Below are 60,948 nucleotides of genomic sequence, written 5' to 3'. Positions count from 1 at the left end.
TATTGTCTTGTGCTCGTTCATTGTACCTGTATGCTGTTCATGTATCCTGCCCTGTTCCCAGTCATGTTCTTGGTCTAGTGTATGTATGGTTTCAAAGTTCCTTGTGTTAGTCCTAGTTGTTTATGTTTGCCCCCTTGTGGGATGAGTTTGTTTTCAGTTTTTTGTATCCAGTTTAGTTAGTGTTTTCCCATCGTGGATGTTTGGTTTGTTGTTATTTATAATTAAAGTATATCTGTTAACCCCTTCATCCGTGTCTGCCTGCACTTGGGTTCTCCCCTCACAATTCATGACAGAACGAACGAGCCACGACAGAACCCAGCAGCAGCATGGACACTGACCGGTCCAGCTTGGCCCGTCGCCTCTGCAGGCTTCGTCAAGGAGGTGAGACTGTGGATGAGTATGTGGAGAGGTTCCTGGACATCGCGGAACAAGGTGTGTTCGGGGAGAGGGAGCTGGCGGTGCTTTTCAACACCGGTCTCAGAGAGCCACTCTCTCGCTCCAAGATGAGGGCAATGAGGCCGTTGGACTTCGACGCCGTGTGGTTAACTGCCGCAGCTCGTTCGGAGTCCGCGACCTCAGCGAACGCCCTTTACTCATCTCCGTTGGTAGCGATACCCGAGAGTGGTCCTCTGCAGATCAGTGTTGTGGGCATGGCCACGCAACGCTCTCCAGCCTCTGCAGCCTCTCCACAACCGCCCAGTCTCACTGTCCGGTCGAGTCCCGTTCCTCAGCCGGTCCCTCCCAGAGCCTCTGGAACTCCGCGCTCTCGAGCGCCTCCCCCAAGGGTACACCCTGCTAAGTCTCCCAGGACTCCGCTTCCGAGCGCCAGGGACAAAAACTGTTCCCCCTTATCCCAAACCCTTTGGACTTCCCCCCCCCCCCCCCATGGACTCATGTGTTCCCCCCATGAACTTTGTGCCCCCTCTCCCCTCCCTTTTGTTATTTTTATTTTGTCACCACCAACCCTGTTGTAATGTATTTGTGCTCGTTCGTTGTACCTGTATGCTGTTCATGTATCCTGCCCTGTTCCCAGTCATGTTCTTGGTCTAGTGTATGTATGGTTTCAAAGTTCCTTGTGTTAGTCCTAGTTGTTTATGTTTGCCCCCTTTGTGGGATGAGTTTGTTTTCATTTTTTTGTGTCCAGTTTAGTTAGTGTTTTCCCATCGTGGATGTTTGGTTTGTTCTTGTGAACTGAAGAAATTCAAAATCTTTAGAAGTCTGAAGCTTGCAAGAGCAACTGGATATTTCAACAATCTCACAGCGATTCAGATTTTTTTTATGAGGTTGCTCATCCGTGCGTTTGGTTTTTCACATTTACGCATTTGACAGATGCTTTTATTCAAAGTGCATTAAAAATTCCTTTCCGAATAAATATATATGGGACTATACTGAAAAATATCATACATACAATATATTAAATAATCCATTTACATGTATTGCAATTAAGTGCTTATATTAAAAGTGATAATTCTTTAAGTATTATTCAATAAATTGTATTACATAATATGCTATATATTTTTCTATAAAATTTGATATTGTATGTAATTTTATATTTCCCTGGTAATCAAACCCACAACCTTTGCACTGTTAACAGTTGTAGGAATACCTGTCTACAATCTTTTGGCAGTATGTCTACACTGGTAATACATAGTAGTTGACAAATGAGACCAAAAGCCAGTTACTTGGAAAAAAACGACAAGCTAACATCTACAGCTCATTCTAGCTATAAAGTATGGTGGAGGGGTTGTATGGTTTAGGGCTGCTGTTCTGTCTCAGGATTTATGCGGCTTGCATTTGTTGATGAAAAAACTAATTCTCAATTTTATCAGGACATTTTTCTGGACAATGTAAGACCATCTGTCTGCCAGCTGAATCTCAGCAGAAGCAGGGTGATGCGTCAGGACAATGATGCAAAGCACAGGAAATAATCAACAACACAATGATTACAACAGAAGACAATGGACCTTCTGTAGTGGTCCTAACCTCAGACGTGTTGAGGTGTTTTGGCACGATGTCATGAGCGAATACTGCTGGATTGAAACCATATTGTTGAGTTAAATTGCCGTTTTAAAGCGGGTCAAACAGGTGTTATGTTAAATGAATATCAAACTGCATCATTTGACTGTTTGTTTAAGTAGACTGTGTTTGTTTGTTGAAGTGACGTTGGATCACATCCAATTTATTGAACAATTTAGGTAAATATATTTGAATGCTCTGTAAGTGGCTTTGAACAAAAGCATATGCATGCCATCTGTATGCTTGTGCATGCAGAAAAAAAGCAAAAATTCCCTTTTAGCAACCCAAAGTACTACTTAGACCGGTAGATTATAACATTTGTAAGACCCTCTATTACCTCTTTTTCAGTGAATGAAAAAATATTTTTTGAAAAACACATTTGGTACAGTATATGTCAAAACCTTAATACAGAATGATAAATGGCCAGGTGGACTCAGATAAATTGGAATGCTAAGGAATAACTTACCCCGCATTTTACAGATATTTCATGTATTTTAAAAAATACGGTTAAATAGAAAAGACTGCAAATTTACAAGAAAAACAGGGAAAACATGTTATTTTAAAACAAAACGGTTATTTCGCGGTTTATTTCTGGTGCCCCAGCTGCTGGAAAATGTAAGTATTTTACAGGATTTTTTGTTACAGTTAATTGTGAAAATACGGTCAAAAACCGTAGAATTACAGAAAACTGAAAAAGAAAACCGTAATTTTACAGGAAAAAATGCACGAACAGAGATGCAACATTGCAAGGACTGTCCAGTGTTTATTGAATATATATAGTTATTTACAAATTTCTCAAAGCACTTTCTTACCATATTGAGGCAAATTGTTTTCAAAAATAAAAGTCACACTTCATGAGCCAACCAGTTGCAGTCTAGTGGGCGGAGCTAAGGCTACTTGGCTACAGACATATGCCAAGACACACACACATACGTTCACACACACAAACTGAAACTCGAATGATTTTCACTCCAGGCCAAAACATTAACCGAGACGTGGACTCAGATATGACATCACGATGACATCATTTCACTTCCCAATTTAAAGCCGACGCTGCAAGCTGACTGCAGCTTGTCTGTGCTCTTGATTCTTACAGTTTTGCATCTTTTCTGTGGTTGGTTGATCGATCATGTGAGGTCATAAACAGAAGTTGTACCAGATATTGACTAACTTGGTGCTAAATCTCTTGAAGTATAAAATCTAAATGCAGTACTTATATTTGCTGTCATTTCCTCCATCAGACACTGAATATAAGACAACTGGAAGTCTGAAGTGAACGTCACAGTCCATCTTTGGCTGCGTGTGAAGTTCAAGGGTCACATGTACATCAGCGCATCCCACTGCCTGTTGTGTCTATTCAAATTGTGACTGACAGTCTGCAGCAAATATTCCATGTTGCCATAGACACATCCAACCGCGTTGTTCCAATGATGGGTGAGTTGATTTTTTTTATCTTTGCGCTGCAAGCTTGCCGGTAGGTGGCATTCAGTGCAGTTCAAGTGTTCAGTTTCCTTTCAGTTGTGAACAGGAGCAGCGATGGTTTGGTTAGGGCTACCTGACCTTCTGTAGTTCCTCTCTGAGCCAGGCTGGTAGAGGTTGGCCCAATCTGTGTAGCAGCTTAGATAATTCAATGTTCTGATCCCTGTAGAACCTGGAGAGGAAGGCTCGGGACTAGAAACAAAGAAAGAAAGAATTGGTGTTCAGGTATACATTAATGTAGTATATGTACAATGTTCTTCAAATGTTTGTAAAGCATTTTATTTGTGAAACTTGCCAACTTAACATAACAGATGTAGAAGCATAACATATTGTATGTTCTGTATGTATCAGTTATTCAGTACATGAGCTATAGGCTTGTTAGCTCTTGCAATATTCAACAGTCGGAAGGTCACGTGAGCATAAGACCTAAAGGCTTCCAGTTATCTCTCTTTCCATCTTGACCCATATTAATTAATAATGACATCTCTGTGTAATGCCGCTGTAATCATTCATAAAATATTAAAGGCCCCATTTTGAGTTTACTGTTGGGAGGCATTACCTCAGAGTCCATGGGGGGGTATTTTCGCCCCTTGCTCTTCCCCAAACACTTAGTCCGGCCCCCTTCCAACAGCTGACACCAGAAGCCCTTCTGAGGATCGAACCTGCAACAGACAGAGAACTCAATCAGATCTTTTCATTTCATCTTGACACTGAAGAAATGGGAGGAAATCTGGCCTAGAATGTTGTAAACACACACACATGCATGCACACTCGCACGCGCACACACAGGTCTAACTGACAGATGTCTGCTGTAACCTTGTCTGGCTGTCAGATGAGACATGGCTTGGTTTGATAAGCAGTCACAAACACATCAGCGATCTCCAAAAGCTCTCAGCATTGTGTGTGTGTGTGTGTTTGTGTGATACCAGTCTTTTTGACCTTGTGGGACCTTTTTCTGGTCCCCATGAGGAAAACGGCTTTTAAATCAATCAAACAAAATGATGTTTATTTGATGATATAAAATGCAGAAAGAGATGTGTAGAATATATAGTTAGTAAAGTATAAAAATCGCCATAAAACATGCAAACACAACATTTGTGGCAGAAATCTCTCTCTCTCTCTCTTCCAGGAAGAATATACTGTACAGGTGTTTTGTAAACACCACTGCAAACAACCGCTTTACCACAAAGAACGTCTAAATTTAGTGCACTTAGTTACCAAGGTGACAAAAATGTCAGTGAAAGCTTGAGATAAAGTATGAGACGTGAAGTGAAGAAAAGGTAAATATCACTTGTTAACAGACTTCTGGCCTGTGTTCGGTTATAATATAACGTTTTATGTTCATTTTATAATTTGCTGTTAGTCGTCTACATCCGAACCCGAGGGGTCGCAAGATGATTTCCAGAAATCGTTATTGTTATTATAAGGCATATTTGATCAATAAGTGTAACAAAATATAAAATAATTAGTAACGTTAAAAACAAAACCATGAAAAAGAAGCCATTAGCCTTTGGAAATCCCCCCTCGATCGTGACTCCTGAGGTGATTATGTCACATTAACAACAATAGTAACTGCATTAGGTTAGGTGCAGCGAGCCAATTTACAGCAACAACCTTAAACATTCCCATATGTGCACGCAGATTATTGTTCAGGCATTAAGCTTACCATATTTGTATTTGTCGAAATAAAACGTATCATCTAAAGACAACTCAGGCAGGCCAGAGGAGGAGGGCAGAGAAGTGCCCTGGTCCATACAGCCACGGAAAAATGAAGAGGCCATTTCAGAGACTGTTCTGATTTTAAAATGTACCACTTACAGTCATGTGTTTGGCTAAATTCATCATTTTTGTTTCATTTTGTGAATAACTAACAACATTTCTCCCAAATTTCAAATAGAAATATTGTTTCCATTTGCATTTATCTGCAGAAAATGAAAACTGGAGAAACAGGTGAAAATAATCGAAAAGATGCACTGTATTTTTTAAGACCTCAAAAAAGAATATATTCACTTTTAAGTAATACAACAATAATATTTTTACATGCATTTAGGAAAAGCTCAAAAGTTATTTTTTTATGTAATAACCTCGATATTTATCACAGTTTTTAAGTGTCTTGTCATTCTGTCAGTCTTTAACATGCCGTTGGATGACTTTCTGTCACTCCTGAGGTTTGATTTTGTACACAATGCATCTAGAAATGCTGATGGCCAGCTGCAGAACAGGGCTGAAAAACAGGGCATGTGTATGCACGCACACTGTAAGCAAACGCTAGTGACGTGCAATTCTTTGGGATTTGGTTAAAAAGGAAACTCATAAGGGAAACGAAAGCAAAACTGTGAGAGATGTGATGTCTGTGGCAAAAAAGAAACAAGCTAAATATAACAGGAAGAAAACAAAGCAAATAGAGGTGATAACGAATGAAACTGACAGAAAACAACAAGAGAGAGAGAGAGATGTGTGGAGCGATAGATGAAGTGAGAGAGACTCAGATGGAGGGAGGTTATTAATAAAAGCCAAAGATTGATGGAGCTGTCTGCGCTGCGGTAGAGAACACATGCAGAGCCTCACAGTGGCAAACACACACACAAACACACAAACACGCACAGACAAGACTGAAATAGACAACACCTGACACAGGTAATACTGAGTTCAATCTTTCGGCCTATATCAGAGCCTGTAGTGTAGCAATCTGACACAGCCAATGCTTCATTTCATAACACCATGTCCCTTTTTTCTGAAGAGCGTATTTGGGGAATTTTACATTCGATATTGAGGGAGCAGCACTGCACTAAATGTGATGCTGTGTAACACTGTTTGTACATGTTATGTATTGTCTGCTTAGACTATCTCTGCGTGCATTTCTATACAATAGCAGAGCTTTGAGAAATAAGGAAAGGTGGCTTGGGTCTCTGCTGAACAACACCCGCATCACCTGTGTTGTTTGGTGGCTTTATGAAAGAATCCTGAAGCTTTATGCCTTTTGCATACCGTTCGAGGCTGTCGCTAAAATTAACAGTGCCTGAAACAACATTTAAGGTGAGACCCCTTCTCCTCTGGGTCCTATGAGTGGGCTATACTACAAATGACCTGAGACAAAGGACCCCAAAATTACGGCCTTCGCACCATTGAGGAACAAGAGCTATAAAGCATGATAGACAGAACTACTCTTTAAGCGAGTTTATGAGGCAACGCGTGACCAAACTTTATTCCCGTCACTCTGTGGGGCAGCACAGGAATGACAATTGCCTCAATTTTGCACTTAGAAACCCTCCTCTCTTTGTCTAGGAAAAAAAGGAAAACAAATTTAATTGCCCAGATGCCTTTATATTATTTGAACCGAAGTTACTTAATTATGTCATAACCGGACCCCCCACCACCACCCCTCACTTTCTCATTTCTTCCTCTCTGCGTCTACTTGTATTTGATCAAACGATTAGCATAGATACATGGCGGTTTAAGAGCAATCTAACACACACAGAGGAACAGATGAGAGCGTGCTGGGTTTAATTGGAGAGGCCTGATGAAGGTAATCCTCTTGCTTTCGTGGCGTGTCAATGGCTACAGTCAGATTATCAGAATTAATCGCGTTCAGGCTGTGTTCAGATTATACAGGCGTGGAATTGGGAGAACGTGGATCTCTCGAATAATTCTATCTGCTGATTTTCACACACATGGGACCGGGAACAGCATGGATCTCTTGTGTCTGGGCGTGTATCTGGTCTTGTTTGTCTGTCCTTGTGTGCACCAAATGTTCCCATAATGATTGTAAAACACACAAGTAATTACATTCTGGGGATTTCAGGGCTGTTCACTTGAACATGTTAATGAAATTACGTAGATATGTGTAATGACAATGCAATGCGATGTGTTTATTCAATTTGACATTGGTTCATTCTGATTATTAAAATCTGATTCGAACATTTGGAGATAATCTGAATTGATCTGCGCTCCAGTGTCACACACACACACACGCAAGCACAGATATACCAATACAAACTTTCTCATAGGCTACTTTTGTTTTCATACCAGCCCAATTCTCTTTTCACTACCCTCTCCATCCTCAAACATGTGGACATAAGTAGATTTCAAGTTAGACATGATTTACACATGCTGATGACATGTTGCTCAGTAAATGAGGAATGTCATGCTTTATGGATAATTTAGTTACAAATCAAGCCCAGACCGTGAATTTTTAACAACATTCCTTTGCATTCTTTGTATGGTATGATTTAATTATTATCGCACCACAATAAGTGTGAAATATCACCTGAGTGCGTAGAGCCATAATTCAAAGCAATGTTAATGCAATTCTACTGCAGGCTATAACATCTGTATATGTCAGATTTTCTCCATGTAGGAAAGTTGTTTTATTTTTATTAAACTACTGCAGATTTGCATTGTATGTGCGCCTTAATGTTGCAGGAAGGTACATTATTCTCCAAAAGTATATCAGGTTATTTTATATAATATAGTTTGGTATCGACAAACACAAATAATATATAATATTAAGTTATTATTTCTCAAAGAGGAAGTAAATGTGTTGAACTATGTGGACTTTTAAAAAAAAATAGATAAACACCCATACTTACAGTATTTCACATACAGTGCTGCAACTTAGTTTAGATAAATTATAAATATGTGACCCAGTGTGTGAAATCCAGGCTAAATTCTCAAAATGTAATTATGAGATAAGGATCATTTAATAAACAGAGTTTAATTTCAATAATTCATTTCACTATCATTTCAATCTTTGAAGATATCAAGGTTATTTTTTCAGGAGGATGATTTTATGTAGAAAACTACTTCCCTGCTGAGAAATAAATACGTTTGTGTTTGAGCGTGTGTGTGTGCGTGCGTGAGCCTCACATGAGTGCCTGGGAGTAGTTGAAATAAGGAGTGACACCCAGAAATCTCTGAACCTCATCCATCACTTTGGCTGGATCATGTCTCAACTGCTGTCCGTCTATAATCATCAACTACAGGAAGAGAAAAACAGAGGATTCAGAATCTGTCAAATATTCAATGCTGCGCAAACAGATGACAGGTGTGTTACCTGGTTTGGAGGGTAGAAGGTGAGCCATCTCTCCAGATGTGTGGCGTAGAGTCCAGGTATGAGACAGCGGTTCTGGAGAGAGCGCAGCTCTGGTGAAGCGAGCTGGTCGGCAGAAATGACTTCATAGAAGCTGAACTGTAATGCTGCTGGGTCTTCATGAGCCCTTTGATGCTGCCAATGAGAATAAAACAAATGTCAAAAATCCTACTTTAACAAAACAAGAATATATTCAGACATTACATAATCAGATTTTCTCCCAGAAGCCACAACGGCATCATGGAACCTTCACCAGGGCAGCTCTGTTCAATACAGTGAAAGTAAATGGTGACCAAGCCTCCTTAATCTCCATCGTCTTCAACTGCATGGAACCAAAGCACCATGTTTGTGAGGTGGACTATTCCTTTAATCTTTATTTGACCTTAAATATTGTTATAATATTGAAGGCAAGATTGAAATCTTTCTCTTTTAATAGTCTCCTGGTATGTCCTGTATGTGGTAGCAGCTTCATGCTGTGCCCTCCTGTGCATGCTGTGGATGAGACAACTCTCTCTCTCACACTCGAGTTTACACTCAGTGATGTTCTCACTCACACATATTCAATCTCTCCACAATATCGCACATGAACATGTGTACACTTGACTTCCATCTAAGACACATGTCATACTCGTGTTGTTGCTCTACCATTTCTGTATTGAGTCGTAACTAAAGTTGTTCTTTTGACGGAAAACAAACTTGCTTAAGACTAATTTGATTTATTAACATATTTTTAATAACGTGTTTTATTAGACGTAGGTTTAGGGTTTGGTTTAACAAATATTTAACTGTGATCCTTACTTACAGGCGTACACTAAAGGATGTCATTGACAAGAGCAAACGTTGGCGACCACGAGTTGCAACTTACTCTCTGAATTGAGGCTAAGTATATAAAGTGGGAGGAGTTAGATCTGGATCCAACTTCGCCCCCTGGATCTGGTGTTCTGCAGTGAGGACCATCAAAATGTTTGGACAAAATAACTGAAGTGGAACGATTATTATGCAGCTTATTATGACTGTAGGCAAACGACATTGACTCTGATTGGTTAATTAATTTGGATTTTTTATGTGTAATTGGTCAGTGTTGTACCTGGTACCAGCTGTAGGCCCTGTCTGAAGGGTTGATCAGCAGAGTCAGGATCTTGTCTTTGGGCAGGAGGGCGGCGGCTCTTTTGGGTGTGTCCTCAGATGGAAAGTAGTTTGCACTTTTCTCAAAGAGGAAGTCTGTACTGACATTAGATGGTACGGGAAAAAACTCCATATACCTTAGAGAAGAAAGCAGCTTAAAGTTAGAAGAAAAAGGCTTGCGTGAAGACAATAACAGTCTGTCATCACACCCACCAGTCGATGCCTTTGTGGTAATTGTTGGTGTTGAAAAACTGAACTTCCTCGAATGTTTTCGCACTGGGGAAGTTGCTGGAGATGAAGGGATGCATGATAAGGAAGAGGTAGAGTGCTGTCGTGCCTGAAAGAGAGAGAAAGAAAGAGAGATGTGAAGGGAGGAAAAAGAACGAAACAAATCATCGAGCCCTTCCCCTGCTAATGATGAAATTATATGTGCAGCTGATAGCATGCAAGTGAAACACTTTGAGCCTAGAGATTCACAGACAGAGAAACTAAGAGACATGGGATCGATACACCATTTACCTTATAGATTTTCTCTGTGTGTGCGTGTTGTGAGTTTGCTATACGGCAGGAACGGAGATGAGTGCAGAGAGCAGAAGTGTTTAACAAGCCTGTGTCCTGACACCCATCAAAATCTTTCAGCCCAAAACAGCGCTCCGACTTTTCTCTTGTTCAACCCCCCACCTAGCCCCCTGGGGACGTGTCTGTATTGTTCTCCTCTAAAAGATAACGCCCGTGGTTGCACTTTCATCAGTTTGAGTAACACAAGGTGAGATATGAAGAAGGATGAAGGGGAACAGCGGAGCGAGGAGATCCGTCTGCACGTGCTGAGCTTTGAAGCTCTGCAACAGAAAAGACAAAAGGGGAGAGTTTGCGTGTGTGAAGCACAGAATTACCCGTTTTCTGAGGCCCGACCACCATGAACTTTGGCAGCCTGTCGCAAGTCTTTTCTTTGGACCAGATGTCCTTGTGCCGCTTGTCGTCACATGGGTTCTGAACACAAAATGTAAATGTATATGATCAGGCTGCAAATTCGGTCAAACCAGTATATGATTTATATACAAACTCAAACAGAGACAGGTCTAATTCATGGAGGCTTTATATGGATCATCCTTGAGATGACTTTAAACTGTCCTATGACAGATATTATTAGATTTAGTTGGATAAGGAGTTGAAGAAGGTCACAACAGGGTAACAGGGTCAGAAATGTTCTTAACCAGCCATGGAAACATAACATGATGTCATGTATTCTTGTCACAATTGCATAATTGCATTTAATTTTTAAAAAAAACCTGTAACTTGGCTATTGAATTTCTGTTCAAGTATTAACAATCTTTCATAAATCACATACAGTATATTTAGCCGTTTAATCTCTTTAATGTCTCCAGTAGTGATCCAGAGGGTCTATAGAAATTATATAGTCCAATTTCATGACTGACCTGCCAGACCGGTTCTCTCTGTTCAGGAAACAGTGTGAAGTACTTGTGCGCCAGCTGCAGGGGAGGAAGCGTGTGCAACCTCAGGTTTGTCCAACACTTGAGGAAGTTAGCCAGGTTTGTGAATGTATATAATCCCAAGCGGTCGTTCCCGTAATTGGAGAGATGAGTCATGAATATACTAATCTGCGGAGACAGAAATAAGAGTTTATCATACGTTCATTTTCATAATTTCCTTTTATAAACTCCAGAGTGACAGGTGTGTTAGTAGTAATAGCACAGTGTTTCCTGTAGGTGGCAGTAGTGTGTATAATAAACTTCAGGTCATAGACCTTTACTCTTGATACTTTTATTAATGTCTGAACAGCTGCATTTATCCATAGGCGTGTATTAGTCGCATTTGTGTATGATTTAATTTGTCCAACATCTGTCGTGAACGTCCCACCCGATGGTAGACTTTGACGGGGATCGCCCGTTGCTAAAGGCTAATGTTGCCTAGCAACCCTTTACGCCGCTCAGTTTTCCAGCGTCGGGCTCTTTATGGGGTGGTTCAGTGCACCCCTGGGGCACATTCAATTACCGCAGGGCGATCAGCGGCCTTTCATATGCGGTAAACCCAGCGGACGCATCCACTTCTCGCGGAGCTGCGCTGTAATTCTGATGTAATCCACTAGAGTGAGGTCACGCGCGGACAGCATCCGTGGAGATTAGGATCAATACACTTAATGAGGGTCTGCTGACAGAACAGAAGAGACGAGTGGGAAAAAGCAAAGAGAAAAAGGAGCGGTGGAGTTTTATTGGGTCTGTATGCTTGAGTGGTTTAGTAGGTTGCCTTTGGAGAGGAGAGGGAATATGTGGCCTAGTTTAACACAGACACTCACGCTAATGCTAGCATCTCTTGCTTCTACAATAAAACCATTATACATGCATAAAGACTACACACCTGCAAATATGACACAGGAGGGCCATAGTCTGTCACAGTTGCACCAACTTTACTGTTGACCGAGCGTTTGCAAGTTTGTGAGTCGAGATGAACTTTAGCGCTCTTATATGTAGCACGAAATGTGATATGGTGTATCTGCTCGTATCATCAAAGGTTAAGCCTGTACAATCCATTAGGACATGCTAATGGAAACGTTTTATGATCAGACAGAATCTGCCGTGTAATGGGCACTAAATCGAGGCCCGAGTGCCGCTCCCTCATAGGGATGTAGTCGGCACAATACGGCAGCCGCTTTTGATTGATGGATGGGATGCAATGTGACCGTGAGCGGGGAATATTTATGGGATAATGAGACAAGTTTAGCAGCGTCTGTTACACTTTCATGCTTTACGCCGGACTGGCACAACACGCTGGAGTACCCAGCCGCTGAGTTCAATTTAACCCTCAGGAGAAAACAAATGGGACCTCTGATATTAAAAAGATGTCAGGCATTATAAAGTATTTTGGTGGGATTGCGGTGTATGTTCGACTTCACTCCACACACAAGCTTTCCTGTACATACAACATCAATCTGACCGCTGAACAAGTCCTGTTGTTCCACAAACAGACTGATCAAGGTATGATTTATGATTTGCTTTTACAGCAATCAATAACAAACACACACACACACACACACACACACACACAGACAGACTTTGTTATACAGACACCAGAAAGCAACAACATCTACACACACACACACACACACACACACACACACACACACACACACACACATGTAGCCATGGGTCTTATGATTAATTTTAGCCAGTGCTAACAGGGCAGGAAGGGGAAAACACAGAGTGAACAAAGGGAGAAAGAGAGAGAGATTGCAGGTGCACAAGCATCTATCCTGCTTGTCCAATACACACAAGAGAATGCCAGTACACAAGCTACCTTTTTAACAGCTAAATCTGGATAACCTTTTGAAGATACATACAGTGTGTGTGTTTGTGTGTGAGAGAGAGAGAAGAGAGAGAGAGAGAGAGAGAGAGAGAGAGAGAGAGAGAGAGAGAGAGAGAGGAGATCTAAAGGGTTCCAAACAGATGTTCCTTCTGGAAGAGGTTCAGGACCTGACAGAATTATAAATCACTAGCCTGGAAAAGGCATGAAAATTTAACCAGCAAACACACACATGCACACAAACACAAACAAGGATGAGAGACTCCAATTACCTCTGCTCACCTTTCACTGTGACTATGAGCATTACAGTGAGAACTCAAGGTGACAGAGACCTACACACACACATGCACGCACGAACACACACACACACACACACACACTATGAAAGCAGGTGTGTTTCTCTCCAGTTTTTCTTTAAATAACGATCAAGTACAAAAACTGAAATGCCTAGAGACTCTAGTGTGTAGTCAGTCAATGAGTCCACAGACAGATGTTTTTGTTTTGAACACAATTATTTCGCCTTTAAGACAAGGAATGACATGGCATGTGTAATAATTCAGCAAATTCAAGTGAGATTGATAGATTGCAAAGAAAAGGTTTTAATCACTAAAAAGCAGAAACTGGATCATACATGAGCCTTGTTCCATTATTTTATCCATTATTATTATTTTTATATCATTACCTATAGACAGCTTTGGAGTCCAACAATGAGCCATGTCCAGGATAGTCTTGACCTACTTGGAAATGACTTGCTCTGGCCATGTTATTAAACCTCCATGGCCCATTTAGCGAATTTGGTGTCAGTGTTGCTAAATGAGCACACACAAGAAATCACACATGCATGCACACACACATGACACATTACATTATGATTTTGATACCGTACAAACTGTATAGTGTCCTAACCCTCGCAAAAATATTTCTAAAGTTTCAAATAAACATCGATTTTGATTTATAAGCTGTTTTCCTCATAGAGACCAAAAATCCCTTCACTGTAATTTATTCGGTCCCTTCACTGTAGGGTTTACCAAGACCACATGCACACACACCGATTGTTGTACTTCATAAGACATTTGTCAACTCACTGGATTCATTTGTATTACTTTTATGATTGATGTATGTGCTTTTTGGAGCTATACATGAACCAATACATGGACTTAAATGTCAAGCTTCAACCTTCAAAAAAAACGACTTAAAACCCATCTCTTCTGTGAATACTTGACAGACAAATGAAAAAAAAACATACACTAACCCTTTCTCTCAACAGGAAGTGGTCTAGCTTTTGAATCTAGTATATTTGTATTAGCAACTATTGCATTATTGCTCCTGTATGACATATCGCCTATTGCTCCCTGAACTTTTTGTAAGTCGCTTTGGATAAACATTTGCATTTAGTCATTTAGCAGACGCTTTTACCCAAAGCGACTAACAAAGAGTTCGGGGGCAATAAGCCATATGTCATTAAAGAGCAATAGTACAATAGGTGCTAATACAAAGTTACTAGTTTCAACAAAACCTAGACCACTACCTGTTGAGAGTAGAGGGTTAGTGTATGTTTTTTTTTTAAAGCGATAAAAGCATCTGCTAAATGACTAAATGTAAATAATATGTATGAAATTTTGTGGCATCTAGTTACGAGGTTGCATATTGCATATCCGCCCCTCCTCCCCTTCGAAAGCACTACAGTGGCTGACACAGACACGCTTCATTATGTAAGGTCTTTATATACCTATGAAGAATCATTTATGTATATTGTATCGTATTTCTGTCAATAGATCCTGCAAATCTTTTAAATATTTTGTGTTAAAAATCATGGAATGACATGAGGATGAGTACATTTTGTGAGAATTTTCATTTTGGAAGAACGTTTTCCTAAAATGTATTTTTGTAAGATTTACATAAATAGTAAAAATATTCAAAATACTACCATCCTGGTGTATGCATCACCTTCATTTCCGTTAAGCTAGCGTATCTTAATAAGACTTCAAATCTCTCTCACGTACACACACACACACATCGCACAAATCATCGACTCATTTAACAGGACAGCCCAGCTGCAAATATCTGTCCTCCAGCAAGCATCTCTTTCGCTTTCTGTCAGGTATACATTCTCATAAACAAACCAAATCACACTTTTTCTGATTTGACATCCTTCAACCTGATTACAGACAGCTTAGTTTCGCTCACAGTTATTGATTGATTTTTTGATCTTTTTATGAAAGTTTCAGCCTGTTTTCCTCCCTCTGTGTGTCTGTCTCTCTCAGTAGTGTGTGTTCTTGGTCCTCCATCCATTCATCTTAATATAATTAAATGTTGAAATAAATATCCATAATGATGTCAGCTGCATTTGGTGCTCTTAAAGTGACAGTTCGTGCAAAAAAAATTGCAACCCAACTTCCATGCAACCCAGAATCATCACTTACTATACAGTTCAGTGAACAAATCTTTTAGAATTCTGTGACCCATATATTTATAATTCTACCATAAAAGTACAAACTACTGTTTTTAAAGTATATCAAATCAATATACAAAATCAATTCCTTAAATCTATAGTCTCATTTTAATGGAGTCATACAATGTTTGTATGACAAACAGATCAATATTTAAGTCACACCAGTGCTTCAAGACACATTGCTTCAGGTTATCCAAAGTTATGGACAAATCTGACTCAAGGCATCTAAGGGTGCAACGTTTGATTTAAATGTATATTTAAATGTTTAAATGTATTGATTTAAAAAAGTATATCAAAGCAAAGACTACTCTGACTCTTGTTCTTATTTTTAAGGTATCTGTTTTTACAATAAATGACCATGCTCACTGTTTTCCGGGAGGGGCGGGAAAACAGAAGAGTATAAAAACACACTGTTCCTTTGCAACAGATCTTTGGCTTTTTTAACTTCATGCCGTACTCCCACACATACCCAGACACACACACCCACAGCCACCCCCACTCACAGCATACACACATCTTTTCAGGGAATGGACCTTAATAATGAATGTGCAGAAATGAGTTTCCCTTAGACAGAGCACAATGCTTCCGCTGCATTTCTTTCTATTTCAATCAATGTTGTAACAATGTTTTCATTGTAATAACATCTTTATCCCTGCCATAAAATGTGTAATTTATGCGAGAGAGTATTAAAAAAGACTGGATAAGAGAGATGCTCATGTAACTCAAGTGGGAAAGCATTGTGTTAACAATCCAAAGGTCATGAGTTTAATTCCCGGGAAACATATGTACTGATAAATGGCATAAAGCTTGTAATCCACTGTAAATTTCTTTGGATTAAAGCGTCTGCCAAATGCAAATATTCTATATGTAAATGCAATAGAAAAGGCATGTGATGCATGCAACTAACAGCATGTAACTACAGTTAGTAGCGGAGAGTAGCAAGGAGTCTTCAGAGCAAAGTGATTCATCTGAACACAGAAGAATGTGACAGTGATTAATAAATCAGAGATGCCAGGGGACAAATAAATATATGTATGTGGACTTGAGACTAATTATGGCAGACGTGTAAAGATGTTATTGTTAATGTGCTTCCACAAACTCTTAATGCACTTCTGAATCTCAAAAGTAGGGTGCAACAATTGCAAAAGTTCATTAAAGCACAATATCATATACATACATATGATATCAAGAAAACCAAACACACATTCAGCCACGAATATGCTAAACTCTCAACACAGACATAGGTTTTTTTGAAGCCACATATTGTAACTTTGAAATATTGTAGAAGCATAGGGTTGCCACACATCCTGTAAAATGCAGGATCATTCTATATTTAATGACAATTTGTGACAGTAAAGGTGATTTGATTTTAATTTGATGAAAAATTCTTGTCTCTATCAAATTAATACGAGATCCCATTTGTCCCATTTTTCACATGCACTTAAAGGTCCAATGTGTAATATTTTTGGAGGATCTATTGACAGAAATGCAATATAATATACATAATTGTGTTTCCAGGGGTGTATAAGGGGAGAGGGGTGGAGTGAGCCGTTGGTTGCAATTCACAACCTCACCACTAGATGACGCTAAATGTAATCCACTGGACCTTTAATAAACAAGGAAATGGCGGTGTGGAGAATAACTACGTTTTTTATGATTGCTTGTAAAGGCACAGAATGAAAGTGAACATGAGAATACACAGTCTGCGATGAACTTCATCTTGTTTTTTTAGGTCAATGCCAACCATGGGAATGAGTCAACTCTAATAGCCTTTATCTGAACGAAGAGACCCACTCCGAAGCTCTTACCGTATATACATGCTTTCATACACACTGTATGACTCTTTAAACATTAAACTTTTATACCTTATACACATTAGAAATGCAGAGGATGTGAGTGGAATCAGTTCCGGTAATGCAAAAATACACACTGCATACACAAGTAAATATACACACACTGTTGTTTTTCATTTCACTGCTGATTCAAGCAGAGCAGAGATTCAACATAAGAACAGCGATGCATGCTGGGAGAACAAATCTATATGAAACACTAACATGGAAACCCAGAGAGAGAGAGAGAGAGAGAGGTGGGGGAGAGCACAGGGACAGAATAAGGCAGATGAAAACAATCCAAGACCCTGATAAGGTGATGTGAGAAGAGACAACAGAGACTAGCAGTGTGTGTGTGTGTGTGTGTGTGCCCACCATATTTCAGGGACAATAATTGAACTCCAAAGTGAGTAAAACCATCTTTCGTGGGTAAAACACTATAAAATATACGAAGTAAAGAATGTGTGTATGTGAATCTATGTGTGTATTACACTCACAGGGTTAAGGAGGACGGTGAGAAACAGTTCTCCTCCCCGTATACTTCTGTCAAGCTCCTTAGGGCCACCTGGATACTCCTTATAGAAGATGGTGTGGGTGAATAAGCCACATGTCTGACGGGGCAGCACCTGCTCAAACACACAGACACATCAGTATTTCTGTTATAAAAAAGACTTTCCACTGACATTGTTGCTATGTCCCGAAATTAACCCACTCACAAACCTTTTGGTATTTTTATATTTTCATCAGTACAAATAGTATGGACTGCAGTGTTTAGTATCTTTACAAGCCATTTGAACTGGTAAGCATTTTCAAAATTGCCGTCAATACAATTTACACCAAGCTTTGTACTTGCTAATGAAAACTCATTATGAACATTTTATCTCACAAATACACCTTCCTGTCCTCTATCATGTCATACTGACAGTTTGAGTTGTACACATTCATTTTTATAAGGTCTGTGGTCCCATGTCAATGTGTCTGAATTCAGGTGTTGTGTGGAGACACTTCATACGATTCATTTCCTCCTGAATCAGCCGAACAGAAAACAGAAGCAGTTCTCAGCGGAAAAAGCAAATAGCTTCAATAAGGATTGAGGCAAACACATACAGACAGACAGAAAAGAGTATGAGAAAATATGACAAATGTGAGAAAAATATCGCTTGACACAACAGAAAAGCTCTATCTTTCTCTCTCTGTCTAGCCCTGTCTTACTCATTACTCAGCTAAGAACATATTACTCTGAAGAATGATGGGAAAGTAAACAAATGACACACAAGGACAAAAAGCGTGTAACAAGTATAATCTCTTTGATATTTTGCTTGTTTCTCAAAGATAGTGAGGAAATAAAATAGTGAAAAAATTGACTTTTTGCTGTCTCCTCCTCTTTTTTCTAGAGCAGAAATATCTCTTTAGAGTTTCAGAAGACATCTCAAGGCTGTCACAAACCATGCTCCAGCCAGATTCATAAATTCCACTTTTAAAGCAGGTACAGTACCAGTCAAATGTTCTTTTTTTCTCAAGGGTGTTTGCTTATATGTCTGAAATGTATTTTTATAGACAAAAATATAACTGTGCCAACATTTGCCAATAACAACTTTAATTGGAACAGAGTTATTATAGTTTTGATTTAAGATAGTATTTCGTTTTTTTAAATTAGCTTTTTTTTCTGGATTTTATGTTAATCCTTTAGTAATATTTGGTAACTTTGCTCACCACCTCGATCCTGATACATAAACAGAGCACCCAAGTGCAGACAGCGGGTAAGGGGTTAACAAAATATTTATTTATTTTGTAAACCAAACCAAATAAACCAAAGGGTAAGAACATGAACAGCAGGAACAAGACCCACTAAACTAGACTAAACAGGACACAAGACAAGACCAGACCAGACCAGACCAGACCAAGGGTAACACCACATACAATGATCCGACACGAGACAGAAGACAACAGGGCATTAAATAAGGGAACAAATCAAGAGGGACAGCTCTGGGGCATGAAATAACGAATGAGGAGACGACGAGGGGGCGGGAACAAAGAAGAGAGTGGAGAGAGTATAATAACTTTAGTCCTTAAACTTATTTCTGTTTATTTCTGAGGCAATATTAAAAAAAATTTGTTAGCGCATGTTTTCCCCCAAAAATGCTTAGGCCAATATTTATTGATTTCAATAAACAAAAACACTTTCAAAGTGTAAGTATAATTTGAGGAAACTAAAATAACCTTGCATTGGAAAACAAACATTTAAAAAAATCATTTAAATGGATGACTTAAGAGCGAATAATGAAGACAAAGTAAACAGTAACAGCCCTGATTACATTAGATTGGGAACCATCAATACTGTTTAAAAGCTTCCCAGGTTGAGACCTCAAGAAGCTGGATGATAAAATGCAAGAGAACATGTTTTGTAAGTTCTAGTCAAAGGGTAGCATACTTTGAAGACGCTAAAATATACAGTAACATTGTTTTGCTTTATACTGTATGTTTATAATCACAACATAATTGCCAAAGTTACAATTGTGCCATTCCATAGTTTTGATGAGTTTGCTATTATTCTAAAAGGTGGAACAAACTTGTAGTGTACTTTGTCAACGATTTGTCTCATTTGTTCATATTCTATTTGGTTAGGAGAAACATCTGAAAAAGTCAGATACTAAAATGAAACAGCTCTCAACTGAATGTACGCAAGCAAAACGTTGTTTAGGTAGTATTTACATTATGCTTAGTCTGTGTTCCGAGTGATTGAGAGAGGAGTAGACTGTATATGAGAGAGAGAATGTACATTTATAAGGTGCGAGTCAATTTCTCAAGATTGTAAATATCAGAGAGGCAGATAACCGCTAAAACAGCAAAATCTATTACATTAACACACCCACTGTGCTCTAATGCGCTGATAAGAGCTTTCATCACCCATATGCTTGTTTTCTGACTGTTTGATTGAGCTGAAAGAGATATTTGGGACCGTGTCCATCTTTCCATCTAACTTTAACTTAATTGCTTTTCCGGCTTTCTCTCGCTCTCTTTGGTCCTTCGCCAAGTACTGTTCGGGCATGTGCGGCGATCTAAACCTGTGTGACGCTCACACACTTGAAAGACGCAGAGAAATTGTACAGCCCGCATGTGGCCTTGATTTAATATTTTAATCTACTCCAGCTCCTAAAATTCAATTCCAGTGCAAACAGACTAAACTGCACGTCCCACCAGCACGGCAGGAGAATTTATGAGGCTCAGTTCGCGTGCTCTTTCATTCCAGTTCTCAGCGGCCCGCCTCCCCCTCCATCTTCTCACTGAATGTAACTCGGTCTGTCAGTACATTAAAGCGGTGCTTTGTGAAATAACAGTGAGCTCAGCCTTGTGTTGCCGTATCTTAACGGTCTGATGTGTTTTTGATTAAGTTTTTGGTTGATCCACGCTCATCACCGTTGGGATCTGAGACCTGTTATAGTCACCCTTGTTATTAGACCGCAGGTGTTGCAACAACTGACCCAGCCCCTGTTTTGGTGCATCCTCTAAAATAAAAGCAGAGATCTGGGTTTGCAAACATCTGCTGTGAAACATCTGTCCAGAGGTTTAAAACACAAAACTTTTTTATATACTGTATGTGCCAGTTCTGGATACAGAAGCAGGGACATAGAAGGATGACCATGACCCATTTCTGGACTCATATCTGAAACGCAACGGCCACAAAACCTCATCTCTGACACTTAAAATACTGGTGAAATGACGATGACAGCTTAATTACAGGCACAGCGTCGCTGATTTGTGTCAGGCCTGATGCTGTTCATTCTTTTGTATTGTGAATGAAAGTGACTCATTTTTTATTCACAAGCAAGAAAAAAGAAAACCGTATTAGAGTGGGCTGGTGTTTTAACAATAGAGAGTACTCCAATTTGTTTGTCTGAACTTTAAAGAGACGGCACGCGTATTCATAAGAGGTGAATAAAGGATAACTTCGCTCCTGCTGTTTCATCAGCGTTACAAAAAGAAAGACTGAATGCTTGTGCTGGCAGTACAGTGTGTCTGACATTTGCAGATAACCATAGAGTCTTTAACCAGAAAAGAGGCAAAGAGACAGCAAAAAACTATTTAGCAACAAATTGATTCAAAGCTGCGGTTGGGGACATCTATGAAAAATCTGTGTCTGCGTGTGTGCATCTAATAGATCTTGCTGTGGTAAATGTACAATGGGTTATTTGATTTGAGACTATGTGTTATCAGTGTTTTTTGTTCTGTTTGTTTATTGATTTGCTACACTAGCTGTTGCTTGCATTCGAACTATTTTAACAGTTTCTTGCAGGCAAGACTGCAATTTGTTTTTGTGAAACTAGAGGTGAGATGAGGCCCCGCCCATAAGCATTGACATAATGAATTCAAGTTTGTAGAAGACCAAGCGAACTAGACCTTGTGCTGAAAATTTTCGGGCTAATAAATCAAACTAATTTATTTCTAATTGCCAAAAGGTTTGTGTGCGTGTTAGGTTTAGCGGTGGCATAAAGGTTTGGGGATAGAATAAATAGTTTGTACAGTATATAACTAATTTTACTTCCGGTAGAAATTCAAAGTGTAGAACGATGGATTAGATAATATTACACACTGAGAGAGGGAATTATAGAGAGCATTAGTCCATCATGAATTATGCAATCTAAAGTTGTTTAAAACCTGTATACATTAGTAGTAAAAAATAAGGCCACGTCCACACGAAGCCAGAGCTTTCCCTGTCCGAACTTTTTTTCTTTTTCACAGCGTCGTCTCAAGAAATATCTGCATATACACGAAACAGCTAAACCGACTCAAAACTATTTAGTATACAAAACATATCAGTATGTGGCGCTGTAATTCTGCCACAGAGATACACGGAGAAGAAAATCTCAGTTGCTAACGTTTTTCCAAATTTATTTCTTTGTGCTCATCAGAACAAAAAATGTGTGCAGGTTTGTAAAAACTTAAAGCGGCCCTGCAGCGGTTTTTCATGCATTCTGTCTTATTTACAATGTTAAATGTCTTCTCATGCTTAACTTGGTCATCTTGTCAAAAAACAAGTTGGAGGTATGAGGTAGTGTTTCTGTGCTCGATACACTCCCCCAGTGTTCGTCCAGGTTTTGGGATGTTTTTTTCGAACATTAAAAATCGTTACGTAACAACTTTTCTAAGTCCCTTATTGGCCAATTCTCCCGGAAAAGCATGCGGCATGCCCACGCATCTACCAGCGGGAGAATTAGCATGAGCACAAGTCACTTTCACTTGTGTGCAGGAGAGAGAGAGAGAGAGTAGTTTTAGTCGTGTGACCACGTTTATGATAAGAGTCGCACCATGATGTTGTTGTGGATGAATCCTTTACGATGACGTGCAGGTTTTAAGTGTGGGTATTCCTCCGTACTGGTCACTCGTATGGCCCATGCTTTCTTCCAAGCCTCGTACAGCTGAATATGGACTGGATACACACCAGAATGATGAGGGGCCACTGCATATCCCAGATCTACCGGAATACCATGCTCCTGTAACACACACAGACACAAATTCATGAATTCAACTGCCGTTGTTCCGTTACCAAATATCTTTTTTTGTGTTCTGCAGAAAGAAGAAAGTCATGCAGGTCTGAAATGACAAGAGGGTGACTAAACGACCGTTTGTGTGAACCATCCCTTTTAAGGTGTGTTTAGTGCCCTCCCTTTCATAACAGGCCAGGAAAATTCCCTCTACGCCCCAAGAGTACACTAATCAAATATTTTTATTAAACGATGATTCTTTTTATACACATAATGCTATTTCTGTCTCTCTCTGTCACACACGTTCACCGTTATCTGCAGAGTTATTCAGAACTACTCAGAGGTATTGATTCAAGACTTTATGATTTTTATGAGAAATCCATTTTCATTTCACAATTCTCCGAGACATAATTAAAATCAGATAGGTGAGTTAATACACACCGAAAGAACCGCTAAGTCGATAACTGTATTTCGAGGTGCATTCTCAAATATAACTTCCATATCATGAGGATCCAGTAATTCACTGAATTTCCCTAAAGGAAACGGGTGCACATTTAGAAACACGCACACGCAACTACGCACATGTGTGCTGTGTTAGCTTCGCCGCAGAGCTCTTTGATTTAATCAAGCCCCTAGACCAATAAAGGCAAATCAAAGCTGTCTTCTCTAGATTATCAAACTTCTGCCGCTAGCAGGCCAATAAAATTATCTGTCAGCTCGGGTTTGAGCTGACAGACACGGGTCTGTTTGACTGGTAGCGCAAAGTCAAGAGCAAGCTAACTGCTTGACCTCGGTTACTCCTCTTAACTTCAATTATTGAAGTTTGCCAATTGTCACCGACTGCAGATGCCACTGGCAGCTTTGAGAAGAGAAAATGTAATAAGGGAGAAACAACACGTACACACATAAACGCAAACATAACCCGAGTGAAAGACAAAGATTAGGCTGCAGGATTTCTAATATGTCATTGCCTTAAAGTTACGTATATTGTAGGCACAGGGCTCAACAATAAAGAAAACTTAATTGTTGTTTTCCTTATTGGGCCTCTGCACTGCACATTTGTTGTTATTTATGTTTTTACTTTATGCGATGCAAACCTAAACATTGATTTTTTTGTGATGCATTGTTGTGGAAAATGTTATCCTCTTATCTTGCATTCCTGGGTTCGATTGACATGAATTATCTTTTGAAAAGCATACACAAAGTCGTTTTGAATAAAATAATGAATTTTCTCAATATTACAAGAATGATTTGTGAAAAGTATTAGCCTATAAAATCACCCCAAATGCCCTCGTTTTCCAATAAATGTGTATGAATTATAGTTGCCATAGAATTAAATATACGTTAAATGTATTTTCAGCTCGCGATTTTGAAGAAAACTAGAGCAGAATACACATCCGAGTAACATCTGTACAACATAAAGACATTAAGATAAAACCGTAAATGCAAGAACGACCCAGATAATGATTATAAGGACAAATAAATCATTAACATTATGAAACAGACTATTGTTTTCAAAAGTGCCTTGTTGAACCTGATATTATTCTCATTTTAACGCAAAACCGCATTAGCTTAACTGCTCAAGCCCTCAACGCAGGGCACAACTTTTTATTTAGCTGGCGGTTATGTTTCTAGACACAGAGAATGTTTGTTTGTGTTTTTCAGCAGGGGCACTTTAGGGTCTGTAGTTTCTCACATTACGGTGGCTTTTCTAACATCCAAACTGCCAAATGATGGTGATGCTGACACTCGGCCTAATGGTTCTAGCGAATCCTGATAGCTTGCGATCAGGCAATGATCTACCTTTCTGTGCATAGATCATCAAGGGTAAATTCCTGTTTACTTGCATAAGAATGTTAGAAAACACACACTGTATTGTTTTGGCATGAAATCTTCTGCATACAGTTCAATATAGATTGAATTGAAATTATTTGTTTTGATGTGTGAGCAAGGCTTTTCATTTTCATTATTACATAACACCTTTAAAACATTTAAAACAACGGGATCGAAATGAAAAAGTATAACATATTTTCAAATACAATATATTAACAAAAATTCAGTTAACAGTGCATCCCTTGTGCATTCATGTGAACTGACAGGTATAAGTTTGTGCAAAACCTGATTGAATTAAGAATGAATGGATTTACTTTACAAAACAAAACCTTCTGTTATTTGCTGGTAAAATACATTTTAGATTTTTTATTTGCAATTTTATATACAGTGAGAGTCAAAAAACTAAAGGAGATGAGCAGGGGAAGGATCAAGAAATGCCATGAGTCAGCTGAGAATTGAGAATATACAGCATGTGTTACGCTGTTACACATGACGAGAAAATACACAATACTCTATGTGTCAAAGTATTATAGTCTGCTGGTACGGTCTGAGAGTCTTTGAGTGTGACACGAGAGTCACAGACAGAAAAAAGCACTGAGAAGTGTTGCAATGAGATAACTAAATGAGTTCCGATGTTTTATGGAGAATTTCCAGATAGATAGTTGCTGCGTCCCAATTCGCCTACTCATAACTATGTAGTGTGTTTGTAATGGAAAAGTATGTACATTGTAGCACATAGCAAGACAGTATGCACACACTAGAACATAGTCGTTGCCTAGACGACACTGTGATCACTAACAGTCACAAACATCAAATACAGTTCTTCTTTGCATTTAAGTATTTATTCCTTCATTATTTCTTATTTATACCAGGGGTCCGTGATTCTAATTGGCTGACGAAGGTTCTACAGGTGTGCATTATTTTTCATTCAAACGCACACCTATGAAGTAGTTCCAGATCTGTCGGCCAAATTACAGTTCGATATCACTGCGCCAAGTTTAACCATTATAACGGATTTATACTGTAGCTTAGTCAACCACAAACAACATGGAAGACGATACAAATTTTCCAGGAATAACCTTTAATATTTATGGAAAGTACGAAAATATCGACAATTGGCCGAAAGCTGTATTTGACAGTCCAAAAGACGAAATAAAAAAAGAAAGCGAACATCAAAGGAAGCCATTAAGCTACTGGGAACCTTCGGCAAAGAAACGAAAGAAATGGAGCTTGATCCTGTCGGATAACGTTTCAGATGACATCAAAAACAAAGCCACAGATCATAGGCAACAAACTTCAGTGATCAGCACCATGCGTTTGATCTGCCGTTTTCTATGTCCAACTTCACAATTAATGGAAACGTGCAGTTTAACTTTAACAAATAAAACACAAATAATTAAACAAACTGAAAACAATAAATAAAAAATGTAACAGAAAACAGAATTAACAGAATAATTAACACAATTAATAACACAAACCTTTCGACAATTATTAGCCAAAATATTTCCCCAGAAGGTCAAAAATGTTCTTTATTGATACATTTAGTCCCCAGACTGTAGGACCACACACACACACACACACACAGTCACTAAGTACCTGATAAAACATGTATAATTACCATTTATTTCAGAGTAAATGATACATGACTGAATGTTGGGTTAATGGGTTAAGTATTTATTTGAGTAGGATGACAATTGGTTTTGTTCAGCAAATACATGTGATTGTGCGAGTGGTGTTCTTTTTCTCACCAGAGCGAAGTCTTTGTTTAGAATCATTTGTTCCATCAGAGAGGACTCGTTGTGGAAGAGATGAGGCTGCATATGACTCCACATGTGAGGAAACCACCAGAACTCATCAACATATTTCAACAACAGGTCATCTCCATCGTCTTCCTCCTGTGTACCTACACACATCATATTATAAGCATATTAGGTCTTTAATCAAGGGCTGTAACTTACAAAAAAGACATTCCCTCAAAACATACCATTACTAGACTGCTTAAAATAAATATACAAACATGCATCCCAAAAATATATAATAATGTCAATGTCATTTTTTTATAAATATTACAAGCTTTAAACCACAAAATGTGCACATTTCTATCACATTTGAAAATGAAATTTGACATAATATAAGAAATATGACTTTTTTAAATCTTATTTTGGTTACACTGGGAATTACACGCTATTAAAACTATTTTTACGTTTGTAACTTTACATTTCTTAGTTACTTAGTTCTTAGTTTTTTCACAAATGATCTAACATTCCATATTAAGCATGCTTTTTAGTGACACTTTTGTCTCCTTGGTTACCAAGTTTACTTCATTAGAGGCACATCTGTGGGTTGGTTGGAAATGATACTACAACAGTCTAAACCGAATTTCAAATTTCTGCACAATAAATGTTTAAATGTCGTCCTTTTACTTTTTATGGTTTTCATTTAACAATTATTCAATTATTTTTCGATGGATATTTGAAGAATGTAAGTCTAGGTTTGGAAGAAGGTTAAAATACGAAAAAAAAGGCAAAGTAGAAGAATGCAAAAATAATACTGTACTTTTCATCCACAAATTGTTGACATAGCACGTACAGTCTGCCCATTATTTAGAGGATTATGTCTGATTTACACTTCTTTACCTAATCAACTTGGTTTGTTGGTTGCTTCACAAGGTCTCTTCCTGTTTAAGTGGGCGATTAACTTAATTTAATGAATCCAAACAAACACGGTGATACATATACACGCACATTAAAAACAGAAAGCTGTAACACAATGAACCATGAAACTTCAGTGTTGCCATGCCAATCAGAATATTGCAAAACATCTGTTCACAGGCATTTCTAAAAAATAATTTGGGAACAAAATAGTTTTCACCTTGTCCTAATCTGTCTGTTTATCATGTCCACAATTACCTGTATGGAAGAATTTCCCAGAAAATCCCAAGTTAAAGGTGAAGTTTGAGATGTACGACCTTAAAACATTCTGTGTTTCCAGAAGAGCCTGAAAGACAAAACATTTAAAATTTAAAACTCCAAAAAATGTTTTTTTGTGTTTCACAAAAAAGGTTCTTCAGATTATAAAATTGTAAGAAAGAGATGGCTCTTTACTGAATGGTGCTTTGTGGAGCCATAAATGATTCTCCTATGGCAAGCAAGAGTGTACAGTATCATTCAATACAGCATAATAACTGAAAACGATATTAAAACCATTTTGATGTTCGCATTATTAATTCAGATTATGTGTCCATGGTCTGTGAAAGGTTTGGCCATATAGACCACGTTGCAAGACGTTAACAACACTCAGAAGCACTTCTCATTTTCGTTTTTTAACAATAAACACAAATGTAACAAAATAAAACCTAGAGAACATTTAGAACTGAATCAAATTTGGACAAAGATATGTATGGGAAATAAAAAAATATATCAAATGGAAATCAGGAAGTGCTTCTAGACCAGTGTTGTTTAAGTCTTGCAAAATGGTCAATAGTTTTTTAAAATGTAAATTTTTACTAATATAGCAAACCTGTCAACTAACTGATTTCTTAGAGCATCATATGGCCCATAAATCCCTCAAATGATATTGTGCTTTATATCTCTTTACTTCAACAGGTTTAGTGTTGAGTTTTGGGTTGGCAACATGGCATCTATGAGATGTTTTTACTAATACTAATTACAATAGTAAAAACCAGCGTGTAAGTGTGTGCGTGTGTGTGTCTGTGTGTAAGGATGTGATAATTCTTTGCTGAATGAGAAATAGCATTTGGATTTGGCAGGTGCCTCATTGCAGTAGTTTCAATAAAACAGTCTCATATATTTCTAGCCAAGACACCATGCAAATACAATCGATAGCTGTCTGACAGCTGACAGTGAGTGTGTTTGTCACTGGTTTGTAGGATATATGGTAATATCACAGAAGGCAGGAAGGGGCGTGTTGGCTGACTTAGACAGTGTCATCGAGTCATTACTCATAGAGCTCAGGAAGATATGCTGACACACTCAAGTAAACACACTCACTCAGACAAATGAACACGCCAATGGGCGCCAGAAGACTGGTGTAATATATTTGATTTTATCCTCTGGTGAGAGTGTGGCAGTTATCCTTGATGGCATTTTCATAATTAATTTCATTTACGTTAAACTAAACCTCATCAACAAAATCAACACAGGTACTCACATCCTGGAAATCAAATCAGCCCTCCCGCATGAGGCGGCACCCGCGAATGTTCGCTTTGCATCGTAACCTAATAAAGTGGCATTTTGATTGAGGACTCATTCATTTAAAATGATCCGGCCTCACAAGCCAATGACATCTAATTCAATGTTCGTGTCATTATGCGATATTAGTAAAACTGAAGCTTTTGATTAGACCCCTTTATGCATATTGAGGGGGCGAGTGAGTTACGCGTTTTCTAGGAATACAGTGTTTGATAGCTCAGGCAGACGGGAAGAAAAGGTAAACTAAAGGATAATAGGACTATTAAGCTTTTGGTTCTAAAGTAAGAGTGCAATAATGTGTGTTTTCAGGTACAAGCATTTTTGTGAATTGTATCTTTGAAAGTTACATAACATTATAATTATATTTGTGTGAATGCTGGGAAACTACATTAAAGTTAATACGGGCACCGGTAAGGTGTTTAGTGTGGGCGGTATACCGGTCCTTACCGAATACCGTTGTGTATTTTTATTATAATATGAATTTTTTATATAGCGTATTACCGGTGTATGCAACTTAAACAATGTGCGGAACGCGGCGCAGCTCGACAGTGTTGCACTATGACCAGCCATTCAAACAGAATGCGTCTTTCTATCCCTCGGCACTACTGGATCATAATTTGTCTATATAAACATATACTAAACGGATGTTTTCTCTATTCATTTGCTTAAATAACGTATGCAAGTTACCTTTGCATGCTATACCGTTGTATAAATTAATAGTCATACCGCCCAGCACAACATCAATTATTTAAAAATGTAGGATGAATTCAGATTAAGTTAAGCAAACTGTTTTCGATCATCTCAATATCTAAAAGTTTTACATAGCAATTTACTCTATAATTATAACATTTAATTGGGGCAGGTTGTCACAGGTTTCAATTTAGCTGAAAAGCTCATGATACACTGAGATCAAATGTGATAATGTGACAACATGCTCTATACATCATGTTTTTTCCCCCCTGTTCTAAATGTTTTATGTTTTAAATCCAAGATTTAACCGTATGTGTCTGTACGTCAGAGGGGAAAGTGGAAGTAGGAAAGAGAGATTTAATATTGAATATGGGATTTTTAGAATCTGACATAAGATAACAATTCCAAAACTGAAATATGAAGAGATGGGAGGTGAAGGAAAAGATGAGAGACCGAACTTGCAATGAATGACAGATCCAAAAAATTGAAGTAAGATTTCCTAGGAAACAGACACAAACGTTCCCATTGCATCAGCAAGCCGTGACATGTATAGATACATGCATAAATTGTAAAGTTGTTCTAAAGTACAAAATGGCAACAACTAGGCCTGAGTGATGTAGCTAAATATATCGAGATTTTTATTATAAGATTTTGGCAAAAATCTTGCAAACATACATTTTTAGTAAAGCATCGTTGAAAAAGGGACCAGGATCATTTCTGAGTATCGATGCAAATGAATCAATGAATCAGATTGTGTAGATAATTGAAATAGTTGAACCTGGTCAAAATGAATGGCAAAAAAAGATACATATGCTGTTGGTAATATAAAAAAAATCTGTGATAATGCTTTAATATATTTATTTACATACATTTCCAGCACACATGTTTAAAAAGTTCAACTGCAAACTTTGCCAGCTTATTTTCACAGGACAGTCAGCCTCCTCTTGATTAAAATGCAACAAACTGAGCTGGATTAATTATTTAAGCATAAGGTTTTAAACAGCTCTGTCTTTAATCGATTCCTTACGTTTACGGAGCACACTTCAAAAGACTGCACATGAATCATTAATGCATTGATAAGCCAAAGTAGCTGCTTCATAATGGCATCATAGTTCTGATGTTTCCCGTCAGCTTTGAAATTCAGTGTGCGCTGTCATAAGAGCAGAAACTGTTTATTTTGAACCACGATGAACGTTTTGGAATCTCTAATTTCGAAGCATTCTTTATTTCTTTGTTTTATTATTACTGTTACAGATGTACCCAAGCAGGGCATGTGGCTGGATCAACAACCGTGTTGGTCTCAAACAGTGGGTTAGATTTAGGGATATGCTGCGCACTGGGCTTGGTCTACATTGTTTTCTAATATACTATAATTTTTGCGTAGTATTAGTATTTAGCCAGCATATTCAAGGTCCATGATAGTACTCCATGAAAGTAGAATTGCACACTCATTTAGAAATAAGGGTCCATTCGAATTGAAAGGTTCAATCTAAAATGTACCAAACTTCTCTCATGCGGTCCCATGTTACTCTGTTCCATGAAACAGAAATGCATATCTTTCACTTAGTCATTGTGTCATTGGTTGACCTTAAAATGCCTTTAATGAATTCAAGTAGTAGAGTCACTCATTTGAATTTATTATTAGTTCTGGCTAACAAGAAACTGCATGCAGGTACGCCTCAATCCACCAAAGTAGTAATCAGCCAAAGTAATCAGAGCGTAGCATGATACGGTTTCTTCAAGGAAAATGTATTCGTCTGACTTTTGCTCCACGGACATTTAATCAGTGTTCTTAAGACGTAATGGAGAGATGTATAATTAATTTGCTCAATTCAGGTGTAAAGAATGAATGGAAAAAAGAACTGAATTGTCTTTAACACTCATTTTATTTCCATAAATTGGACCTTATCATTTAAAATACTAACAACAAAAAAATGTTTTTGTAGGTATGTATGTTGCCTTGCGGCAATGCTGATGGAAAAAAGAGAGAAATAAAAAAATGATGTGAGAATAAAACACGATTTCTCTGTGACAGAATCTAATAGAACTGTTTTCCAGTTTAACATTTTATTTGAACTTAATACTAATAAAGCGGATACTTTTAAAGTAATTTTAATAAACACTACACAAGTAAAATGCAATGTTGTGATATACAGCATTCATATTCACAATTTTAATTGACAAAACATTATTTCAGCAATACACTAATAAACAATATATTTTGAATGATGTTCATGTACAATTGTCTTTTGCTATTTTGTTAAAAACTGTAATTTCCCGCATCTGGGGCACCAGTAAAATACTGTAAAAATGTTTTTTTTTACAGTTTTGTCCTGTAAAATTATGGTTTTCATGTTTTGTAAATTTGCAGTCTTTTTCTGTAATTTGCTTCTGCTAGTATACGTGAAAAATCTGTAAAAACATTTTTCAGGATGCATTATAATATAATAAAAAAAAAGATTTGTTTTCATTACTAACCCTTTTTGCCATTTATAAGGCATAATGTGTTTGCAAAATAAAGAAAAGGTGATTAAATACCCTAAAGCATAATTTTGTTAACAAAACTTTAAAAACGGCACAAACACTTCTCAAAAAAACACATGTTGATTGCACAAAACGATCATTCCATTCCCTTTCCCATAGCATAAACGTCCCAATATAAACAATGGTAAGTTCATAATGTTTGAAATTCCCATAAAGGCAGGAGTGAGGTTAGCCTTGTGCCGGTAGTACATTTTTATGTAGTGGTAATTGATGAAGCTTTTATTACAGTAGTATCTTTGTGATGAAATGCATTACAAAAACAGTTCAAAAACCAATATCAGTGTTATGGTGTCAAAAACAAGTTTAATAACTTTTTCAAATATCAACTAATAACAAGAAAATAAATAGAAAGTACAGCTTATTGATAATTTGTCAGGTGTTTAAATAAATACTCGATTTTAGTAAGAGAAAACATGTAATGGTGTACATGTTTACTTGCTGTACAATAGTGTAGTTAACATACATAGTCGATGAAATTACAAGATGCCACTTTTAGCGTGGCTAGCGGTCCAAGCTAACTCTTCAACTGTCATCAGTAATGCAAATCGCAATATAATCCATGCAATTTTGGTGCTTTAGTTCGGCAAGTTGTTTCTATGTGATATTTAGAAACACGTAAATATGAGAAGTCGCGTGACATAACTATTATTTCACCTTAAGCCAAGGTCAGACTTGACTTTGAATATGCAAAGATCGTTCGGATGGTAGTACAAAAATGCCCGTGAGGGATTACTCTATTTTTCACATGTCTGCATCGAGAGGTCACGCTGTGACGTTTTCATCTTCTGTTGGCCTCACGCTCTCACGTGATGCGAATTCGCAGGTCAGAGTTCACCAAACTGTAACTTTGCGACGCAGCGAAATGTAAAAATATCGTTGGATGGGCTTGCGTTTCCAGTCTGTCGAATTTGCATGCGTATGAATGGAAGTCAATGGAAGGAAAGGTCAAGTGTGACCGCGGCATAAGGCTGGCAGAACGCGCGAGTGCGCATGCGTATGACACTTACGCATCATAAACGTTTGACGAGTGTTATTTCATCCAGTCAAAGACACATTTTTCTTCACAGTGATTTGACATGCCCGCAATAACACCTTCGAGCATTTTCAATACCGTGGTGTACCAAACACCCGCATATGTCTAAGTGAGGTACAGAGGGATTGATATCCAGAGTTAATCAGATTGACTGCTTTTATTAGACTGCAGAGAGAGCAAATTATAGTTAAACATTACAACCACAGCTGTGCTTCATTTCATTATGCGCACATGCACACAAGCCTCCGGTGAGGGATAAACTACACAAATCCGCGAGAATAAAAGCGTATGTTTATCCCCCATCCTTTATATCTTCTCCCCTCCAAGCTTTCTGTCCTCTTTTGGGCTATCTCTCTTATCCTCCTGTAAAACTTGTCTGACTGTTCTTGTTTTCTCTCTGCTCTTCTTGTGTGTCTCTGCTGACATTGAGGGCCGATCAGGGAGAAGATAGAGTGACAGAGATGCATGTTAATGACCTGAAAGCACCGATCGATCCCTAACAGGGGAGGGAGAGATAGAGAGAGAGTGCGAGAAAGAGAGAGAAAGTTTAAGAGGAAAGGAGGAGGGGACCTGTTGAAATGCTGACAAATAGCTGAAGACATATGGGTAGGCGAGAGAGAGAGAGAGAGCGAGAGAGAGAGAGAGAGAGAGAGAGAGAGAGAATGATAGATCAGCTGCTGCATGTTTCTTAAATACTAAACAGAAATTGTGCAATGCAAAATATAAAAGCAAGAGAAACCTCACTACTCAGTTCCCTTAAGGAGATCCAGCACAGTCGCTACAGGTGTCTTTCATCCCATTAACTACAACCAACATTGTTTTTAATCTATCCATCTGGTTCATCTCAGTTAACTAATCTGTGTTCAGCAATGAATTAATAAATCCATAAATCTCAACAGAGTCTGTTGCCGATCAAATCTACTTATCAAAGACAGACAGACTGTCCTTATGTGAATTCATCTGTGTGCATCCACCAGGAGAACCAGAAAAGGCTGCACATGTAATATTTATTGCACATGAAATCATTTCTCATTCCCAAACCCATGAGGAAAGCGAGCATGCGCATATACATGCCCATTAATCTACCTCGGTGAGGTCTCATTCAAAGCTTATGGAGGAATTGAAATACTTATCACTGTTTGACGAATGCATGTGTGAACTCATATAGTTCCTTTATTTGATCGTAAAACCTGTTAATCATACTTGTGCGTGCACATCCACAACATGTTAAATCCTGAGTGACAGTTCTGATAGAGGGGCAAAGGATTACAGGCAAAAAAAGTCATCTGGATGATGTAGGTGTGTGTGCACATGTGCTGTTGGACAACAAATGGACTTGCTAATACCAGTTCCTATGGGACAAAAAACGTCTAAAGGGGGCACATGTTGGCTCAAAAGCCTAATCTTATATTGAGCTATAATACATCTCAGGACATTTCTAGATTTGTAGACAATATAACGTAATTATTGGTAGCAAGTAATCCTAAATGACTGTTGAATATTGCATAAAGTAGCACAAATTTGACATCACTACGTTCATGTAGATAAGAAATGTACAAAAAAAAACATTGATAACAAAAACACAACTACAGTATGCGTACAATTTGTTTAAACATATGGTGACTAGGTGCCTACGGTTCCATGCAAACAGTAATGACAAAAAGTATGTTTTAAAGAAGTATTTTTGAATTTTTATATACAACAAGTCAAACAAGTTTAATGCGAAATAACATTCTACCCACTTATTCTATTTCTACAGTGTGCTGTAGGTGTCTGTATGCTCAAGTTAACAAGAAATCAAAGTGATCATATTTACTTTCATCATGCACAACAAATCAGGTTCCAAAATGTTTTTTCATAATCTTTCATCAAAATGTAAATGCACTTGCTTATTGTCTGATATGATTTTACTTTTCTGCTGACATCACTTAGGCTCTAAAGCCTTTTGGATAATATTAACCAATAGTCAAATTAAGGAATTGATGCCTTTTAAGGTCTGGTATTCTGCTGGTATTCTACTTTTCATCATCCTAATGGTCCTTTTTGAATATTTATTTTTCTTAAAAAAATGCAGATTCTGAAAGCAAAATGGAGGGCAAACAGCAATTCCCACTGACTTTTAGGGACTACTTCATAAGTCAGAAATCAATAGCTACATCAGAAAATCCTCCAGCTGGAGAAAGCACACAGCATTGCATTAAGTGTTGCCATCTGCCTGTGTGCTTTCTATGGCACAGGAGCATCATCCCATGACACACCCACCTTCATTTTATAAAAAATATCCAAGCGATTTTATTGGGCAAGATCTGGATTAGAAGAGTCATGATCCTACACGGACAGATGGATTTTTGAAGCAGGCTGGGGTGAAGCACAACAGATTTGTATTTGGGAAAAAACAAGAGGACAAAATTAAAGGAGGAATGGTAATACTGGCAAAAATAAACATATTGTTGTCACAGCAACAATCTCCGATGATCATCTTTCTATTTTAGCAATTGTACTTTCTATTTTTCCCTGACCGCTTTTATTGTCTCACCATGTTTATTTGCTTCACGTGCCTCTTATCAGACGTCCATGTGATTCCCTTAGAATTTCCTAAAATCAAAAACTGATTTTCAACATACACATTCATGTTTATGTTGTTGGTGTGTGAGCGTGAGGCTGAAAGCCACAGCTGCTTGGCAACCTGTGTAGCCCTTTACGACAACACAGATATAGCAGCTCCATCTAACTCATGGCAGAAATATCATTGGATCAATACTTGCTGAAAATAGGCCTGGTGTGTGTTTTTCTCTGGTTGATTTGTATTTGACCTCTTGAAGCTCAGATTTAAGATTGGACTGATGCTTCAGATTCAATCTGCTCTAAATGTGTCAGGTGAACAACTTTAAGCTATTCCTTTGGGTCAAAGACAGTAGATTGAAAACCGGATTTATGTATTACCTTTTGGCATTTAAAGTCAAGATGGAATTACTTTTAAAGTGGTCATATGACAAGGCTAAAACGAATATTTTCATCTGTTTTAGATGTAATGCAATGTGTAAACGCGATTTAAGGTTCAAAAACGCTGTATGTTCCACATACCGTGCATGTTTGCATTGTATTGACAGCTACGCCCACCTTACTTGCGTATCCATTTGGGTGGTCTTAATCAAATTATACCACGAACTGACGTAGATTTGTGGGGGTGTGGTTACACGAGGCGTTTCAGGCAGGTCTAAGTGAGCATTGACTTTCTGATAGAATGCATCTTTTGTTTCCGACACTTAAATTTTTGCAATTGTACGTGTCTAATACATGCATGGACAACGTATAACACACCAAAGACACAGAAAAACACGTATAAGCACCATATAACCCCCTTTTTCTATAAATAGTGTCCATATAAGAAATGTTGAGACTGCCAGAAATTGATCAAAAACTCATTTTAGATAAATTGGACAGAAAATTGAAAAAGTAAAAAAACCTTTTTGCTTTGTCATTGATAAAATATATTGATAATATCAAACATCACAACAACAACATCATGCAAAAATGCCAACCATACTGCTCATGTAAAATTAAAGGCAAGCACAAATTCAGCACCAATCGTTTGTCTTATTGTTTATATGCCTATCCAGGGGTTAAATTGGGATTTGTTATGTGCCGGGGCTCAGTGGGGGATTTTGAGGGGTGTGCATACGAAGCTTATAATCTTATTAATAGACAAACTGTTAAAGATAAATAAAGAGAGCACTATTCTATAACCAATAAAATGCTGTTCAAACTCTAGATGCCCGCAGTTTACAAAGCTATACATGTAAGAAGAAAATCTTTCTGTGGGCCCATTCCTTGTGTCAATATCAAATATCTTCATTAATTAATGTCCACAGAATTGTATATATGACCTGCGTATTTCCAGTACTTTTCTGTCAAAACTTCATAAAACATTCACAATGATTGAGATTACCCATTAACACACACCATGAACAAACTGCTTTAAATGCTTGAATTTGATTCAAATGACATAATTTGGAAGTCGAGCCTTTCTTCACAAACAGCTCATTATGACTTGAAACGTCAAACAAAATTGCGTACCGGACGAGAAGCGGCGCCACACGCCATGTCTACAACTCGCAAATAAGCAGCGGCCGCTGCAAAAATGACAAAACAGAATATTCCAAACTGAATATATCTCCCTCCGAAGGGCCCTTCAGGAAGGGGACACCATACAAAACGTCACTCCAAATAAAGAGAAAATGATCTCTTCGGAATGGAACGCAGGAAATTATTTCTGTGCGCACACGGTTAATGTACGACTGCCAGTTGAGTTACTACGTTGCAATGCATTATATATATGCAACGGTTGCATATATCCGTTTTTCCGTGATTAACAATGTAAGTGTATACAACGACAAAAAAGGTAAATTGTAACTTAAATTTGAGATTTATACTGTGGCATGACAGAGTGCCGCACACACGCGGGGAGCAGAGCGAGACGGTCAACCTATGTGCCGGGGCTCTGCCCCGGATGGCCACGGCCCAATTTAACCCCTGTGCATATCCATAAACCACTATGGCAGAGTTATGTCACAGAATTGAAAATTGCTAACATTATTCAAAATACCTTTCTCTGTGCTCATCAGAGCAAAGTAATGTATACAGGTATGAAATGACACGAGGGTGAGCAAATGAGGTAAACTTTGACTTTAAGCATAATCGGAGTAAGACATAAAAATATAATAAACTATAATCAAAGGACAAGTGTAACAGAACAAAAACTAATCTATACCAGAGAACAAACAATAATGCAGCAAAACACAAGGAGTGCAATAATTCAGTACTAATGTTCTACAGATGCCGTATGGCCCTCAGAATCTCCTCTTTTAAAATTATTTTAATACTTAGTCCATCTCTACATTTAGTACGTCTCCTGACAGCATCCAAGAGTACTGTTACTCTTTGTATCTCTTCTAAATCACTTTGTATCTCTTCTTAAGTCCCAGCAAAGGAAGTGAGCGGCGGTTCTGATGTGTTTCTGTTCTGTTCTGTTCTTGTCTCTCATTTCCCCTGTTTTCTAACCCACATTTGTGTATGTGTGTGTATTGGTATGTGTATGAAAGAGGCTTCAGGAGTGGCTTTGATTCTGCTCTTTGTCTCTGGCTGAATGTGCTCGAGTGTTCGTGCTTCGGGTATTGCTTTGATACTGTGATACTGTTCTGTCTTAGACTACATGTTGAAGTCAGTGTGAAGTTGAAGCTTTGTCTTTAATCCTCATCTACAGGTATATGCAGCTTCAAAGCCAGCAAGACAATCCCACACATACACATAACCACCTGCTGTAAGGGCACTAGGGCCGGACAAAGTAGCAAAAATCATCAAAAATCGTTATTTGTCTTGTTTTTTATTTTATCTTAATTATAAATATAGCATTTTACATTAATATGTGTGCAAGTCTCAAATAATTTATACACATTATTCTAAATCTAATCACCATAAAAAAACAAGAGATGTTTCCCGCAGTTTTTTCTCTAAATAAAGACAGATCTGTTTAATAAATTTTCATTTACTATATACATAAATATACACTGTGTAGGAGATAATAATTTAATATACAACCATCTGGTTGTTACTGCAGAATAAACCCACGGGGTGACCGGGACCTGACGTGAAGGGGTTCATTTTAACACCTGGCGAGTTGTACAGTATATCTGATTATTGCCTGGCTACTTAACTATTTAACAATAATTATATTTAATTATTGAAATACAGATTCAAAATTTTTAATTAGCTAATTTGTACCGAATGCAAACCAGGTGGTTTTAAGGCACGACGTTCGACGAATACGCAAATAGGTTTAATCATTTGTCAATATCTCATGCCATTAATTAGGCATATTTATATATAATCTATGTATGATATTAAACTCCACTGGTCACAATGTCTTGCAATACCCAGCTGACCATGTGATAGTTTTGACCATTTAGGTTACGATTAGTTTTACGTGGTTGTTATCAAAGCATTGCATACCTTGGATTGTTGCGATCACCAATCAGAATTAAGTATACAAGATCGCAGCAGGGTAATAAAAAATAATAATTACCTACTGTACACTTTTACCCAAACATTTAAATTCTTGAAAAGTGTGACAATGAGACTTTTTGAACATTTATGAGTAGATATGAATCAATTCAAATAGAAGTGTTTGTGAACTGATTTATATTAGTGATGCTTTTAAAAGCTTTCTGTCTTAATGCTGGTTAAAAGTTAACATATTAATAAAAAGCACAAATTAATAACATAAAATTAAAATAAAAGAACAAATAATTACCAAACACTCCCTTATTGCCTATTGTTACAAGCAATCAGATGGCCACACCCCTAAACGCAAGGTTGAATTACTTTCAGTTTTGATTTTATTTTACTGTTTTTCAGAGGCGAAATCATTGTGAATACTTTAAATATCTCTCGGCCTTAAAATGTACACTTATTATATACTCTAAATGGCCTTAGTACTCCACACAAGCTGTCATTTACACAACACAATTTAAACAACACATTTCCATATACGCACCGCCATCCCGAAATGCCCTGTTACGCCGCTACCAACACAAGGTCACTTTAACTGCGTTTTCAGCAGAATCACTGCTTGGGGAATCCACGCACATATAGAGCAAAGGTAAATCCCATTTGTGTTTGCGAGTTGTGTGTAAGAGCGCATCAAGTCATTTATCACTGGTGTCCCCTGTTTTTCCAGCCTGCCCCATGGGCTGATGGGAGATATGGCAGCCAGTCACTGAAAGTGACATTCTAATCTACAACACCAACATCTAGAGCGCACAGATTTTCCTCCTCTCTCACTCTTGCTTCCAATGATCTCTTTCTCTCTCTAACAGGAACAGCCATTGTCCTCAACGAAAATGCATTGTTTATTCATGACAAAATTTTATAATGCTGTTACGATCTGAAACAAGTAAATAAAACTGTTGTATGAATATTACAATAAAATACATCGTAATAGACAACAGATATACTTAACAGTTTCTTGTAAGCAATTGGAAATAAGCTGCTCCACTGGCTCAGTATCAGTTTTACACACACATAAAGACCCCTGCTGGTTCTGACAGTCTGCCATAAACAATCACAGGCTTTTCTATAACCAGCACTAACAGTGGCTAAAAACAATGGCTGGTGAATCAAAGCCTTCCCACTTCTCTCCCCCATCACCACACGTCTTGTTTTTACCCAGAACCCTCCGAGAATTTCTGCTGACATTTCCAGCCATGCTCCACAGCGACTAGCTCTAATTCTCTCCCTGAACACCCAGAACCTCTATCTTACCGCTGCCTCATTTGCCGGGTCTAAATTAGCTCAGACCAATCAGGAAGATTTTGACAGCGCACATTCTTAGCTAGCAACATCTGGAGACATGTCACGTGTTTAGCCACTAACCTTTCTACCGTCGCATTGCGCTCGGAAATTAACGTGTACCTGCGCTGTGTACAGTGGCATCGCACTGTTAACGGAATCTGTTGTATCTAACAAGAAAATGACCCGTGTGGGTCAATCAGAAAGAATAGTCGCTCATTGTGTCTGACGGGTTCGATAGCGTAAAATCATGGAAGTCAGTAGGCTATAGGTTTGTGACAGGGATGTGGGAATTTAGGTACCCCATTTGTAATTTTGAAATATTTAATGATTCATCTTATTAATTATTTATCGCCAAAATGATTACAAATATTTTTTTTATTCTGTCAACTACTAAAAATATTCATCCCAGATAAAAGATACAAATTTGCATTTATTGGCAAAAAATTGAACTGGAGAAACAGGTCAAAATCACAGAAAATATGTTCTGTATTTTTCCGACCTCAAATACTACAAAGACAATGAGTCCATATTCACTTTTCAGCAATACAACAGTAATATGTGTACATGTATTTAGGAAAGGCTCTAACATATTTTTAATATGAAAACCTTTTATTTAATTTTTTAAATAAATGCATTTTTTTTTTTTTTTATGTCATGCTGTCAGTCGTTCATATTGCTGTTGGATTACTTTTAAAGGATTGCTTTTGTTAAAAGACTTATGTTCATATGTATTTTGAAGCCATACTGTGTGTCTGTGTGAGGAACAGAATTAAATAGAAAATACTGTTATCTCATCTAACCTCAACCTGCGTTCACGTTCAAAAAGGTCACCTGGGTGTCCTTGAAGGCAAAACAGCATTGGATCTGTAATGTTGACACAAACTTCAGGAAGGGCAAGATCCTTATTGCATATCGACTTATATTTTGGTATATATAATGGATCTTTAAAAATGTCTTATAAAAGATAACAGCGTAAACTGGTTTGTAAGGATATGAGAGTGCGATTTGTTTAGAATTCAGAATTTGTGGGCGAACTATCCCTTGAAATATTCAACTCTCTCTAATGGTTGCATCTTTTTTCTAATTCTAATGCTTAACATCCACATTTAATTCATGCAGTAATGCATACTCCTAATACTGAAGCTTGAAGTCATGAAGTCCTCTCACAATGGTGTGATAGCAGCGCTTCATTGTGCCGAGTGGCCTCAGAAAGAGGCCAAACGTGGGAAAGAGATTATGAATGAATGTGTGAAAGACAGAATGAGCCCCATTTTACTGCTCTTGTCCTCCTAAGTAGCCTCTTTATTCTGACAAGACACCCACTCCAATTCAGTGACACGCACACACACCACCTCTCGCTCACCGACACACACGCAAAATCCATTCTAGACCACACAAAATCATTCACACTTACAAAATCAGACGTGTGCATCCGCGAAGAGGCACTCAAGACCAAACATCAACTAAATAATGTGTCTAAGAACTAATAGCACAATTAATGGTTCTCATTTTTCTTCTGTGATTGGTCTAAATAGATGGGATAATTTCCCATGTGTTTCATACAATAAATGTCAATGGGAGGCAAATGTTGTTTTAAACATTCTTCAAAATATATATTTTGTGTCCGGCAGGTTTTGAATGAAGTGACATTTTGGGTGAACTATCCCTTTAACTCTAAAACATATACAGGTTTGTGTGAGGGTTTGGTTAAGAAGGGATTGAACATATTATTAGCCTGCTCTGAAAACAATTGAGGTCTATGCTACATGTACTCACTACAATTTATTGAAATAAACCTGTGTGTGTGTGTAATATATTATAGATAGTGTGATGCGCTTAATCTAGTGCGGCATCTAATCAATTTCTTGCACACGACACCATATATGCAAAATCATAATTCCTCTTTGATGACCTCAACCAACAAACAAACAACCTCTCTTACCTTGACGTCATTTACATTCATTCTTGTCCCTTTCTTCCCTACGAAAATATCGTCGATGTCAACCAGGATATAGCGCTCCAGAGATCGTGACAGCTTCCTGCCTGTGAGATAGGCGATGGCATCCACCAATATAAGTCTGTGCAACCAGTAGCTCAGCCCATGACCAAACAGGACACGCTGCAACCCATCATAAAGACCCAAGTCTTGTATAACTGTAGCATGAAGCCCGTGGGGTAGCACCTGTGCTGCCCTGTTCTCACTGGGACGTGCTTTGGCCAAAAGCACTGGTTCATACGTAGAGTGGTTGAACTGAAACACGGTCCAATCCTCTCCCGGTAGCGGCCCTCGGTCGACTTCCGCTCGCGTCACGTAGAGCAAAGGTGAGCGTGGGTTCACGCAGCAGTCTTGAAGTGCAACATTTGTTCGTAACGTCACAGGGAAACCCTTCAGAGGTAAAGCGGGCTGGGAGTTTTCACTTGCGCGGTGAAATGCGATGACGCCGACACTGTATTCGGCACAATATTTATCCAGCAAGTCACGGTTCCACGCGTCCATCCCGACATACTTGAGAAGGTTTTCGTAGATGACCAGTGCATAGCGTCCCCGGCCTTTGTGTGTCAGCGGTGGAATGTCACCCTTGCCCGGAGCGATTTCGGCATGGTAATGGAATTGGTTAGATTCTAGTATGGCAATAATGTCCTGTCCAAGTTGAGAATACTGACTCTCCACAAATACCAGCACCACTGGGTCCTTTCGAGATGGATCTATTGGTTTAGGCGTCCGAGGCTCTGACTGACGGAAAGGAAGTGCCCGGAGACTGGCACAGTCTGAGTCTATGGCTCGGTCGGCGAGGTCCAGTTCTTGAGTGGAGCCGGTGTAAAGGTAATAGGCGGAGACTAAAACACTGACCACACAGAAGGTGGCGAGGAGGATGACAAGCCTCCTCAGATTCCTCCGCAGCTTCGTGGCCAAATTCATGGCAAAAGCCGCACATGTGTGGGTGGGAGTCTCTGATTGTTCTCTGAGCTGCGCTAAAGCTGCAAACTGGCTTTTTTGGTAATCATACTGCAGTCATGTGACCATCTCACAAAACTGGCAATTTTGCTTCAAAGCAAAACAAGTGGAATTTTTGATTGGAAAGTTAGCAGCTGCGAACAACAGACAAACTGTATGTATCCTTCTTCAAACTAGCAACCCTCCATGTCCAGAGATTTCTCCTGACTTCCAATGAACCTGCAGAGAAAAGGGATGACAAAGACAAGCACATTTCATTTGTAAGCAGAACTTTTATCAACTCAGAAGCACGCGTGTGTGTGTGTGTGCTTCTCTCACAGAAGTGCTCATCAGGGGTGTGTACGGATGCTCTGGAAGGGCAATTCAGCCGTCAGCCTTTAGGTTGTTTTCAATCAACACTTCACCAGCTGTGGCCAACACTTCCCTGGAGGAGTGTTTGATTGGCCTTATATAAATAGGAAGTTGAAAGTTGAGCCAATAGGAGCCCAAAGGCGGCTCTAAGGGAGAAAGCCATCATTATTCTAATGGGAATCAACAGTGTGTCACACAACACACTTAAAACTAAATACACCGCATTGGCATCCTATAATCATCACAATGAAATGTCGTCCATAAACTTTCTTTTGCCAAGAAAGGGATGTCAACCTATGTGTATGATTTTCAGTTTCCCTCAAATACATCCAAACACCAGCTATCGATGGACAGACAAAACCAAATAACATATAGGCCTATTTTATAATAACAATAAAAAATGAACAAACACTGAGTGCTTATACGCAAATACAGCACTGTTACATTCTAGAACACTTGTTAGCTCTGTCGTTGTGTTTGTGTGTCTATGTGCATGTCACGGTCTGTGTGATATGGGAGTAGGTAATTAAAGGAACTTGTATTACATGAGATTGAAGATTACAGGGGCGAGCCAAACATCACAGGGGAATTTAAACAGGAGGGGATGAGAGATAATTAGAATAATCCACTTATAACAATTAACAATACATTAACCATAATTTACCCATGATGTTTTGATATTTGTAGTAAAACTGTAATAAAAGGGAAGTCAAGCCGCCAGATAACCACAGTTGTTACATGTACTTTTACTACAGTATAATAAAAGCATGACTTCATGTGCGGCATCATAACTAAACAAAACTAGCATTGCACAGGGCTTCTATTTAAAATGTGTATAGATAGATATAGACATTTTGTATTCATGTTAAATGTCTGTATCGCTCAGGTTTAAGTACGTGCATGTGCTAATAATTCGCTGATTTTATGTGTTTGCAGAAACCTTAATAATTAGCGAGTCAAGTGTTTGCCAGCTGCAAAGACCTGCTGTGTGCGCGCGCGCGTCCGTGCGTGTGTTTATTTCCCCGCGAGGCGGCGCTTTCTTTGAACTAGGAAGTATTTTATCTCCACATTAACTTACATTAATACTAATGGATGCGTTACTTCATGTGCTAAACCTGTACTCTCATGTCTAACGGAATAAGTAGTCTACATTCCAAAAATATTTGGATTTATTTTACATCAATATAGCAGCATGACTTCTAAAGAAAATAAAGAAAATCTTTGTCTTATAGCGTTAGATCCAAACAGGCGTACTGACATGTCAATACGTTTTACGTTCAGTTTAAGTAGATTTACCTTTTATTTGGCAAAACTACTTGACAAATCTGTCAGAATTAGATTGTTTGAAATATTCATAAAAGTTATACATTACATGAGAAGATTTGTTTCTGAAACTTTTGAATTAGCCCGACACACTGGTGACTTTACGGCGACAAACATGCTTAACTGTTAGATGTCTTCTACCGTTTCCTAAAATGTGTAAACCTGCAGGGCATCATTTTCCACGCGATTCCTTATACGAGCAAATTATGTCTTCTTCTATGTTGCAAAAATAAAATAACTTGCTCTTATAATTTACGACAGCGATGCCGACAACGCGACCATTTAAAGCAAAAGCATCTCAGGTCCGGGACAAAACACACCGGCAACGTGACATTCCTGCACAGCGCATCTTAAAACCTCACATCCAAAAAAGAATCATTCACATAAGTTACCACACAAAATGATAATCGCCCACACTTTCAGCCAGCTTTCTTACCTTCAAACCAAGGCTGAAAAGCCTCTCGCCGGAACACCAGCTCCTTACAGCTCTGAACCCGAGAACCCAATCTCATCCACTGATTCAGAGGCAGCCATCTGGAATGATTCGGGACCGGTTCGCTATTCTCTTCGCGCCCTTTCCCCCTCTGCCTTTCTTTAACTGCGACACGGATTAAAAAAGAAACAGAGGGAGAGACATGAGGAGCGCAGCTGAAGAGAAAATCCAGAGACGAGCGCTGATACATGCGACTCCCCACCAGTGACTGTGAACAGAGCTGCTCGCGCTGCCTATGCTTACCTAAAGCGAGAGAGAGAGAGAGAGAGAGAGAGAGAGAGGGAGAGAGGGAGAGAGAGAGACTCTTTTACATAGTGATGGACACTTTATATGTAATCTAATGGCATAGTGTTGATGCCCATGTTAATAACCATGTTCATACAATTATATTATATTAATTCAATAATTAAAACATGAATATATCAAGTAGGATATGGTATAACATACTGTAGAGTGTGATATATCTGGTTTGTCAAACAAATGATTTGGCCACTTAGTTTGCCATAGGTTTTATTCTTTGGGCGTTGTATTGCAGACCACCGTTAAAAAATAAAAGCATGGTTGCTCGTACTAATTCCAGGGCCTTAAACAGAATAAGTAAAACAAGGTCTGACAAGAAAACTTAAGACAGATTTGTTCAAAAGACTAAGTACTGATTATTTACTTTAAAAATATATTTACATGCTCGACTCCCAAACTGTTTTATAGTCCAATTCAAACGACACGTGGGTGAGAGAGGGAAATTGGAAGAAGTGTTTCATAAAAAAAGGTTTACAGTGATGATATTCACCCTTAGAAGTTATTTTTCTGCGCAGGTAAAATATTTGTGTGATCATTTTATGCTGTGTGAGACTTTAAAAAAATATATTTTTCCTTTGCAGTTATTTGCATAAAATGACACGTATGACTTTTAAATATGCAATAAATAATAATAAATCACAATAAATAGCTAAGATTTATTCAGTTGTATTTATGTAATTTTTCTCAGACGAATACTTAAAAAAATGAACTTTAGGAAATGCGTACCAGAGGCAACATCGAAGAAATAACATTGTCTAGTAACGGTATAACTTTTGTTAAATGTAAATATTTCTTACAGCAAAATTTAGCAATGAAAGTAGAAGAGATATCATTTTTTTCGTGTTCACAATTTAATTCCAGCCCTTTTGAAAGCACTCTGGTCCTGTTTACACCTGGTATTAACATCCATCTTGGGTGATCGATCACCCCAGATGGAAGTGGTCAGCCGAGACACATTACACCTGGTATTTACAGTACAAGCGTCTCCTGTGACTATTTGTGATCAGAGGGATGTCAGTTTTGCTGTAGATAGTGTTGATTAAAAACAAGGAACACAGAAAGGTTTGCGGACTTACCTGATGTTAAAATCTTCATTGTATACTGTTCAAATTTGTTTCTGTTTCAAACCAAACTTAGGTGCTTGGCACCATCACTTGCTCATTTCGCAAATACTTATCCAAAGCTAATTATTGCTGCATTGGGATGCAGAAGATGTGAAGTCTTTATATATTTGGGCTTTTCCACAAGAGTCAAAATGTATTTCTGACTACATCTGAAAATGATCATGGAAAGGATTACAAAACAGTTTAGACCCAGTTTATAACACTTACGAAAGGATCACCCAAGAAGCTAAATCTCATTTATTAGGACTTTATTTCTGATTATATTACCTCATATAAAACAGGGCAGTGCTGACTAGCATAAATGCTCATGACAGCATTAACCAAACTGTTCTGCGGAAATAACTTCAGCTGGGAAATGGAGACTGATCAGATTTTACAGAGGATATGGGGTATTAAGAGAAGTGTGTTGGGTGATGATTATGGCCGGGTTGTGTACAGATGACAATATAAGAAGTAATAGTGGGTAGATTTTATTCCATTTATTATATTTTTATATATATCTTTAAAATATTTTTACAATAAATTTGATATGAGATGTAAAAAAGCATGCTCTGTTAAAATGCGAATGAGCTGTCGCTGCAGTGTGTCTTTTCTATACTATCCCCTAAAGATGCTTTGTTTTGGTCTAAAAATAAACATATGTAATAAGTTACATATTCAAAAACAATTGCATTAGCATATTAGACTATTGTTGCATTAAAATCAGTTGTAAGTCAAGTTTGTAAGATGCATTGAAAACTCATCACTTGAGGCGTCATTCCATGTTTGCTGCCTTAGAAGAATGCTTCCTATGTGTGCAGCAGGCAGCGAGTCAACTCAATAGTTTTAAAAGAGCTGATGACTTTATCAGAACAACCCATGGCACACTCACTATAAGCATGCAAGCACAAACACACAAACATAGACACACTGTAAGTTAAAAAGCTATTTAAAGCAGGAAGAGTGCTTCTTTTGGGTGGTCAGTAAGTCTGACGGGTTGATACAGACAGGAGCCAAGAATCTCTCTCAAACACACACTCACTCACTCAGTTTTCAGATACTCTGAAGGGGCAGCATTAGTGTATGCCTCATTTGGGCCAAATGTGATGGTCTGGCAAGTGTTCAGCTATCTTTCCTCTCGCTGTTGCACCACTTCTCTCCATCCCTGTTTCTCTTCTCGGTCTCTTCCTCTCCACTCTCCCGCCTTTCTTCCTGGAGCTAATGGGGCTGAAAGACTCCAGCAGTTCTCTGCTAAAACATGCGTTTAATTTGATTATTTACTACCTATTGTTTTCTGCCCTATAGAGCTCGGAGAAAGTAAAAAGAGAGAAGGAGGTGAACGTGCGTGCTAGACAGACACCAAATTAAAGAGAGAGGAAAATATGTGTGTGAAAGTTGCATGTGTGTGAGAGACGCAGAGAGGGCACTTTGAATGTCTGTGTGCGCGGGTAAGAGAGTAATTGTGTGTGTGATGAGTATGTATTGTGTGTGTGTGACAGGGGAAGCCCTGCTCGTATTTGTTATTCTAATTGAGGCTCCTCAGCTGTCTACGGATTCATTGTGTTGAACTCAAGTCAAGCGTTCAGATTTAAACTCAATAGGACCAGCACTTTAACTTACAGAATACCAGCCCCCACACAGAGAAAAGAAAATTGGAGGAAATTATGAACTTCCAAACTCCACCCAAGCACCCAACGCTTCTCATTAAGGCCCTGATATACTTTGAATCAAAAAGTGTGACATTATTTCAAATAAAATATGGTGATGGTGTACTTCAGCTTCGAAATGGGTTGCTAGCAAGAACATTAGGAAACACAAAGGCTGTTAAACACTACCATAATTAAACCTGATCTCACGGTAAAAAGTAACTAGATTACGAGGCAATGATTTTATATAAATTCATAACATGTGAATGTAGAAAAAACGTAATTGCGATATTGCGAAACCTAACGTCACTGGGGCGAATAAAGAATGTAGTTTTGTTAAAACAAACAAATCTAAAATTAATAGCACTAAATACGACTGAGATCGTATGAATATATACTGTATAAATTTAGCCACCTTGTGAAATACTTACGAATTGCCAGAATATTGTGTTGCACACATACAGAATAAATAGTCGAAACATAATTGGTCGCCAGGATAAATGATCTGATATGACAAAACAATCTCACAGGAATTCATAGCTATTTTACAAGGTGGCTCATTCGTAGGAATTCGTATTCTTAAATTTTAGCATGAAGAGACATTTACATTTACATTTACATTTATTCATTTGGCAGACGCTTTTATCCAAAGCGACTTACAAGTAGTTTTTTTATACAGTGGCACATTACTGCAGAGCAATCAGGGGTAAGGTGCCTTGCTCAAGGGCCCTTCAGTCATGACCTGCTGGCACTGAGGGTAAGCGGAGGGGCTTCATTATAATTTTTTTCTAATAACATCGTATGAATTCTTACGAATTGGCCACCTTGTAAAATAGTAAAGAATTTCCTTGAGATCAGGTGGATGTGCTCTCGTGGTGGTTTGTTGTGTAAAATCATTTAATCAGCAAAAACACCTTGTTCAACTAGATTTACAAGCTACACCTGCATCAAACCAGCATGAAACAGCATAAACTTGTGTGAAAATTCAAGTTCAACTGGATTATGTCATAGAGCACACACTTCCTAACTTGGTTGCTAAAACAAGGTCTCTACATCAGACACGGGTATTGTGGCATGCACAACAAATGTCTTGTTCTTAATGTGTCCAGTATAGACACAGTGTTAGCGTTGGATAAGGTCTGGAACAGGACCAGACCTGGCCCAAACCATGACAAATAAGATCACGTCAAAGGCTCAGCTCTGAGGTGTGTTTTCAGGATCTTAATGTAGAAAGATACAGATCAGATGACTCTTAATTTTTATTCGTACCTACAACAGCCCCACCTTTTATGCCAACAAGGACATAAACCTCATTTAGGACATAGATCTCATTTAGTCTCTCTTTGGCGATACAGGACACACGTTACCTTGTGCACATCGCTGACGTGCGATCTCCCTATCAAGGCTTCAAAATCCCCAGCATTCTGACAGAGAATTGATGTTGATTCATGTCTTTTTTCCTCTTTCACACAAACACGCACACATATGTACACGCTTCTGAATGAAGGCTTAACACTCTGTGCTGTAATTGAGGCCATGAGATATGGAGCTCTCTAACACAGAGATAAATTCCCTGTCATCCCCTCTACCTGTGCTTTGATTGGTGAAGAGATAGCGTCTCAGTGACAGCCTACAACTATACTTCAAGCAGGTTGTCAGCAGACACACATCATTTTCCATCAGCGAACCAGTCGGGCTTGTCTAGGAAACGTTCTCTTAACATTTTTGAGCGTTCTTGGGGCATTCTTTTGACAAGCACTTTAAATAGGTCTTTAATGGATTTAGATTAACCTAGCTTTAAGCATACTGAAAAACTGAAATGCTTGCGCTTCGCAGCCCAGAATCAAGCTACCCAGAAGAGCGAGCATCATATTTACCATATACTTGATATATGATATATACACATATGATATATAACCATTTGCTTGATATATGCCATATCAAGGTTGACAGAGCAGTTTCAATAGTGGAATGTAAGTGTCTTGACCACGTACGAATCGAACTTCAAAGCTATTAGCAAGAAGCTAGTTATGTTCGTTTTCATGAGGTGTTGCGCAGGTTGTGCAAACCGATCGGCGTGTGACATCAAAGTGCCACGAGAGCAGAGCTCTGTGTGCTTTCGAAATGTTCTCGCGGTACACTGGTGTCAGACATTCGCCGATCGTTCTTCAGCAAGTGAATTGCTATTCACATCGGACAAATTGATGCGAATTAGCCACCTCATTGAGCGCATGATTAGAAATCCTACTAAATTGATTTATGTCATTCCTAACATCTTGAATTTCAACAGATATATATTATTATTTAACTTAACTATGTGTTTTTGTGTGGTTAGTTTACGGTTTGCAAGCTTTACCACGGGTTAACAGTGTAGGATACGATTAGTTTGCTAACAAACACGTAGCATAAATCAGTTACTCCATATACAATAACAGAAATCCTTTCTGCAGTGCTGTCAAACCTCCAAATGCCCTCAACCGAAGATCAGGTATTATGAAAAACTACCTAGGAGGAGTGTTTTTTCACAGAGGAACACATCTTGCATGACACTCTTAGCTATAATACGCTGCTGTTAGCCAATCAGTGTTATCGGGACATATCAGTGTCATCTAGAGCCCACAGTAATAAAATGTTCAGTCACACAGCATTTGCGGCTTAGTAAGATGGCTCCAAAAGTGCCCATGAAGCTAGTATGGCAGCGTCTAGGGTGGTATACTGTTAACTGCTAAATGTGCCAGACGACCAGCTGTGGCTGAAATAAATGCGAAAGCTAATGGTTAGCTTTCTGTCAGCATATAAGAACAACCTGACATTGGCAGAATTCTGGAAATCTTGTTTGGAAACAGCCATTATTTTCGCAATTTCCTTTAAAATTCATTGCTAATTTATTTAGACATCCCTAAGCACTACGGTTATGGATGCTGAGTTTTAACCGGTCATGCTGAAGGTTTAACAGACCATGACTTTTCCCAGCATTTACCCATCACAAGAACGTCAGATTGAGGAAAAAGAAAGGACTGGAATTATATATGTCGCACGTCTGAATTGATTAGCTATTTTTAACAGGTCGGTATAAGGTTTCTACAGTATATTGCAGCCCAGTTTAATTGGAAGAGAAGGTTATATTAAAACATCATGACATGTAATGTTAGTCTGCTGGCAGTAAATAGAACGTTTTGAGATGTAAGGTCGCTGTGAGATGTGAAGTTTTGCCCTGATGGAAGAAGCCCTGAAATATTTTAAGTAGATGCACTTCTTACTTCAGACAGAATCTACTGGAGCAGAAACGAAACCCTCACCTGCGAAACTAGCGCATAAAAGTTTATGAAATTTTTGAAGAATCTAGTTATGTTGGGAAGAAAAAGTGCATTTCTATTTCGGTTTTGGCTGCAAACAGGGTGCATCTAATACTTTTCATTGCCTTCTGAGTTAGTCACACAGGAAGCTGCATGCACGTACGCGCTTAGCTTTTAGTCGATGCTTTGTATCCATATTAAGTTATGCGGCACCCGTTTCTGTAAGATTCTAATCAAGTTTGGTGTCTAAAATAAAAAGAATTATTATTTTCAACCCTATGGTCATCTACGGGAATATTAATATTACAAGATACGGAGAGAGAATATGTCTGTGAAAAAATCTAATATTTACCTTTACTGTTGGTAAACAATATTACTCATTTTTTGAAATAAAAAATGTCTGAAAGCTGTGCAGCTAGTATAATTGTTCTTGTATCCTATCTTTCAATCTCTCTTATTTTATAATCCTGAATTAATGCCAAAACTGATAAACAAAGTATTTGGACCAGAGCAAACCCATGTAAAAATGCACAAAAATTACTTTATTTAATTACAATTCCATAAGTGTACTTAATGTACTCTATTTTGCACATTTTACTTAATATAATATAATATAAAAATATAGTCTTTAGTACTTCTATTCCTGATGTCTCAAAATAGCACAATTGAGTGCATTAGTTTATCTTAAAATAAAATAGAATAATGTGCCCTTTAGTACTTTTTAGTTTCAATATTAGTGTGTCACAATAGAGCACTTCAAATAAATCTAAGTGTATTTCAGTGCACTTTTCCAACTGGGAACGCACGAACACATGCACATTTTCTGTTGATCAATGTCTAACTGACTCCTGAAATGACATTTTCATTTGATCAGTTTCAGCCTAACTGAACGTAAAACCACAAATGCTCATTTCCAAACACTTAGTAACGGCAGAAAAAAGCACAGCACATTTGTGTCACCTGAAAGGAAAACACCTTTTAAACTTAAAGTAATATTTACATAAAAATGGTAAATTATTTTTTTTATTTATTCACCCTCGTTTTTTAAACCAGTTTGAACACAGTGGGAGGAACTATGAAGAAAGCTGAAGCAGTTTCTATTCTTATAATGAAAGTAAATGGGAACTGAGGTTATTGGTCCCTTATTTTTACTCACCCACTCAGTGACTCATATCTCTAGTTTTAAAATCTTTGCGTCAATGACAATTACTGTAAATAATAAACACTGTTATAATTTTCTGACTGAATCAAGCAGTCGCAACATCAATAAGTTTATTTAGAGACGTCGTATCACCCATGCTATCGTTGTAGCATATTAGTGGTGCTAAGAAAAGCAATTCATCCAACGCTGTTTGTGTTAGCGACATAAATGATTCCTCAAATAGTGCAGCTTGTTAAGGTTGCTATGCTATTATTCCCATGTGAAAAAAATCTCAAATGATTTGGTGTTTGATGTGTTTTGTGTATCTGGTCTGTTTTCCGTGCGCTATTAATCAAGTTATTCAAGGAGCTAGCCGAGAAGGTCGACAATTACAGTGTGTTTCCCCCGGCAACTCCTGGGCCTTTCCCATTATTCTACTAGAAAAGCAGAGCTTCACCCGCTCGTGAAGTACTCATCTTTCCTCAGCTCACAGCCCCACTGATAGATACATCCACACATAGAGACGGGCAAGACAGTAAAAGGTTAAATGAAAGAGATGAGACAAATGGAGGCAAAAATGAGAGAAAGATAGAAGATGTTACAGAGAGAGAGAGAGAGAGAGAGAGAGAGAGAGAGAGAGAGAGAGAGAGAGAGAGCGAGAGCGAGAGATAGGAATCGATGGAGTCTAGTAATTACATGGTGATTTATGACTGAGAGGTGCAGTAGATCGCTTTTAATTTCACACCGTAACTCAAATTTCCCCCCCTCCATGACTGAGCAAGGTCAGTGTGTGTCTGTGTGTCCGGGGGTAGATCATTTACACACACACACTTCTGCTGAGTAGCTTCCCTGTCACTGAGATATGATCATTCTGGACACGTATCTCACTGCCAATACAAGTCATCTCTCTTCCGTTCTTCCTCCCTCCCACCTCGCATTGTCTCTCCAGTTCCACTTCGTTTTTTCTTCATCCATCCCCCATCTCTCTGCCACTTTCTCGCTCTCTATCGCTCCGGCCAAACCACTTTACTTTTGGCAACTGCTCTTTTGCTGAGTGCAGTAATATGAATATGATGACATGCAGGGCTCGGGCAGTAATCACATATTTGAGATCTGATAACTGATTCATTAAGCGGCGTGACAGCGAGGTGTTTTCTCAGCATAAAGTAAACGCTTCATCTCACAGGCCCGTGGCGGTTAAATCGGTATCGATCCGAAGGTTTTTGCCGTTTCTCACACTTGCGAGCTGTATTGTTTAATAGTAAGTTTGTCATACTGTCTCATGGGAGTTTTTTGTTGTGACAAGTTGGGCAGCACGACAATGGGCGAAATGATAATCACGATTATTTTTCTCAGTTTTGTTCACAATTTATAATCACGATTATTCTGTCAGATTTGTACACACCGTCCAAATTGTGAAAACTTATCATGATGATGTTTCGTGCTTGCTATTAACACATTAACTTTGCAACAGTTATGCTTATTTAATCACAGGATGCAAAAATCATGATTAAGATTAAAATGCGATTTATCGTGCACCCCTATACGGAGCACCAAAGTGCCTAATCTCTGTAGTAACAACCTTTCAAAAATCCACTGAAATGCTTACTTGCAAAAATGCTAATAATATAAACACCATAATAGTTCCAGCATTGTCACGCACTTTATTGAAATTACTTTTAAGGAGAAACTTAAATCACAGAGGACAGGTATACTGTATTCACCTCATACATTACATTGAGAAAGATAATATTTTGACTGTTTATATGAGTTTGACGTGTCGCATCTCTATAAAAATACGCCTTTCATTCAGGCAGAAAAAAGTAATAACATCAAGAGACCGAAAATCTGACACAGAATCAGATTTTAATGTATAAGTGAGAAAAGCATTAAAATGTTTTGTCTCTGAGGAGTGACACCGCAGACACATTGCCTCTTAAATTGTCTTTTGATTGTGTAATAGTATTTGTGTGGGGTTACTGTGATATTAGCAAGTATGGAAAGGTGCACTTTTGTGTATCAGTCACAAGTGTTCTTGTGGTTTAAACTGTAAACATGTTGAAGAAAGCATGTGAGTTAGTGGGTGTTTGTGGAGCCTAGGTGGGTGGGAGTTTGATTTGTTATTAGTGTGTGTGTGTGTGTGTACATGTGTGTTAAGGTGGATCATCACCTCGGTTGCTGTAGTGGTAACCCACATCCCTCTCTACCCCTCCTCCATGTTTGCAAGGAGAACGTAGGCGTATAACTGCCGATACACACGACCTGTTCGACACACAATTCACAGCTTTTCTTTGAAGTCTTGATCAACTCTTCTTCTTCTTTCTTGACTTGTATAAACTACAAAGAGAAGCAAATTCTGTCTCAATTTTCTCACTATTATCCCGATGATTTTCACTCTTCTGTGAAAAGGACAAGAAGTTTTGTAGAAGTTGTCTCTTTTCCATGCAACAAACCTCCAAAAGGTTCTCCAAAAAGTGAAAGTACCACTATAGCCCTGTGCGGTACAGTGTATTTCTCTGAAGATTTCTCAGTAATAGTATAAGTTACACAAGCTATACACGTTGAAGGAGATTTTGACGCTCCTTATTTGCAGAACAGCTTATTCATACTCGATGTTTTGTGGACAGTTTTAGTGGGTACAATGACAATTGCTGTCAAATGTGGTTTGATGCATCTTTACCGTACACTCTTAAAACCTGTAAAGAAAACTTAATGTTCTGGTATGTGGTGTGCCAGAAAAAAAATTTTCATATAATTTTAGGACCAACATGTAAGTTTGCTGTCTATTTCTGTAATTTGAATTTTTTTTGCAGCATTTCAAAAATATGTGAAAATTAAAAGGGTGAAATTCCTTAAAATGACAGTAAACCCCAGAACCTAATCCTCACTTTTGGATCAAGCTATTTAAAGAATTAATACATCTGATCAATTAATAACTACTATTTAAAGCTGCAATTTGTATTTTTTTTTCTCTATCGCCATCTGTGTTTAAAACATAACATTGCAGGTTACTTTACATATTTTCTGTGCGTTGAATTTAAATAATGCTGAAATAATTTCACTGATTTAAATACATGCTTATGGGTCTAATTTTTTTACTATGGTAACTAGGTTACAGATTTCAGCTTCAGTACTGCACAAATATATTTTATTTTACTAGTGAGATATGAAGAGTTAATTTGCAGAAACAGATTATTTTATTGTGCATTCTAAGTCATTTCAATCAAATCGAGGTTGGGTTATTTCATAATAACAAACACATACAGTGAACTAACACAATAAAAACATGATTCTGGGGGTAAACGATTATCTGTTTTGCGAATGAACTCTTCATACGTAAAATATCCTCACAACATGTTTTGACATACTTCTGAGAGCTATATAATTTTTATGTTTACATTTTTGCCCATAACCATAAGTATAGTGGCCATATACATAAGTATATAGTCACCTAGACACATACACAGTGTATCATCGACTAATCTAAACTAACCTCTGTTGAAAAATATATGAATTAGGGGCTCAAGCGCTTCACCAGCGCTTAACCCTGCAAGAGCGTGTCTGTGTGCGTAGGTTGTAGTAGCCTGTTGCGCCTCAGGCAAAGCAGTTAGCATTCAGCTCAGAGGCTGGCAAAGCCTTTCAGGAAAAAAGAGGCGACTCTCGTACACATGCATACACATGCTCTTCTCACACACAGGAAGACATCCACACATTTTCGTCGAACTTTCACACATTAGCATGTGTGCGTTGTTTACTCCCCTGTCCCATGCTGTGTGACTGCAGGAGTGTGTCTGGATCTTAAAGAAAATCAGCCACATAAATTAGATTCACTCCACTGAAAATTTATAGACAATAGTCTCCTTCACTCTCTCCTGATAGATACGCACACACACACACACACAAACACACACGCAGTGCTTTCACTGGAATCCCTGCAGAGTTTTTATTTTCCTCAGAGGCCAAAACTTTCCCATAGCACCTGCCGCTTTAACAAAGCAGACACACAAGTAGCATTACACACCACACTCGTTTTGGGTGGAAAAAGTATAAATTAAAAGCGCAGCACCAGGAAACACACACACACACCTTTACAGCAGAGCTTCTTAGATGACTCAAGTAATGCTATGAGCCATTGTCGATTGGTTTGGCTGGTGGTGTATGTGAGAGAAGGCTTTCATATCTACACACACTCAAAGGCCAGTCACACACTGTCACGTTGACGTTTTGTTGCTTCTCTCAATTTTGCTGATCATACGCTTCCTCCATCTTTTCAGTCGGAGAGGTCTATCTTCTCCGTTTAAATCAGCCCACTGTGTTCCCTCAACAACCACTGTTCTCCAGACCCACATTTTCACCAGTTCCACGCAGCAGGGTTTGGACTGCGGTGAGGGATGTTAATTTATAACCGCTGTAGAGAGATTAATTTCAGGAGCTGCTTAATTGGCCCTGAAACCAATTCCAACACTACCGCCCACCACTTGGCATGATGAGTAAAATCTTATAGTACAGTCTCCACCAATGAAGTGTCTGACAGCAGGTTTAGCTTAAACGTTCGGTTGCAGGTGTAGGAATGGAGGACTGTCAAAAAGGGCACCAACAGAACAAAACATCAGAATTTAACTCATTGTTAATACTTAGGATTCACAGCATCAAGTTTAGGAACGTGGCAAAAAATGGCGACATCTCGGTTGTAAACTACATTTGGCAAAAATCTCATTTATAAAAGATGAAATGCTACTGTGTGCACAGGTTAGTGCAGGCAAATGCTAGCCCTCTCTCCAGTCCCGAATGTCTCAGACCTCAAATACATAAGAAATTACAAATCTTAGACATAATGTTTATTGCGTAAAGAAAACTCTGAACTTGTTCCAACTACAAGATCTTTTTTAAATGACAACATTGCCCTTGCAAGAAGTTCAGCTTCTGTTGGAGGAACTCCAGTGCAGCCATGAGGTTTTACTGACAGTTATCAACGTGTCCAACAAGATTTAGTCACAAGCTCTTTTTAACCTTTCATTGGCTAAATATTTGTAAAACAGGCAGAAAGACGTAAAGGTTGACCAATAGCATTGATCATAAAAGGGCACTTCAGAGTGTAAGGGCAAAAAGGGCATGTGCTCTGCACAGGTTGAGCCCTATTTGTGAACGTGCCTGCTTACTAGAAACTGATGTTTGTCAACAAGGTGAAATTTGAAGTTACTGTAGTTAAAAAGAGTTACTGTAGCTCAGTTCATAGCTCAGTTGTGTTAACAGGACAGTGTTCATTGGGTTGGTCCAAAGGAAATCCTTAAATTGTATACCTTGTAATACAATGTTAGTTTCTTTAGATAAAAGCGTCTGCCAAATGCATAAAAGCGAATGCATAAATAGCTAAACGGTCCCCTGGTAATATGGAACTAACCCAAAAGATGCCTTTGAAGTCACATTGCTTTAACCGATTCTGTGCTGTTGTTTACCCACCAAAAAGATTAGTAAAAAAACGAAAACCAAAAGGTAGTCAAGACAAAACATAAAACATATGCCTTGTTCCAATAATAAAGCACGCTGTTATTATTTTGAGAAAAATTATAATTATTTGGGATAACATCTGCAAAACCTAACCCAACAAACAAGCAAACAAAAAGCACAGGCATAAAGCCAAAGCAGGTGATGAAAATTAAGCTTGATTTTCACGCTGAGGCAGAGGAAGACTCAAATCTCACTTTCAATAAACCACTAAACTCAATTTACAGTGCTTGGTGTGACTTAAAGCTGAATTTGCAGTTTTGTGTTACATTCTCCTCACAGCACAAGCTAGCATGCCATGATTTGCAGTACGGCCTGCTGCAATTGATGCTGAAATGTACCCTATCTGGCAATTTTAAAAATATCTTCAGAGCTTAAAAATGACTTACAAATACATTGCTATAAAATGCTTTATCAGCACATCATGTTGAGCTAAATGTAAACACACAGCTGGATGTTTGCAGCAGACTGTGTTTCTCCACACATGCAAATAAATGATTATTTACTATAGCAATTCATACACTTCCTTACTAAAAGTTGTATAATTTTATAAATATATGATCAATGCTACAGTAGTCTGTAATATTTATTGCAATGATATTTTGAAGAATGTTAGCGGTAAACATTGCATTGGTTTTGCGTCCTTAATCCCAGTTTCACCTGTTTTTTTTAATCTCAACAGTACTTTTTACATTTTAACTTCCACTCTTCATCTTGCGTGTCGCCCACTCTCTTCTGGAGCCACATGTAAGAGACATGAACAACATCGCAGGAAATGAAGAGGAGTAAAGACTCAATGCAATGCAGAAACGACGCCGAGCTGCAGAAATCCTACAGAGGACTTTAAAGGGCATGTCAAATTAACTTCCAAAAGTCCAGGGATGTGATAATAAGTCCAGAGTGTGATTTGAGGAGTGCTATGCCTATAAATACAAGAGTAATGGCATTGGTATTCTTTCATGACAATAAATTAATGGTTGGAAGGAACCCGATGGACCTTTATACAGATTGCGTTTTAGACCGGATTTCCGTTTTTCTTTCTTTTTTGGACGAAACAGTAACGGGAGATAGAGCAGGGAGGTTGAAAAGGGCGAGCAAGGCAGTTTGGCAGAGAGTTGAGACATTATAGATGGAATGAGACATTGAAGTCCATCTCTATAATATACAGCACATATCATTCACAGCACTGCCTAATTCATTATCCACACCGCTCCACAATTATGCAGCGTCTGCAATACAGAGCGCTCGGGCACACACACTGCGTGTCACACTTTATCACCCAAGCTGAGGTCCATCACACTAAATTACAGTGCCAATAAGACCTGTAGGCCACAGAGAACGGCCAGCATCTCTCTCTCTCTCTCTCTCTCTCTCACACATATACACACACACATGCATACACACACATTTTAAACTCCTAAAAGAGTTTGTTACTTGCTTACCTCTCACTTTTCCTGCTGTATTTGTGTTACACCAGATACATTATTATTTTCCCTTGTGCTGTTTATTATGTTACATGTTCACGTCACATGAGAGGGCAGTTGTCTTATGCATCTCTTTAATTTCTCCCCGTCTGTCTGTTTAGCTCTGTGATCGCTCCGTTTCCTTCCTGTTTCGTTGTCTTTCCACGTTCCCCTCTCTCTCTCTGTTTCCCTCTTCCCTGAACAAATGCCTCCGTAGAGACAATAAACAAAAACAACGACCTCTTTAAAAACCCTCAATATGGCTCACTGGCAAATGGAGTCGCAGGGGACAAATTACGGCGGTTCTTGTTAACGCCGACCTGCTTATTAATTCTGCATGTTTTTTTAAGCGTCGGGTCGGGGCAGTATTTTAAAACGTCTTAATGGCCCCTGCCATTCCATTAACATCCTGTTCTCCCTCTCTGCACCCTGACGGATGTGCGAGTCACCTAATTGCAGACAAATCGCTTTGCCACACACAATAATTTCAGCATTTTTGATGTTTAATTTCAGGAGCTGATTACGCGCCGGTATTTTCCTTTTCTCTCTGCCGTTGTTTAACTATCCGGCTATTTTTCTTTCGCGTAAGGTGTGCAGTCTGTGTCCGTCTCGCAGCACGCATACACAATGAGGGGCACTGACTGCGCGGGAGATTGATTTCATAAATCACGCGCTTGTTTGTAATGGCTTTCTTTCCCCGGTGCTCTTTTTTTACCCAGCAGCAAAAGCCATTCAATAAATGGCACGTCACTGTTGTGTGTAATGCACAGAGACAAACAGCAAACTAATGACTTTAATGGGCTTCGCTGAATGTCAGGACTGCCAAGTTTCTATATGCACGGGTGTGTGCGACGGTATGCAACCCACTGCAGGACCCCGTGGAGGCCCGTTGCTGGTGTACACGTGCTTGACGCATTTC

At 38.4% G+C, this 60,948-nt stretch overlaps 1 protein-coding gene across 2 annotated transcripts; it reads right to left on the bottom strand.

Annotated features, from left to right (window-relative positions):
* Nucleotides 1-2,577: 2,577 nt before the first annotated feature.
* Nucleotides 2,578-45,812, bottom strand: ndst3 (N-deacetylase/N-sulfotransferase (heparan glucosaminyl) 3). 2 transcript variants are annotated; one of them, XM_079463168.1, is made up of 15 exons: nt 45,519-45,791; nt 43,727-43,905; nt 42,395-43,627; nt 27,534-27,621; nt 26,373-26,527; nt 22,615-22,800; nt 17,806-17,934; nt 11,146-11,328; nt 10,603-10,699; nt 9,923-10,046; nt 9,672-9,846; nt 8,549-8,719; nt 8,362-8,471; nt 4,055-4,157; nt 2,584-3,687 (listed from the first exon to the last, which is right to left on the bottom strand). In XM_079463168.1, the coding sequence occupies exons 3-15, from the start codon at nt 43,370-43,372 to the stop codon at nt 3,568-3,570; spliced, it is 2,619 nt and encodes an 872-aa protein (XP_079319294.1). In that variant the 5' UTR covers nt 43,373-43,627; nt 43,727-43,905; nt 45,519-45,791; the 3' UTR covers nt 2,584-3,567. The 2 variants fall into 2 exon arrangements, with proteins under 2 accessions (XP_079319293.1, XP_079319294.1); XM_079463167.1 differs by lacking the exon at nt 43,727-43,905 and having other exon boundaries at nt 2,578-3,687; nt 45,519-45,812.
* Nucleotides 45,813-60,948: the final 15,136 nt, after the last annotated feature.

Source organism: Barbatula barbatula (assembly GCF_947034865.1).
Source record: "Barbatula barbatula genome assembly, chromosome: 8".
Classification (NCBI taxonomy): domain Eukaryota; kingdom Metazoa; phylum Chordata; class Actinopteri; order Cypriniformes; family Nemacheilidae; genus Barbatula; species Barbatula barbatula.
The sequence above is the reverse complement of the archived record's forward strand: the minus strand, read 5'-3'. Positions and strand labels throughout refer to the sequence as shown.

Bases quoted from the DNA above. Each gene is read 5' to 3' on its own strand.
- ndst3 (XM_079463167.1), bottom strand. From the start codon at position 43,372: ATGAATTTGGCCACGAAGCTGCGGAGGAATCTGAGGAGGCTTGTCATC. The intron at 22,801-26,372 runs GTGAGAAAAAGA...TGTGTGTTACAG, and splicing joins TAAACAAAGACTTCGCTCTG to GAGCATGGTATTCCGGTAGA. The intron at 17,935-22,614 runs GTGCGACTCTTA...GTGTTTGAGCAG, and splicing joins TCATCCACAACAACATCATG to GTGCTGCCCCGTCAGACATG.